The 72,089-nt window shown below is 38.4% G+C and overlaps 1 long non-coding RNA gene across 1 annotated transcript; it reads right to left on the bottom strand.

Moving 5' to 3' along the window:
* Positions 1-39,412: 39,412 nt before the first annotated feature.
* LOC120098262 (uncharacterized) lies at positions 39,413-55,518 on the bottom strand. The gene is made up of 3 exons (XR_005496405.2): positions 45,568-55,518; positions 45,109-45,223; positions 39,413-43,248 (listed from the first exon to the last, which is right to left on the bottom strand). It is a non-coding gene; the product is annotated as an uncharacterized LOC120098262 (long non-coding RNA).
* Between the last annotated feature and the right edge of the window lie 16,571 nt (positions 55,519-72,089).

Below are 72,089 nucleotides of genomic sequence, written 5' to 3'. Positions count from 1 at the left end.
TTCCTTTGCCAATTATAGTTTCCTATATCTCTAGAGAGTGGTCCTGTGAATTGTCAAAGCTTAATACATTACAAACAAAAGTGGAAAGAAAATTGATAAAATTCAATGATAAATGCACAAGAATTATTTAAGAGAAACTAGGAATACTTCAATGGAAAATGCCATTTTTATCACCTACAAGGTCATTGTGTTCTGTCTTCAGTCTTCAGGGCTTGTATTATATGGATTTCCTTGGACATCAGCTCATTATGGGCTATACAACAGCTTGTACCTTCCAGACTTATGAGTTGAATTGCTCGCCTTTTTTGTAGGCTATGGAGAGTAAGGGTCTTTGTGTATTACTTAAAGGGTCTGGAGAAAGGGATCAGTAGTAAAAAAAAAACCACTTATTGCTTTTTCAGAGGACAAAGGTTTGACTCTAAACTACAATAAAGCAGTTCACTGCTATCCATAACACTAATTCTAGGGGATCTAAATCACTCTTCTGACTTCTATGAGCATCATTACACATTCATATATACAAGCAAAGTATTCATATGCATTTAAAATAAATTAAAATAAATATTAAATTATTAGTTCATAGGGATATTTAATTTATGAAGAATGAGACCAGAAAACTGATCTTTCTCTGTTCTTTCTCTCTCTCTCTGTTTCTCACTCTCCTCTCTCCCTTTGTCTGCATCTATATTTATCTCTCTGTCTTTTTCCCTCTCTCTATAACACAAAGGAAGTTGGTGCTTTATAGACTTAAGATTTCCACAGCTAAAAAGTTGGACACCCTTTGACATTGTGATAAAAATTTCTCTTGCATTCTAAAAAACTAAATTTTGCTGGTCCTCACAGAAGAGGTAATGATGCACCTTGAGGTCACGTAAGACCTAAGAAGAATTCTTACTGTACAGTCAGTCTGTTTAACATGCCTTTAAGAGAACAATATAACACCTGACCCATTCACCTCGGATTTTGCATATAATCAACTTTTGAAGCTTAAGATAATGCATAGCTCTTCTGGTCTCCATCTTTGCCCCTGAATCAAACCTCTGGCACAGCTCCCAGTACCCAAATACTGCCTGGAGAGAGCTGGTCTCCCAGGAATGTTGTCACTCCTAAGTTTACAGGTGAGACCAATACTTTTGTTCCCATAACTGGCCAAAAAAGGACCCATTAGGAGCCACAGAGCACAGGAACTGCAGAGTAACTCGGGACAGGATACTTCAGGTCTCTATATGCACTCCTGAGTTAACCTTGTGGCACAGGTCTTCCTACTCAAATCCCACACAGAGAGAGCTGGTCTGGGAGTGCTGATACACTTAAGATCATAGGTGCACAGGATCACATGAGTGACAGATTCTAGTCAGAGATAGGACGACCAACTAAAACCAGAGATAACAAGATGATGAGACGGAAGCACAAAAACCTAAACAACAGAACTCCAAATGGACTGTACCATGAAAGGAATTCCTCCCATCACATAATAATCAAAACAGCAAATGCATAAAACAAAGAAAGGATATTAAAAGCACTAAGGGTAAAAGATCAAGTAACTTATAAAGACAGACTTTTCAGAATTACACCGGACTTCTCACCAGAGACTCTAAAAGACAGAAGATCTGGGAAAGATATCATACAGACACTAAGAGAACACAAATGCCAGGCTACTATAACCAGAAAAACTCTCAATAAACATTGATAGAAAAAACTCAAGATATTCCATGACAAAAACAAATTTAAACAATATCTTTACACAAATCCAGCACTACAAAGGATAATAGTTGGAAAACTACAACACAAGGAGGCAAACTACACCCTAGAAAAAGTAAAAAAAAAATCTTCTCACAACAAACCCACAGAAAGATAGTCACAAAACATAACTCTACCTCTAACAATGAAAATAACAGAAAGCCAAAATCACTTTCCTTAATATCTCTTAACATCAATATTCTCAATTCCCCAATAAAAAAAATATAGACTACCAGACTGGATCCTTAAAGAGGACCCAGCGTTTTGCTGCATACAGGGAACACTCCTCAATGACAAAGACAGATGCTACCTCAGAGTAAAAGGCTGGAAAACAATTTTCCAAGCAAATAATCCCAAGAAACAAGATGGAGTATCAAAAAAATAAATAAATAAGGAAAGACACTTCATACCCTTCAAAGGAAAAATGTACCAAGACAAACTCAATTCTGAACAACTATGTTCCAAATGCAATGGTGCCCACATTCATAAAAGAAACTTTATTAAAGTTCAAAGTATACATTGCACCTCACACAAGAATAGGGGGAGACTTCAATACCCGACTCTCAGCAATGGAAAGATAATGGAAACAGAAACTAAACAGAGACAGTGAAACAAAAAGAACTTATGAACCAAATGGATTTAACAGATATCTATAGAACATATCTTCCTAAAACAAAAGAATATACAATCTACTCAGCACCTCACAATACCTTCTCCAAAACTGGCCATATAATTGGCCACAAAACAGGTCTCAACAGATGCAAGAAGATTGAAGTGATTCAATGCATCCTATCAGATAAACAAGGACTAAGCCTGTGTTCGATAAAAACAACAGAAAGCCCACAAAACATGGAAGATGAACAAAACTCTATTCAGTGATAATGTGGACAAGGAAGAAAAAAGGAAGCAATTATAGAATTTTTAGAATCTAATGAAAATGAAGGCACAACATACCCCAACTTATGGGACACACTGAAAGCAGTGCTAAGAAGAAAACTCATAGCTCTGAGTGCCTCCACAAAGAAACTGGAGAGAGCATACAGTAGCAAATGACAGCATACCTGGAAGCTCTAGAACAAAAAGAAGTAAATACACGCAAGAGTAGTAGATGGCAAGAAATAATCGAACTCATGTCTGATATCAATGAAGCAGAAACAAACAAAAAAAAACTATACAAAGAATTAACAAAACCAGGTGCTATTAATTTGAGAAAATCAACAAGATAGATAAATCCGTAGCCAGACTAAGAAGAGGGCACAGAGATAGTATGCAAATTAACAAAATCAGAAATGAAAAAGGAGCTATAAAAATGAAACTGAGGAAATTCAGTAAATCATCATATCCTACTACAAAAAAGAATCTGGAGGAAATGGACAGTTTCCTAGACAGATACCAGGTACCAAAGTTAACTGAGAATCAAATAAACTATCTAAACAGTACCATAATCCCAAATAAATAGAAGCAGTAATTAAAAGTCTCCCAACCAAAAAAAGCCCAGGACCAGATAAGTTTAGGTTAGAATTCAACTAGACCTTCAAAGAAGACTTAATACCAACACTCTCCAAAATGCTCAACAAAACAGAAACAGAAGGAACACTACCCAATTTGTTCTATGAAGCCACAATTATGCTCATACATAAACCACGTGAAAACTCAACAAAGAAAGAGAACTTCAGAACTATACTTTTGAATAGCAATCAAAAATACTCAGAATTTTACTAATTCTCACAAACTGAATTCAAGGAAATATCAAAACTATTATCAATCATGATCAAGTAGGCTTTGTCACAGGGATGCCTGGATGGTTCAATATATGGATATCCATCAACTTAATCTACTACATAAATAAACTCAAAGAAAAAATGACATGAACATCTCATTAAATGCCAAGAAAACCTTTGCCAAAATTCAACACCTCTTCATGATAAAAGTCTTGGAAATGTCAGGAATTCACGGCCAATAACTATATGTTGTAAAAGCATTATACGGCATACCAGTAGGCAACATGAAACTAAATGGAGAGAAACTTGAAACAATTCCACTAAAAACAGGGACTAGACCAGGCTGCCGCCCACTCTCTCCCTACTTATTCAATATGGTATTTGAAGTTCTACCAAGAGCAGTTAGACAACATAAGGAGGTCAAGGGGATAAATATTGGAAAGAAAAAAGTCAAAATATCATTATTTGTGGATGGTATCATAGTGTACTTAAGTGACCCCAAAAATTCCACCAGAGAACTTCAAACTCTAATAAACAACTTCAGGCAAGTGACTGGATACTAAATTAATTCAAACAAATCAGTAGCCTCCATCTACTGAAAGGATAAACAGGCTGATGAAGAAATTAGGAAGAGAACCTCCTTCACAATAGTCACAGATAATATAAAATACCTTGGTGTGACTCTAATTAATCAAATGAAAGATCTGTATGACAAGAAGTTCAAGTCTTTAAAGAAAGACTTCAAAGAAGATCTCAAAACATGGAAAGATCTCCCATGCTCATGGATTAGCAGGATGAATATAGTAAAATGGTCATATGGCTGAAAGCAATCTACAGATTCAACGCAATCCCCAACAAAATTCAAACTCAATTCTTCATAGAATTAGAGAAATTTGCAATGTCATTTGGAATAATAAAAGCCCAGAAGAGTGAAAACTATTCTCAACCATAAAACAACTTCTGGAGGAATCACCATCCCTGACCTCAAGTTGTATTACAGAGCAACCGTGATAAAACCTGCATGATAATGGTACCAAGAGAGGCAGGTAGATTAGTGGACTAAAACTGAAGTCCCAGAAATGAACCCACACAACTATGGTCACTTAATTTTTGACAAAGCATTAATGTAAAAACGACAGCATTTTCAACAAATAGTGCTGGTTCAACTGGGGGTCAGCATATAGAATAATACAAATATATACATTCTTATCACCTTGTACAAACTGAAGTAAAAGTAGATCAAGGACCTCCACATAAAACCAGATACACTGAAACTAATAGAAAAGAAAGCGAGGAAAAGCCTACACCACATGGGCACAGAAGAAAAATTTCTGAACAGAACACCAATGGTTTATGCTATAAAATCAACAATCAAAAAATGGGACCTCATAAAATTGCAAAGTTTCTATAAGGCAAAGGACACTGTCAATAGGACAAAATGGCAACTAACAGATTCAGAAAAGATTTTTACCAATTCTACATCTGAGAGAGGGTTAACATCCAATATATACAAAAATCCCAAGAAGTTAAACTCCAGAGAAGCAAATAAACCTATTAAAAATGGGGGACAGAGCTAAACAAACAATTCTCACCTGGGTAATATCAAATGGCTGAGAAGCACCTAAAGAAATGTTCAGCATCCTTAGTCATCAGGGAAATGCAAATCAAAACTACCTTGAGATTCTACCTCATACTATTCAGAATGGCTAACATTTAAAACTCGTGTGACAACAGATGCTGGCGAAAATGTTGAGAAAAAGGAATTCTCCTCCATTGTTGGTGGGATTGCAAGAGGGTACAACCACTCTGGAAATCAATATGGCAGTTCCTCAGAAAATTGAACATAGTACTACCTGAGTACCAAGTTACACCATTCCTAGGCATATACCCAGAAGATGCTCCAACATACAACCAGGATGCATGCTCCACTATGTTCACAACATCCTTATTTATAATAGCCAAAAACTGGAAAGAACCCAGATGTCCTTCAACAGAGGAATGGATACAGAAAATATGGTACATCTACACAATGGAGTACTACTCAGCTATTAAAAATAATGACTTCATGAAATTCTTAGGCAAATGGATGGTACTAGAAAATATCATCCTGCATGATGTAACCCAGTTACAAAAGAACACTCATGTTATGCACTCACTGATAAGTGAATATTAACCCAAATCTCATAATACCCAAGATAAAATTCACAGACCATATGAAGCTCGAGAGAAGGAAGACTGAACTGTGGATGCTTCAGTTCTTCTTAGAAGAGGGAACAAAATACTCACGAGAGGTAATACAGTGATAAAGAGTGGAGCAGAAACTGAAGGAAAGGTCATCCAGTACTGCCCCATCTGGGGATCCATCCCATATGCTGCCACCAAACCCAGTCACTATTGCTGATGCCATGAATACTTGATGACAGGAGAGTGATATGCATGTCTCCTGTCATGTTCTACCAGAATCTGAGAAATACAGATGAGGATGCCTGCAGGCAACCATCAGACTGAGCATGTGTACCTCAATGGAGGAGTTAGAGAAAGGACTGTAGGAGCTGAGGGGCTTTGCCCATAGGAAGAATAACAATATCAATCCACCAGATGCCCCAGAGCTCCCAGGGCTCCACTAACTAAAGAGTACACATGGAGGGACCCATGTCTCCAGCTTTATATGTAGCAGAGGATGGCTTTGTCAGATAACAGTGGGAGAAGAGGCCCTTGGTCCTGTGGAGGCTTGATGCCCGAGTTTAAGGGAATGCCAGTGCAGGGAGGCAGAAGTGGGTGGGTGGATGGGGAACTCTCTCATAGAATCAGAGGAAGGAAGGTGGGATAGGTGGTTTCTGGAGGGGAAACTGGGAAAGAGGAAAACATTTGAAATGTAAATATAATATCTAATAAAAAAGATAATACATAGCTGCAATCTTAAATTATGATTTGTTCCATAACCCTGAACCAGAATGATGCTTGTGTGTTTATACATTTGTTATGATAATCATTTGCTGGAAGGAAGAAATATGCTGAAGGTTCTTATAAAATGAATGTCTACCATGAATTCTAAACATTCAGATATTTGTTGACGGCAGTTGTTCATTTCTTACTTACGAAATGGGTTAATTTGTAATCTTGACCCGCCAATCATATTATGTGATCCCATAAGGTAATGTTGAGTATGTGAGTGGTCAGCTTCCCTATAATACCCATTTCCAATATACCTTTCAGTTTTATTTTCATGTGTTTCTCTCAAAGTCAAAAGCAAGTTTCATATGAAGGATGAAAAAAACATTGATTTTCCAAAATCAAACAAAAAATGACTAAACAACATAGTAGATCAATTAAAGTCTACTTAACAAGTTAAATCTCCTAGACAAGGACACAGTTTCTAGAGGAAGGAATGCTGAAGTCTCCCGCTATATAAAATTTCCTATAAAATGGGCCTCTGTGATACTTTTGTGGTCACAAAAGATGAACGCAGCATACTCTGTGTCAGCAGACATGGGTGCTTCTGACTAGAAGCTACTATCCTCACATCAGTTCCAACGAAATCCAAATATGACTTTACTAATATATTTAATCTTCCTATATTTCATAACATAGACCATCTTCTTGGTTCACTTTCCCTGGATACTATTCCAACCCTTATAAACTTAATTTCTAGCTCTGGGACATCCATGCAACCCCTATTATCCTGTATGCCACCATAAGGAGTGCAAGTTTCAGCCCTAACAATGCTACAAACATTAGGTTCACTTGGACAACTACCTGAGTATTTTCACAAAGAACCACCTGAGTGTCTGAGAGAAGACATTATTCAAGTGCACAAAGTGAAACACTTACATGAGAACTTAATGACCGTACTAAGAATATCTCGGGCAACAGAGAAAGAGGAGTTTTGCCTGATCCAGGCGCTTTACATATCATCTGTGATAAAAATAAAACATGCAAGTATTCAAGACAATGCACACTATATTCAGCTTTGAGATACTGCATTATGCTGTGTAAACCTCACTAAATATAGTGCTCTGATTAAATTAAGATGCTGCATTCAAATACACAAATTAATTAACACACAAGAATGTTAACTTTCAATAGCTAACCACACTAGTTACTTTGACAGCTGTATAGAGACATGTCTTCCTAGGGATCAGTTCTCCAATGGTGTCAAGTTGAATACAAGCCAGGTAAGTTGTAGGTTAGTTTTATGGCAGAGTACTTGCATGAAAACTCAGAACTTTATACCAAATGTCCCTCTGGCATTCTGCCTTCTTCTATCACCAATAACCTATGAGGACATCAAAGATCATCCCAGCTAAACCTCCCTTTCTCTTCTGCCTTTCAACTAGCTGCATTCTTTGTCATTTCTGCAATAAGGGGGGTGGGGAGTTAATAATGCAGGAAAGTCTCCTATAGAATACAACCTTACAAAAAGTTTTCTAAGACAATTTTCTCAACTATGTATTTCATGGTAACCCTGCAGGCAGTTATGGACAGTTGATTTGCTTGAGTTAAGGTTTCATTCCTAAGAGAGTGGCAAGATGTCCTACTTACCAGTCGATAACTCCCTTTGTGCCGTGTTGCAATCAAACCTGACAATATTAAGTTAGGTAAGAAAGGATTTGTGTGAGTTCTCAGTCCATAGAGTCCTGCACAGAAATGTTTCCATGGTGATAATAAACCACAAGGAATCTACAATCAATATTAACTATCATAAGGACCAGAGGGAAGATTCATTGGCTAAGAATACTTGCGGGACTGGAGGTGGAATGTCTCTCTCAGCTTGGTTAGTTCAAAACACCCTGAAACTCCTTTTTCAGGGGATCTGTTGCCCTCTTCTAACATTCTCAGTCATTCTCTACATACGTGAACTCAAATAGGTCCAGCGACAACTATACAGAGTCACTCAGAGACTCAGGAAGACCCATGCACATAATAAAATAATTGTTACAATAATTTTATAGCTATAGGTGACATCATTTTAGTGTCATATTTAATTTTTTAATTTTTCTTTTCTTTTCGATATTATAATTATATTATATCACTTTTGATCCCCTTTCCTTTCTCAAGTGTCTCCCATATACTTCCCTTGCTCTTTCAAATTCAATATATGTGTATATGTATATATTCCTTAATAAAGCCTGCTCAATCGGAGTAATGTTTCTCATACATGTTTTAAGAAAGAGAATAGGAGTCAGAAAGCTTGTAAGAGCCAGAGGACAGGAGAGTTTGCCATGATGCTGTGTCTCCTAGTAATATCAGAAGCTAAACCCATAAAGGCTCATGATATCTGCCCAAACATGACCTGAACAAGGACAACATTAGACATAACAAACTAGACAGAGGAAAAGCCCAAAAGCCCTCCGTCCTACACGGAAGACTGATCACAGTTAAGAAATGAGTTAGAGAAACCATCTTCTCTTGGGGAAACATCGATTGATTATTCAGTAAAATATATTTTGAAAAATTAACTAAGGGGTTAAAATAAGGCTCAGTCGTTGAGAGCCTTGTGTTGTACTTGCAGAAGACTGCAGAGAGTCCTCTGTTGGTAGAAGTGATCTATCAAGCTTTATCTGGTTGAGTCATCCACACTGGGGGACAGGTGGCCTCCTTTCAGTGTGAATTTTTCATCGGGCTCCCTTCATCTTTACTTTCTATGACCTTTTGACAAATACCCTTCCTAGGATTCAAACACTGAGCCCCATTTTGCTTTAACTACACTTTCTCCTTGGAAGATTTGTCCAGATTTTCTGGTTTGTTTGTGAAACTGGGTCATAGTTTGTTGCCCCATCTTCAGATTTGTGATCCTCCTGTTTCTGCGTCTTAGGGATGAAAGGCTCAATTCCACACCCTGACCAAAAAAATAATCCAGGTTTGTACACCTTTTCAAACTAATTATTATTTCTAAACAACTAATTTTTAATTTTCCATGGGTGCAATACATAATATCCTATATCATATAGGTTAAAGGTATAGAAATTTATTATTTCAGTACCTTGGAAGTAAAACATTCAAAATCAAGGTGCTTGCCCCATTTTCTGTGACTTGCACAGCATTGATTACACATCTGTGTTGAGGACCATGCAGCAGTCTACCTATAACAAGGTAAATACAGATGAATTATGAAATAATGGATGGAATGCTCCATTCCAGGATTATATAAACATTTCTGCAGTGACATCTTTTCTACTAATACCACATTCTGAGTTCAAAGGGTCAGTATGGATAAGGGATGGCCTTTAACATTGTGCACTGTGTAGAATATGCTTCCAAAGCAACCAATCCTGTGAAATTCAATCGTATGTTTTTTCCTCACACCTCTACCTGAGGTTTTGATGGGTATCTTAAATTTAACATGAGGAAATCTTTTCATACATCCTACTCTCTTTGCCAAGAACTTTCTTCTCTTCACAAAAGCAACTTCCTTACAATTGTAGGTTAAAAGCCTGCTCAGTTATGTATCTTGACTTTATTCATAATGTACTTCATGCCGATCTTTTTACCTCCTTCCTGACTTTGGAGTGCTTTCACATAACTGTGTTGCCTCCAATTGAAAGACCCTGCATGGTCTTTGTATATGATTTGTTTGTTTCCAAATAGTTCCATAATGCATGGTAGTAACATTAGGATGAAGTAAGATGATCGCATTCTCTGCCTTGTAAGTTGCTACCGCACCTGCTCTCACTCAGAGGAAACGTGTTAGTTCTTTGTAACACTTCAGGACAGGTACAGTCCATGCATCCCCTAGATGCATGCAGGCTTTTGCTCTTCATTATATCTCATGTCTACTTCTTCTTTGGGCCTTCTTCATTTGCCTTCCAGTCTCCTCACCCACTCTTTCTTCACTGTCCCTACCACTTGCTCCAAATCAGCCTATTGTCTTTATTTACATTGCTTCTTCTTGGCAAGGGTTTCTGTGAGTATCTTGCTGCACAGAGCACTAGTATAACTCTATTCCCCCTTCCAATTACATTTCCCTGCACTGTAAACATGAGACTATACCAGCCACCACACTTCTTATTGTGTTTTCTAGATTGCCCTCTTTAGAACAGGAGTATGGAGAATATGAACCTACTTGGCGAAAACTCGCCAGCTTTGAGCAGAATTCTACAGTAACAATCACTACCATCTGCACAGAAACTCCACCATGATGCATAGGATGGTCAGAGGATTCTTTTCCGTTATATGTGACTTACTGGGGAATCATTGAACCAAATTATGAAAGGGCTACATTGCACATTTTGCTGAATAAGAATATCCTGTCTCCTTGTCACACCATAAATAAGCCAGCCTCTATTTGTTGTAGTTTGGTGAATCTCCTTGTTATTATGAGTGACTGGAGAACTTCAGGTAGTGCTTGAACTATGGACATTGCTTATCTCCATTGGTTTTTAAAGGCATACATCATAAATAGGTCTACATTAAGTCCATACCGGAACACTGAAAGAAGAGCATAAACACTGAAGGAAAACCGCTCCCAGACTCCTTTTATTATCCTGAAAACAATATAAACGTTGCACATCCCTTGTGGAGTTCCTTTACCACCTTCCCTCCATCCCTCATGCAGAGATAACATTTAAAACTATTGTGTTTCTTCTGTCTGTAATTGTTTCAAATATTAGAATTTATCTCTCTGATATGAAAAGTATTTTTCTATAGACACTGCAATGTTTTGGAAAGGGGAAAATATTTCTACAGTGTTATACTAATGGATGTTTATGTGCCTCATCTCTGGCAGTCAAAGGGCTCCTGAGATATCTACTGAGAGAGTTCAATTCAACAAGACAGACATTTGGTTTTACACTAAACTAGGTTATTTCACACATGATGTGGATCTTGCTTTTAAATGTTAAGCTAATTTCTCCGTCCTGAGTACTGATCACCATGAATTCATTTTTATTTCCCATTCAAATCAAAATAGCATTGGATAAAACACCCCTACAGAGCCACACTAAAAGTGTTTTTGATCTTCTCATAGTTGCTTATATTATGAAAATCTCATTAATTATGGTAGATTACGTAACTCAATTAAAATGCTGGAGAAAGAACTTTCTTCTAAAAATGTGCTCAACTTTTCCAACCCAAGTCACATGCATGGTAAAGGTGCTTTGGGAGAAGGAGACACAATATATTCCATGGAAGATAAATGTGAAAGTCTTCTAATATCATATATAAAAACAGGTTTTCTGATGAAATCTGGTTTGAAATATTAATCACAGCTAGGGGGATTTTTTTGAAGCTCTTTTTCCAACAATATGTAAAGTGACTTTTGACACCATAATAAAGAAAGAACAAAAATTACTTCTCTGTGATCTATTATTTTTCTGTCTCCAGGAGATGCATTAGAATTCTCTCTGAACTCTTTGAAGACTGGGTAAATTCTGCCCCATTAGGTGAATCTTGAAGCAATCCAGATTTTGATTACTCAATATAACAGATACTAAACTTGAAGCAAAGTTGTTTGTCTTTGAATGAAAAAATAATGGTCTTTTATACAAATTACTCTTTTTTGGTAGTTGCTTTCTTATATATTTTCATAGCACCAAGAATCTGAGGCTACCTAGTAGGTGATAGAACACCCTAGGCAAAAGACTAGAAAACACTCCAAGATTGACAGATAAAGGTATAGTAAGTCACAGATACAGTAAAAAGTGTGGGGTACTAATACGGCCATTCATTTAAGAAAAATATAATGTTGGATTGGATATACATAGACCTGAGTATTGTAGACGGGTGTCTGAGTTCTGGTTTGTAATCTTAGAATAACCGATGATAGGACCCATAAGGCAAATGCATGTAGTCAGGTCATTGGCAATAAAAATATAAATGGCTTTCAAAAGTGACAATGGCTGTTTCCTGAAAAGCATATCACTCAAGCCATCAACTGGATAGGCACACAATTAAGAAACATTACTGCATGTGTTGATGATCAAAGCTTCAGATGGCTGGAGATGCTTTAAAATTGAGAACAAAAGACATGAGAAGACCATAGCTGAAGAGCTGATAATTTTCAAGCTGTAGAAGCTCAGTTCACTATTGGAAAACTGATCAGAGAGTTTCTATCTTACCATTGTCTTAATGTTCTTCAAGTCAGTCAACCGGCCTTCATCCTCTTACATCTGATTGCAAATCACATCTGCCACCTGCAACATTCAGACCATCACATTACTATGAAATCAACACAACAATATTTCTTCCTTAAACCAGGTACTTCTGAGCACATGGTAACATCAACAGAGTTCTGTATGTTGTCCTCTTTTCTGACAGCCTGCAATCATCCAGGAGGGTTCTACTAACGAGTGATCATAAAATAATGCATTTCCTATTAGGAATACTGGAGTTTTGATCATACAAATCCAAGGCTAACAGTTAGAAAAGATAAATGTCTATTTTTTCATTAATAAAATTAAATTTAAACTGTTTTGGTAGCTTGAATGTTTCAACCGACTCTATACGTCAAGAAAAGAGCATTGTTGAGGTCATCTGTCCTAGGGAGTCTGAGTTAGGTGGATGAAAAATCACTGGGGCAACAACCGAGAATTCAGGAATGTTTCTTGCCAAATAGGATTGATCTTTGACACTGTCTTTTGAACAGTTTAAGTCTGTGGAAAAATATTTCATATAGCTTTTCATTTGTCCTAGTGCTATGTCTATACTCTTATCCACAGGGCTTGTAGGACAATAGTGACTCAGGATGAATCACAGTTAAGCCTCACAGGAGAAATAATGAACATTCTAATGTAATTTTATTTACAAGATAGATACTAGACACATTTTACATATATTTTTGTGTATTTTCATGTATGTGTACGTATGTTTGCCTATGTGTGGGCACTTGTGTTTGTGGGTTAAGTGTGCATATTGTGTACACATATATATGAATGCTCTTGGCTATTGTCAGAAATCAATGTTAGATCTTTCTTCCTCCTTACTGATTAAAGCAGCTATTGTTAACCTGGAGGATAACATTCAAATCCAGACCTGGTAGATCTGGCTAGTCAGAATCACAGGCTTCATTCATAGACTCCCTCTCCTTCCTCTCCTTCTGGCTAGAAGGGAAAGCAGGGCATCACAACCATGTGTCATTTGGGTCTCTGAATTGGAACTCCAGTCCTTTCTCTTGTGTAGTAAGCACTTTGATTGCTAAGCCATCTCTATAGCCCACACACACTTAACATATATCACACAGTAGAGTGCTTTAAGCATGAAGTACTAATCTAGCTGTGACTCACCCTTGAGAAACTTGCAGAGTCTGAATAAGATGTTAGATCTGTGAGACTCCAGTATTTTTGGACGGTGGCCCAAACTTCAGAGATTTAGCATATATACTCATATCTAACTGAGAGGTCCATTTTACATTGCAAATAGCTAAACTTTCAAAGGGGTTTACACTTCGCTCCTGCTTCATTCACCAAGGCTCAGATGTTTTCCTCTCCCCTAGCTCTGATGCTGTCCACCCAGTTTACTGACCAGATACTCCTATCAGCATCACAGTGCCCAATGCAGCTCACTGAGCTATGAGTCTCCTGTGTGGGACATGGGTATGGTTTTAAATTGAAATCTGAGAAACACACTGGATTAAATTAAATTAACCCTGATTTGAAAATGATGGAAATAGTATATATTCAAAGCAAACAGATAAACCAGTTAAATTCATAATTGTGTTTGGGGAAAGATTAATGCTTTTTTTGGCATTGCTCTATAAAATCATTCTTTATTCCATTGAACTCCTTTCAAGAAATGAACGTTTACTATTTAGATTCAACATTAAAATGGCAGTGCATTTCTGTGTCCCATTGTCTTTCCTTGAAATGCTATACAGTCTTAGTCAAGTGAGTACTGTAAAAATTCTAAAAATATCTTCCTACATTCGGGGACCATGGTTTGGGTATCATTGAAACATCAATGAATCTGCTGAGAAACACAAATGGACAAGTATATTGTGACTTGTTAGGCTTAACGAAGGCATGTCTTTGTGGACCTTTAAGGTGCCGAAGGAAGAATACAGTGTGAATTTCATTTCTGTATGTGAGGGACACCAGCAAAGTCCTGAGTAATCCTATACCGAAACTATTCACAGGCCTCCTTATACAGTTAAATTATATACAAGCTTTACTTCTTGCTTGACATGCCCTTGGACCACAACATTGTGAACATGCAATGATTATACAGAAATTCAGAGCCTATGTTTCCACTACTGAATGCTGACCAGTCTTTCTGAGTAATTGTCTTCATGTGTCGTTTTCTCCATGTAATTATTTAACTTGTGACGCTGCAGGGTGCTGGTTCCGGTACTTCTTCCACAAATAGACGAAGGTGATATTAGAATTAATGTAATGTATTTAAAGTGCATAGCAATCCATTGCACCCATGAAGCATATGATAAAGTCAAGAATTGTATATAGACGGCCCACTCTTTGAGAAATTATGTCTTTGATGTGGTCTGAGCCCTTTTCCTACCTCAGGTCAAGTCTGGCATGCTTTGACTTTGATAACACTCTTGAATGTATTTAATTGTCTATTTGAGAAACATAAAACCTACCCTATTCAAGAGTATAATCAGCAAGTGTTAACATATATTTACCAATTGATACAACTGTCACTATTCTCATTTGAACACAATTAACATGTCACACAGCATCCAGTGCCTCTACAAGCTTCAGACCCATGTGACAAGTGGAATCCTTTTAGCTTCTGTTTATCACACAAAGAAATGTAATCTTGTGGAAATGAGTGTAAATACGATGTCATCGCAGACTACATTTGAGCACAAGCAGGTCCCATGTAGCCACTGGCAGCACTCCAAACAGGGAACCTCTAAGTTACAGAAAACTACAATCCCAAGCTCTCACAAGCCTATGAAGTAAAGATAGAAATAAAGTCTAAACCATGCTATCCATCATGTCACTTTATCAACTGAAGCAAAATGGACAGTGAAGTCAGTCACTGTGTCCCAGACACTGCTTCACCCTGTGAGCTCCAAATGTTGATGATGACATTGTGACTCAGGAATAGAGGAATCTATTTTAACCCAACCTTTTGAGCAGAGCACACCTGTTTGTGCTGCTAATTAAGGCTGAAGAAACAGAAATCTGCACCAACCCTTGCCATGGAGGAGAGACTTGCTAGGACTACCCTTCAAAGTCCTAAAAATTGCCAAGCAGATATTGAAGAGAAAGGAGTCTGAAGGTCTCAAGTAAGCCTAACTGCTGAGAGAACAGTCAGTGGTTCTGTGGCCTGTGGATGAGGCAAGGCATCTTCCTGAACCCTGGGACAGCAAAGCAATGTTGCTATGTATTGTCAGGTTTTACAGTATAGAGTCAACTGATGTAGACATCTGTTGACTGTGCCCTTTACATCTCTGCATTCACTATGCATCAAATGAAAGGACAAGATGGGATACTTGGTACTTACGATGTACAACTCTATCTTCTTTCCTGGTTTGGTCACTATGTAATATTAATTTTAATTTAGTTAACTGGAACCAATCAAGATAGGTTCACATATTCCATATTTTCACCTTCATCATGCAAGTGAACTGAAGATACTTAACTCATAGTCATGTTTTACTGACAGTGATACACCCAGATTTAGATTTAGTCAAGATAACTACATGTAATTTAACAACATGGATGTTTCTCTCTGTTACTACAGCTGTTACTGTCCAGTACCATCTAACATTCAGATTTCCAATAAACAGTATCCTCAGGACTTTTTTCAAACATAGGTCCAGCCTGTTTTGCTATGTAATTCCTGTTTTCAAACTTTTATACATTTAAAGAAAATATGGTTCTTGACTTCTTCAAGAGAGACAATTTTTATTATAGCATATCGTTTCAATTCTGCACTTTTAGAATCAGTTGTTTCTGTGTCTATCCTGCTGAGACCCAAGTAAATTAATCTTTCTTGCTAGAACCATGTGTGGGGAAAGGACAGTGTGTGTAAGTTTGCTATCTTCCGTGGATTAGGCCATTCCAGTTGGGTCTTTCAAGGTTCTCTAGAAGATAAATGACTAACATTGAGTTTACATTGGCTACAGGCTTTGAATCAATGGAGATTTATGCTGAAAGCATTTTTATGGCAAATCCTGTAGTATGTAAATAGCCAAATCTGACTATTTGGATATATAAAACATTCCCGACCTCCAAAATGAAATTTACCTTTTTATGCTATTTGCTTGACTATCAAGAGGATAAGGATTCACTCAAAATGAAAGGCAAGGAAAGTTCTCATAATAAAAGATAAAAACAAAATGAAGACAATTGAACCTCCATGACTCTTTTGAGGGAAATTCAAGGGTTTAATAAGCAAGTTCACAGGTATTACAAATGATTGATTGGCTTAGAAACATGATTGATGTGGTTTAAAATCAAAGCACAATTACTCTTCCACATTGTCAACTGGAAACAGCATTCTCTTAACAAGTATGGTGGGCAGTAGTTTCCTCTAAGCCTGAAACAACCTAACCTACAGACAGGCACCTTAAAACAGGAGGTAAACATCTAGAAAGGTTTCAGGAAGTCCATGAAACCAGCCATATTCAGTTATCCCCTTATTCCTCAATCAGTTTATTAGGATTATATAAGTAGTCCTGTATATATGACTGCTGGGACCAGTTCAGACCAGTCAAACTGCAAAGAAGACTCTGGCACTATGCTATCTATTTGGAAGAAGCAGAAATTAGCTGAGCTGCATGGAGAAGTTTAGACCAACTTGAGTTGCTTGGAAAAGGTACTCTCTCAAATATTGTGCTGAATGTAGACTGTGAATTCTGTTTCAGGTACCCAAATCTGTAAGCTGTCATCCACACTTGGGGGGGGTTGGCAGTGTAAATGTCTTTTGAGTCATTTTTGTCTCTGTAAGTAACCCTTCATCCATATTCCTTCAAGTAATTGTAATAAACAACCCCATTATTTCACCAAGTTGTCCTTTGGTGGTATCCATATTTTGGAAGTTCCTTGGCTCCCTATATAGGGGGAGTAGGAGTGAGTGTTGTATTTCCCCAGAAAAAGTGTTTTTCACAACAGTCACACACGGCAGATAATGCCTGCCTGTTCCTTAAGAGTAGTGACTGTTTCCATCGTTTTGATTCAGTGTCAGTGAATGAATCAGAAGCAGATCTCCGACTTTGATGTTTGTTTCCACTCCAACTTCCATGGGCTTCTGATAACACATAAGATATGATTCCTATGTTAGTATTTGTACCGCATTCCAGTCTTGGATTCCAACCCAAAATCTCTTCATTTTCAGCATCGACAAAAACCTCAGCCATTTATTTCAAAGTATATAATTCTTTTTCAACTATCTCTTGATCTAGATAGTTAAGACTTTCTGGCACTCCCTGAAAATACCATTTGGGCCTTAAGTTGCTTCTTTGCACCGCGTTCGTGACACTTTTCCTCACCTGTCCTCTGCTTTCCTGCAGTGGCTTCTTATGAGCTGCTTCACCTCTAGTCACTTCCCTACTTCCCCATAACTGCCAAGCTAATCATCTAATATGCTCTACTTGTTCACTATTTTATTTTATAGATTGATTGATTCTGATAGCTCATTTTCAAGCATCAGTCATGTGTCAAATTTTGATAGATTTCGTTTCACTGGGGCAATGATCTTAGAGCCATTTCTTGGGTATTTAAATGAATATCACTAACCTATAACAAATATTTTCAAACATTATACAAGTGTATGCTTTAAAGAAGTCCCCTAGGGACAGGTTTAAATGAATTCTAGCAATGTAAACCTCTCTCCTTCATTATTTTCAAAATATTGTACACTACAGTCTTGCCCATTTCTCCAACATCCCACCTTGTCATTACCCTGTGTGTTCTCTTCCTCTTTAGGCAATCAAGACCAGTTTATTTCCTTTTATTACAATTTTCTCCTAGTTTTCTTTTGGGTAGTTCTTCTCTCTAAAAGCTTGAGATATAGTCATAACTAATGAGGTATATTTTATTTTAATTGTACTTTCTTGGAGGAACCAAAGAATGTATGTACAATGTTGCTTTTCTCCTTTCATCACAAAAATGGCCTGATGCTTTGCATATCATTTAATTTCAGAGTTATTTGAATCATCTATTTCTAATCTAAATTTCTGTTTTCAGTTCTAATTATTTTTCATCACAGTGGTCCACTCTACTGCCCCAGCTTGAGTTGATCTTGGCAAATGTCTAAGACTCTGTTTAACGAAAAGTAAAGATGATTGACAGCAGTTAACAAAAGTTATCCTATAATTACTGGATAGTCACATAATTCCTGAATTCCCTTTAGCTAAGGTATTTGAGTCTTCTGCTCTCTCTCTCTCTCTCTCTCTCTCTCTCTCTCTCTCTCTCTCTCTCTCTGTGTGTGTGTGTGTGTAAGTGTGTGTGTGTACATATGTGACTGTCTGCATCTCTTTCTCTTTTTCACTTTGTATACATGTGTGAGTACATGTTCGCATATATATGTGTGTCTGTTTATCTCTTTCTCTGTATACCTGGTATGTGTCTGTATCTCTCTCTCTCTCTCTCTCTCTCTCTCTCTCTCTCTCTCTCTCTCTCTCTCTGTGTGTGTGTGTGTGTGTGTGTGTATGTGTGTGTGTGTGTGTGTGTGTGTGTGTGAAGAAAATATTCTTTCAGTATTATTTACTTGTTAAAATTACCATAAATTGGCTGTTTGATGACAATAGATACAGGTTGGGGTTAAATAATCAATTATATAAAGAAGCAGATTAGGAATTGAGAGCACTGGTAGGTTTAAGGCTTCTGGCCATGCTGACATTCACTTGTCCCCATGGCTTTTCAAGTTCAATTCAAAGATCCCCCTTCCTTTCTCTGCCGCCTGCCTTACCTAACTTACCCTTTAGATTCTTGACCCTTGGCTCACACTGTCTATTTGTCCTATGTGCTTTCTTTGTTTATCTGCATCTTTCCTCACCATTCTGGTTGTTTGAGAAAAACAACACTACTCTGTGAATCCACATTGGAGATATAAAAGAGAAAATTACTTGAGGAATGAGGACAAGTGAATAGAATTAAAACGGAAGAGGAACAGAGCTAATTTCATTCTTCTATCCTGGATCCCCAAAAGAAACTGCTTTACCTAGAGAATTGTGTTCTGATATCAGGCATTTACCTCCAGCCATTCACATCTCTATTACAATGCTCTCTGACTGGTTAATTGTTACTTGTCATTGAGCCAAAGCAAGGAGAAGGCAAAGTAACGTGGGAAGCTGCAGAATAACACTGCCAATAGAGATTTTAAACAAAACAAAGAGAAAAATCCAAATGCACAGGCATTAAGTCTAAAAAAGTATCTGTTGGGAAATGCTAGCAGTGTGCCTGATTCTATCCATTTATCAGTTAATATTCCTAGTTATGTATTTCTCTCCTTCCTCTGTTTGCTGCATTCACATTTTATTCCAAAATGATGTTTTGAATCTACATTCTCGCACCCTCAGAACTAAAATGATAATTGAACTAACATAACAAATGTAGCGTCTTTTCCATTTCTCCATCTCAAATTTTTTTCCTTGCATTTCAGACGTTACAGAATAAAATTACATTTTTGCATATGATATCAAAATGAGTGCAGCCACAATAACCATTTATTTCCCAGCGGTTTCGTTTCTTTTTAATGAACTTTCCCTGAGGACATTCTTACAATTGAGTATTTATTTATGATAAGCAACAAAAGAAGTCTTGATTGCTCCAGCTGTGACAGAAAGGCTCAGTTTGATAAGCACACAGTAGATGAAACAAGTAATAATAATAATGATAAGCGTTTGGATTCTCAGGAATTTGAAGAAACAAAGAGAAATGCAGGGACTGTGGGTGAGGCTTTTCTATTTTCCATCATCAAGTGGAATATTTTACATCTATTATAAAGATAATATGAAATTCCCATGCCAAGCTATCACAACTCACCATAAATCACTTTAAAAAATGTTTTGTTGATAAAAATAACATAACAATGGTCCTGGAAAACCTGGCAAACCATGACATTTATAGCAGGTAGATCTTTTATAATTAACAATTCATATACTATCCGTCTCTCTCACATGTAGTTATATACTAGTAATTTTTCTTTAGCACAAAATAAGTATTTGGTTTTGAGGGTCTATGTTCTCTAAAAACGAGTCTGCAGCTCCCTTCTAGGGCATAATGAGACACAAGGGTCAATGGGAAGCCTTTATTAAAGCATTTATACTAGTTACTTAAGTGATCAGCAACATTGGCATCGGTGAGTAAGATCATCACTGAATAGGTGTCAGAAAATAATGATGAATATTCCATACATAAAGTATAAAATCATTAGCCAAATACATCACTCATTTGATATAGTAATCTGTACAAGCATTGGGAGTTCAGATATTCTAAGGGAAGGAGTGATGCATGCTTGTGATTTAGAAAACTGCTGTCAGTCTGGGGCAGAACACAGAACCTAGTAAGTGACAATTTAGCATACCCGAGCTCTCAAACGTGGTGTGTTCCAGTTAGGAAAGCTGTCAGAGTTTAGTGGAAAGAAATAGTAGTTGAACAAAGGCATATATACAAGGAGAATGGGGGAGCTAAATGTGAACAGCAAAATCATAATATTTTTAGCACATGTTGTAGAGTCTGTGTGAGCACAGAGGACAAAAATATTTTCTACAATGACCCAAATAGGGAACATTTAAAAAGATACATTAATAAGGATAACTTTTATTTAAAAGCAGCATTAACTCCATAAAAGGAGGACAAACAAGTTTCTAACTTGGAGAAGTGGTTTGTAACACATTAAACTGTCTACATGTGTAATTACATACATATATGAAAAATATATGTATATATGAAATGCTTAGAAAACAGCCCAGCAAAAACTGTGCATGAGCTTGAACATTTTTTCCATAGAAGAAGAGAAAAATAAGTTCTATGTATGTATAATATCAAGCAAGTACAGATTTAACCCACTAGAATACCTGCAAGGAAAACAGTTGACCTTATGAACTACGACCTACTATCTGAAGGGATAGATACATCCGAGACACTCACCTACTTGCTAGTTATTGTCTGGCACAAAGTGTACCAGGGGAAAGATGGGCTATGATTTGGGGAGCAGAACAAAAGATGGAATTAACTCATACACATCTCTATTTTAGAAACGAAGGTGTCATAGCAGTCATCTAAAGTAAATCAAAAAATCACAGAATTGAAAAGGGGGATATTTTGAATTTCTTTTTTTATTTAATATTTTATTGATTCTTTGTAAATTTCATATCATGCACCCGAATTCCATTCATCTACTTAACTCTTAATATCTTCCCTTTGTCCCCACCTCACTCAAAATAAAGTTGTTGTGGAAGCTGTCACAGATTGTCACCCCACATACCCTTTTGTCCACATATCTTTACTTGTTAATGTCAGTGTAGTAAGTTATTGATCCTGTTTGAGGCCTCTGGTTCTGCTACACTATCAATACTGGATTGTCCCTGTGACTCCTCTTGGCTATTCTACTGTTGCCCTTTGTCATGGAGACTCTATGGCTTAGGATCTGCAGAACTTAGCCCTTCACGTGCTCCAGCAGTTTACAGATGGGATAGATGTTGGGGAGGACCAACTGAAAGCCCTGGATCTGGGCCTATGTGGTAAGTGATTTGGTCAGCATGCCAGCTCTCTCACAGCCACACCGAAGGGTAAGCTCTCCAGCACTTCCCCCAGTTAGCTTACCCAATGCTGCCCTATACACGGAGTACACATAACTCCCCATTCTTACTCTCAAGCTTTGACTAGCTCATCTGCACCTCCCCGACCAGGGCCGGCCCTACTTTGTTGCTGAGGCCAGATACAGAGTCTGCTCTGCTGAGTGCTACATCTATCCAGGACCAGGGCCAGCTCTCTAGCTCTCCAGGCACCCGCAACTGATGAGTGTTAGTGTCAGCTCTCCTCAGCACTCAGACATCAACAAGGCGCAAGCCAGCAGCCCTCACTAGAAGCATTCACATGACCTTTAGTGGTAACTGACCTCTACTGCTGCAGAGCCATACACTCATTGTGGACACACCCTTCTGCCTCTCTTTTTCTTTCATTTCTCAGACAGTTACGTTTTTCTTTTAGTGACTCTTGGAGCCTCAGGGTCTCTGGGATTGTCTCTGGAATATAATGTCCCTGCCTGAGCTATGTTGTACCTGGCAGGGGTCTTCTCAAATGTAGTCTGCCTCTCCAGACCCTGTGGGACTAGGAGGGAATTATCTCTAGCTTGTTCTGCTAGCCAAAGCTGGGTGATGCTGGTGGAGTATGTCTTCAACTTGCACTACATGCCTGGAATTCAAGGTTTCATGTTATGTGGTAGAACACTGACCAAAAGTTAACTTGTGAAGGAAAGGCCTCACTTCAATTTACAGTCCAACCATGGAAGAATGCTTGCTGACTCCTTCTCATGGTCTGATCAGACTTCTGTCTTATAGCACCAGAACTGCCTGTTGAGGACTATTACCGTTTACAGTAAGACAGGCCCTCTCACATCAGTACTTAACCAACAAAACACAACAAAGACATTTACACAGGCTAATCTGGTAGGAGCAACTGTCCGTTGATGTTATGTCTTGCCAGTAATTGTAGTTTTTATCAAGTTGACCAAAAAGAAACAGCACAGAAAATATGAGTGATATAGTAATGGATACCATGATCCAAAAGAGTTCAAATGAAATAACAAATCCTTTGACAGAAAACAATAAACAAGTCCCACATCAAAATCTGTATATCTGAGCAGCAAGTTATCAACTGCAGAAGTTTTAGCTTGTGAGTAGAAGCAGCATCTAATGGCCTAGCAATATTTTCCTTAATGAAGCAAGTTACTCATGCACATATTTTTTTTCCAAAATGGTGCACTGATGTTACATACCAATCGCACATGACTGATGGAAGAAAACTCAAAGCAGAAACAAAAATGAGTACTATCTCTCAGTGAAGTAACTCACTATCTGTAAAGGTTTTGGACAGAGCTTACAACATTCCAAATAATATATCAAGTAGCATCAAAGTCTACTGGTTTCTGACTGGTCTAGTAAGTTTATTTTTACTCATTCATGAGAGAAAAGGCAGGGACAGGAAGAAGAAACTGTATCACACTAGTCTACCTCGGTAAACTGAGTTAAGTGGAATTATGGCTACCATTGGTTGTCAGCCCAACAGGCATCTAGTTTCCCATAGGAAAAAAGCCATAGTGTGTATGTGGGCTATTAAATTAAATAAGCTACTGGATAGTTCCAGTTTTGGATTATATAGATGTAGTTAACTGAGGTGGGAACTTCCAATCTGAATTTGGGTGAACTCATTCTATGTCTTGGGGTTGTGTAGTGCATTAAGTGGAGAAAGCAGGCCAAGAACTAGGATCTACTTTCATCGTCTTCCTGGCCGTGGGTACAATGTGACCACCTGCCTTCCCGTGCTCCTGCTGCCATGTTGTCCCCAAATCATAAACTGCCTTCTGGAACTCTGGACCAAATTAAACCCTTCCTTCTTTGTTTCATCTTGTCAGAATTTCATCCCCAAAACAGACACTAGGGTTTATTCACAGGAACATGAGGAAGTGATGGGCCATCAGTACACTAGGAATCCCTTGCATGTTTCTGGTTTACTTATATTTCTCGAGGGAGATAAGAACTCTTGTGAGACCCATGAGCGTTGAACTCTATGAGCCCCACTTCCCACCAAGGGATGTTTGCATTTCTTGGTTTATACGGATAGATTGCAATTTCTCAGAGTTATGTCATACACCATAGGAAAGAATTCCACTTCACAAATCTGAAACATTTTATCAACTGTTAAAAAAATGTATTTTTTCCAGCAAATACAGAGGCGAATGCCAGCAGCAAACCACTGAACTGAGAATAGGACCCCCATTGAAGGAATCAGAGAAAGAACTGGAAGAGCTTGAAGGGGCTCGAGACCCCATATGTACAACAATGCCAAGCAACCAGAGCTTCCAGGGACTAAGCCACTACCTAAAGACTATACATAGACTGACCCTGGACTCTGACCTCATAGGTAGCAATGAATATCCTAGTAAGAGCACCAGTGGAAGGGGAAGCCCTGGAAACCGGGAAAGGGAATAACACTCGAAATGTATATAAGAAATACTCAAGTTAATAAAAAATGTATTTTTTCTGGGTCTTCAAACAAGGCATCATAGATATTGTGGCTTAACCAAAGTAAATTTATTTTCTTAGTAGAAACCCAATAATCTAGATATGATAGGTTTTTGTCCTCGCAAGGCATCTAAGTGACCTTTGCCAGGGGCTCTCCTTTGTCCTCCTTTTTGCACCTTTTCACCTATGTTTGTTGGCTGCATTCTACTGTCCACACTTTCCTTGTTGATAAAGGCCACAATCATATTCAACTGGGACTTCCTGAAACTCTCTTCTTACGTGCGATATCTCTAACAGGTTTTTGACACAGAATCACACTCAAGATCTGTGACTAGAACATCTAAATATAAATATGCAGCACAACAATTGAAGCCATAACAAATATAGATAACTGCAGACCTGGAAGACACCATCATTACATTCTTACCTTAATAAAGAAAATTGAGAAGGCTGAATCCTATATTGGTGTGTCTACTCTTAGTTTTGTCCTCTGTATATTTTTATACATCTGATTATAATAAACTTTTGCAAGTGACCATAGAAGGTTAGCACTTTATTGCTTTCAAGACTCATTGGCCATCTACGATTTCTTAAACAGATAGACAAGATATTAGGAAAAAGAAGCAGGTGACACCTCAGATTGCATATTCTGATATAACCACATAATCACACTTGACAAACCTGGTTGCTTATTTTTGCTCTTGTTAAAAGCATAAGCTTGAATATGCTTTAAATAGGTTTCAAAACCCTTAACATTTATTATCACTCTTAAATGGAGTTTCTTTTCCATGAAATTTCAAATTGACAGATGCTGACGCCTTTTTGTGAGACTATGTCCTTTTTGTCCGTTTCTGTTTGTCTATACATTGAGAGAGGAGAAAAAGGAGAAAGGGAGGAAGGGGAAGGGAGAGAATGAGAGAGAGAGAGAGAGAGAGAGAGAGAGAGAGAGAGAGAGACAGAGACAGAGACAGAGACACAGAGAGACAGAGACACAGAGAGGGAGAGAGAGAGATTTCAATAGCCTTTTTCTTACAGATATCATAGCTTCCAACATGATACAGTACTCTGTTATTTATCTATATGACTTGTGAGTCAGGGCCAATAGATACTCATTTCATGACTTTAATGTCTGGAAGGAAATACTTAGTGGTGTAGTACTTTGTGTACACAAAATTGTGTTTCTTTGTACTTTGCCAAAAGGAAACCAGGGATGTTGAAGTAGGACACAAACACTTTAAAGCCTACCACAAGTGAATGTCCAGTTAATGGGGGCCAATATGTAAATTTTGGAGGGGGCGGCTAAATGAGGTGGTGAAGACCATTCCAATCGGTGATTTCTTAGCACTTACCAACCTGCTGCAATCATCAGGCACTGAAATCAGGAAAGGGAAGGACAGTCTATTATTAGCTACAGGCTTCTGATTAATATTTGAAGCTAAGGGAGTTTGTGTTCTGGTTAAGATATAAAAGCTGTCTCTTGAGGTGGCATCATTAGCATGCCAGGAATGAGACAAGGTTGTCGTTAAGGAGGCATTAGGTCCTGATGACCACAGTGGAGTAAGAATGGCTGGCCAGCAGGCAAAATCTAACACAAGGTCACTCTCAGCAATGCCAAGCCATATGTTCAAATTGAGGAGAGCTACATGCTTTCTCTGCTGTTGCTCTGTAAGGGATTCTAAGCAGGGATGAGAGAAAACAAAGTTGTGCGAGCACAGCACACATTTTTGAGTCCCTTCAGTACATTCTGTGCATTCAGAGTTGTAATGTGTTAGTGTACATACATGTGGTTTGCTTTTGTGGGTGAGTGTGTGGGTGTGTACTCATAGGTATTCTTGACAACACCTATATGAACAAGAGCTCAACTTTAGATTTTAAACAAGATATTAGCAGGAGAAAGCATGGATTGAATAAAATATCATTTGCTTCTTATAAAAGATAACAAAGCTTAACTTGCAAGCCTGTGTCTGGATTTAGTACTATGGATATCTAACAAAAGTCTCTCAACTGTCATTGGACATTTTATCATTTAAGAGTAATCAGAGCCCTATCCAAAGACATTTAATGAGTTTTAAAGAACAATGGGTCTAGTAAATGTAATTTACTTGTTTTCTCTTCTCTTCTTCTTGGTCAATATAGAATGCTTCAGCCATTTCTGTGAGAAAGGTGAGGTCTGTTGAAAGTAGTGGGGAGAGATTTTGAACAGTCCTGAGTGTTTCTGAATTCTCTAGCTTACTGCCAGGGGTCTTTACTTCAGATTCTATGCGCTCTTGTACATAAAATAACCTTCTTATCTAAACCACTGTGAAACAGAAGAAAGCAGTGTGTATGAAAGTGTTGAAAGCTCCAATGGGGCATACTGGTCTTAGCTGTAACAAGAGAGTAGAAACCATTTTCACTGATCAATGACCTACACCTAAGAAAAATAATGTGTACACAATATTTACATAATAAATATTGAATCAGTTCACAAATCAAAGTTTCTCAATGTAGTTAATGACATAAACTCTCACCTGTATGTATGGAGACCCTGTCATAATTTTAATTACAGAATATGATTTTTCAAATTGAAAGTCCACCTCCTTCAATTTTTATTTATCTTATACTTACTATGAATAATTAATTCCAGTTCTGCTCTCCAATCATCTATCCCGCCCTAAACATAACACCTATATAACAATAACATGTCAGATTTTATGAATCAATTGTTAAACCATTCCCTATAATAACCAATTATATCATATCTGACAAAAACATGAAATAAATTTGTTTATGATACAAGAGTACAAAATGCCAGTTACTTGTTTGAAAATAGCCTCTAAAACCTAGATCATTTAGAGTCTAAATTGTTCCCCTGCTCCTGATCATTTAAAGAAGTCTCCTTCCTCTACACAGAAGCCTATAACCCAGTTCACTTCATTTTATATGACACCCTGTTAGGTTTTGGCCCTAAAGAGTTTAAAATGTCCTTTGCTCCTTCTCATTGTCTTCTGCCCCACAGTGAAAATAACTTCTTCAGACTCAGATTAAACCTTGGGATCAGTAAGGACAATTAGTACAAGGTGGGAGACATACAGAAATGGATAATGGGTTGACTGCCTGTGAGACTGGCCTTCTGTTCCTTTTCTCATGGACCAATTGCAGAAGTAAGGAGAATAGCTCTCAGCCACTCAAGGTCTGGATTAAGTCACCCCTCAGTGTTTGCCTGTTGCTTGAAATATCAGCACATCTGCAATGACTTCACCAGAGAAAAAGAAGAAGAAAAAAGATGAAAGAAAATGCAAAGGACAGAAATTAAAACCTACTTTGACACTACAAGGTTGTTTTATTCAGAAAACAAACTTTAAACAGGGTGAAACAGAACATTTATCACCCTGCTCTTTTTATTTCTAATATTTCCTCTCTTTACTCAACCCTCAGTACAAATATATATTAAAAATTTACAAGTGTGTGTACTAAAATTTATTAGTATCATACATTAATAAATATTAAGAATCAAGATAAATTACAAACATTTTTATGTATTCTGATTCATGTACCCTGAAATATAAACATATATATGCATATATCTAAACCTTATCGCTTGCATGAATCAAAACGGCCCAGTACTTGCCAGTTTATCTTATTATTTAATATTCATTAACACATACTTCACTCCTATAAATGCTGGGCGCTAACTGATTGTTGTATTTTTGGAGGACACTGGAGTCGGTACCATAAGCAGAAAGCAAAGAGTGTGACATTTATTCATTGGACTTTGAAATGGATCTGTAGTGTAAGGGAATGAAATAAGGCCATGGGACTCAGAGGTGTAAACAACAAAACTACATCAGATATCACAGCTTAGGGTGGCGGTGCTGTCTCTGTTTATTTCATTTGCTCTGCCACCAAGGTTGTGCTAACCTTCCAAGTAAGCTTTTTACTCCCAAACAAATGTCCACCCCGATCCTAGGCACCTGGTCCTCCCTCTTTCACCTGACGCTTCTTATAAAAGAGAAAGGACACAGTAAATATGTTCATATTTATTTAATGTGATATTTGTTTCAGTATAATTTGCATTCTAATGAAGACACTGGGTAGAGGGCAGCACTTAACGCATATAAATAAAGCATTAATGGTGGGGTTGCAGGCATAGAGGAAAAGATCTTTTGGGGATTGGAGGCTGTGACAGTAACACTCAACCCATATTAATTAGAAAAGCGCTATAGTGCCTAGGCAGACACTCAAATGGAGTCAAACTGCAGTGCGCTGCTCTGCCAATACAACGTGGGTACACAGAGACACCACGTTCTGTCATTATGCTACAAAACCCTGTCTCGAAAGATGTACTTACATGTAGATTGTAGAGATTTCCCAGTCTGTAAACATTCAGCATTTCTGATTGCTAAACCATTATCTTTCTTCTGTGCTGGAAATGTGGTCACGTTCAGTGACAGGTCTCCAGCTGGATGAACTAGAGTTTACCCTCCAGTAGATCTTTTTGACTCCCTGGCAGGCTATATGAATATTAGCATCTATGGTTTTATTATCCTAAGCTTTATTTTTACATTTCTTACCTTAATCAATAGTATGGATTCACCATTATTTTTTATTATTCATAAGCATCGACAGATATTATAGAGAAAGTCTTCAACTTATACCTCATGTCTGAGCCCTAATACAATGAGATGGTCATTCTACTCAGTGATCACCTCCATATGGTGGTACTAGGATCTTATGATCATGGACAATAAGCAAGCAAGGTAAATAGGTGACAGTAAATAGGTGGATATTCTATATGTTTCATTATTTTTATCTGTTTTATAGTCTATTTAAATCATAACTTTCATATCTTTATTGACAGATAAATGCTTATTAATATGCTTCCATTTTTAATCCTTTCTAGATCTCTAGCCATGTCCATGTGATGTATCTGTGAAAGTCATGATATCAGTTATGGGGATGGTCTTGCTCCTGGCTCTCCAGTTTCAAAAACAGTAAACTGTTAACTCTTTCACATAGGAAAAGGCATAGTTTTCCAATGAATCCAGATGATTTACATTGCCCAGTTTACCTGTCTCCAGAAAATTCCATCTTCTGTAGTAGCTCTGTAGGCGAGAAGCCATGTGGAAGTTTGTGAGGTTTCCTGCATTCCTACATCTTGGAAGTACCATACACAATGTGAAATGCGATTTGTGTATCTATAGTGCTGTGAATTCTCTCATGTCATAGAGAATATGCTCTGTGGTCATTATTGTTCATTGTTTAAAGATCAATTTTTACCTGACAACATCAGCAATGTGTGATTTGGGTGTTTTGGTTTAGTTATACTATGGAGAGGAACTAAATGAGGTTCTTCAGAGGCATAGCTCGACAGCATTGACCCATCACGTGACCACCAGCTAGATGTCTCTGCTTCTTCACCTCTCTTATTCCTTAGTCAACTCCCATTTGAGAGCACCAGAGTGTTTTGTTTTTCTTTACTACCAAATTACAGGAACGATCTGGACCATCTGGGATGCAAGTATACATGACCATCATGTTTCGATGAGTAGCTTGCTTGAAAATAGCAACACCTTATATACACACTGCACACAACTTTAAAACATTCACCGAGTAAAAATATTATTAAAGTAAATATGCACACCCATAATATTTTGTGTGACAGAAGCATTAAGAACATATGGTGTTTGCCAAAGACTTTTGAGACCTTTCTCTACTCTGAATACTCAAATAAGACTGGAAAGGAAATGTTCTACTGCTCTCAGCGTATAGCCACAGACTTCCACGGTATCCTGTTACTTACTTAAAAAATCAAAGCATGATGCATCAAGATTTATCACTTTTCAAGGTTCTGTTTTCCACTATAACATTATTTTTAAAGGAAATGCAATTTGAAGAAGCATGTCATTTTAAGTACTATTAAATAATAACAGAAATACAGAGTTGTGAGCAATACATATGGTATACTTTCAGTATTTTAGACTCAAAGCCTTTAAGTAGTACATAAAAACAGAAGGCTAGGTAGATGGTCCAGGTAAGCTACTTTCTACACAATGCTGATGGACTATGATTTGAAATCTATTAATTATGTAATAGCCAGATATTATACAGTCCAATCACTCCTAAAGGAAGAGGGGAGATAGAGTCAAGAGTACTTCTTGGAAGCTCATGGACCATGTATCCTGGAGCTCATCATGTAAAAATAGGAATCAAGCAGGTCTTGTTTTAAGGAAAGGTGAATGGCGAGAATTGATTTTCCTCCAAACTGTACAGATGTACATTCACATTCATCTTTGTGAATTGTGTATTCATAGATAAAAATCTTACAACACACACACACACACATACACACACAATTTTTAAAAGTAAAAAAAAAATGTGTATATCTGCTGAGTCACATAAAAGACAATGCAAGTACAAGTGGCTTAACTTCTGACTCCAACTTAGCTTGATAGTGAGTCCACATTGATATTTATATACGTAACTTATTACATATATAAATGGATATGGTAAGGAAGTTGGCAACACAAAGAAGTTATTGCTATAGACAGAAGCAGAAAGCACTAAAACTTTCAACATTCACCAAGCAAGGAAAGCACATTACACTTCTTTAAATTGCTTGATGGAGTTCATTGCAAAGGACAGATGCTAAAGGCAGGGCTCATCCTGCCATTTGAAGTATCTGTCATTAACAATTCCTCACTTGGATTTTTCAATAACAATTCTGGCTTTTTCTACAAGAGAACTCCTTTGTAGGTATCACATAAGTTCCCCTCAACTGACTAGGGTAGCAGATGATTGAGTCTTATGTCCAACTAAATGTTTCGGGGGAAGGATCAGTTAAAGGAACACGAAAAAAGTCAAAGCTAATATATCAATATATATTCACTCTTTAAACTATATTAGCATGGGAGACATGGTATTTAAAACATATTTTCTTTTGTGACATTTTGTCTCTGTGGTTTGCTGTGGCTGATGCTTCACTCTGTCCTTTCTCAGTCTAATGTCTCAAGACTCAGCTGAGCCTTCCCTTGCCCAGCTCAGCCTTCCCTGATACAATTCACTAAGCTAGGGAAACTTGGCACAGGCTGTTTTATTTGGTGTTCTTGAAGGTCATGAGCATTCTGTGCTCTCCGTAACCGATTAGACAGATCATATGCGCAATTAATCCCCTTAATCCCTCCCCTCAGTTAGACCATGGGAGAAAATACACATGCAGAAAGGATAATGCTTTCAAACATGTGAGACTCCTTTCATCTGAGGATCTCCAAGTCCTTGTTACACATGTCAAAAGCTTCCTATCCCTTTTTCGAAATGGGTATTACAAGATTAATTTGTAGAAGGCAAAGGCAAGCATGGAGACAGTCACAGATTTTCTTAAGAGCCTCCACTCAGGAGAGCGAGCCTATCACTGGCAAGTTTGTGGTTCTTGTGACCCAGGGGCTGGAGGACATTTCAATATATAGGAGGCTTATCTTTTAGGAAATGAGGTCTTACTAACAGCAAATGGATTTCTTTACGTTATCACAGTCATAGAATTGAATAAGACTTCAGCCTTGATGTCTTGCTTTTTCATTCTGTAGAGTCTCTTAGGGTCTTAGGCATCAGGGAGGGAAGGAAGGGAGGCACAGCTGCTCTCACTATCCAGAAGAGGAGCTCTTGGGAAGGATGCTGGTGGGAGCAGATGCCCATGAATTCATTCTTATTCAGAAGATTAAAGGGCTTGTGGAGGTCTACGAAATATGTGTGCAGCAGCAAAGAGATTTCTTTAAATTCACATTGGGTTTCCTTTCTAGTTTTGTTCCCCTGTTTGATACAGTTTTATTTTATAAGAAGGGGTTTTGTTAGTACTTCAGACAATCCTAGAATTCACAATCTACTCACCCAGGTAAATCAAAGATTTTGGATTTCCCTAATTAGCTCCAGAGTCCCAGGTGTATACCACCATACCCACCTTGATTTAGTTGTTTAATGTTCTAGGCATAACTTAAAGCCAAAGGTAACATATGTAATGGTTGCAGTGTGTGACATTAATACAGGGGATTCTGTCTCAACATCTTTTTGTAGTTATATATTTAAAACTGAAACTTACTACTCCCATAGATGCAACTTTATCGATGAATTAGGTTCCTAACCCACTCTCATACACATTCCACTTCAGTAATAATTATCTCATCCTGCTTCTTACTGTTAACCCAGGTTAGATCTTTTGGTGACATCAGTTCTTAGGGAGAAGAATCCTGTGTGAAACATCCAGAACCTCATCTAACTCAAAAGGACCATGGTCAAGGGAGCCTTGAAAAATAGGTATAAACCCTTCACCCCCCCCCCTGAGAATGCCAGAAAAGTATAGTGAATTTTAAGCCTGGAAATCCAGGCTCAGGAGAGCCCAGCGGAACCTAGTAACACATTTGCCATCTCACTCCATTACTCTGACATAAGTGTCCTCCTCTGTGTCTCTATTTAGGGAAAGCTAATAAGGCTGCCCATGCTAGGCAGGCTCTCACATAGAGACTCAAAGGCTCCTTGGAAATGGCAGAATTTGGCAATTTCCTCACTCAATACCTCTATTCGTGCATGCAGAGTAGAGAGGAAATATAAACAGAAACCATTTGCTTTTCAACCAAATATTTAGTTTTCTTCCTGGTTTCTGAAACTTGGCTCTGAGTTAATACTGTAATAGTCCAACTACTATGGTAAGCCTTTCAGTTCCTTCTCTGATTTCTCTGCACATGTCAGCTTCTGGGTGTCCTTTACCTGCCTTTAATTAGAATATACACGGTTTGATGGTTATTTTACTTGGGCACATCTTTGTAACGTTTATCTCTTGGGCACTTTAGCACTATTTCTAACAATGTCTATTTGGAATAATATTGTTTGTCTTTAACCTTATTGCAAGCATTGGCTTTTTTTGGATACCAACTGGAACACTTTATAACGCCCTTTGCTTACTGGCAGGTGCCACAGTATGCCCCAATGTTGTGGAGAACTCAAGGGTTATATGCACCTGTGGTCTACAGGGTCTTGTCATGTCTTTCACAGCTTAGTCTACGACCATTTCAAATAGTTAGCAGGGGTAAGTTGGCTAGAGTTTGTACCCACAGACTAATGAAAGAAGACTAAATTCACATAAATGATATACATATCAAGTAAATATGCAAAATTTCCAGTAATAGAAAAACTTATAAGGAGGAAAAACTCAGTATATAATGCGATTACAGCCTCCAAATATCTGACTTGACTTTGGTTAAAGTAATAACACAAATTATCCAATGAATCAACCAGGAGTTATTTTTCTACTTTGCTCAGTGTAGTCTTCTATGGCTGTTCAATGTTAAATCCTGAAATGCCCCACCCCTCAGCTCCCACCTCTCCAGGAAAATGCCACATTGAACTTGCTTGGAAGGAAACTTTTCGAACTAGACCAGAAGTCTTGCAGTACAAGACTCAGACCACTTCTCGTATCAGAATTTCATTAATCAGTCTCCTTGGCAGTTTGTTTTTAAGGAAGTATTACTTTGTTTTCAGATTATCATAACCTTATGCAAAATATGTCACAATCATTACCTGAGTTCCAGCAGTATGTGCTTCACCCATTATCTCATCCATCTGCTGTCTTACGGTCTTATCACCATAAATTACATTTGAAAATCTAAAGTAGATGTTATCCATCCTATTATTATTGAACAACGGGGATGCACATGTTATTTAAATCAAAATACTCACTCTGCATTCACTAACGCCTTTCAATATCTTATGGGATATTCAATTGGCAAATTAGTAATGAAGTTTTGCCAAGAGAAATGATGCCCTTAAAAAAATAATTTCAACAGAAACCATTTCACAGAGAGTAAGTGTCTTGATAATGGTCTTGCTGATCCCTGCACAGCTGGGGGGAGAAGCGCTGCTTTTCAATCTATTCATTTTGACTCCTGTGTGTGTTCAAAATAAGGCATTATCATCCAGTCCACTGAATTTATCAAAATGACCTTTAAAGATCTTTAAGGTCACATGTCTCTTTTCACCAACGTTACTCCATTCCCATTTGTGCTCGTAGCATCTCTGTAACTGTAATAAAACTCTGACTAAAGCAACTTAGGGTAAGAAAGGGTTTATTTCAGCTTCTAGTTTATAGTTCGTTATGGAGGGAAGTTGGTGCATTAACTTGAACAGAAACTTGAAGCAGAAACCATGCAGGAACTTTAATTGCTACCTTGTTCCTGGAATCATGCTTCCCTAGTTTTCATGTAGAGCCATGGCCACCTACACATAGAATGATTTCACTCCCCGGTGGCCTAAGTTTTGGTAAACTTAGGTAATAGTCTAGAAAATTCTCCAAAGATGTGTTCACAGGACAATCTCATCTGATAATTCCCTTAAATTAAAACACCCTTCTCACCTGACTTTAAGCTGTAACAAGTTGAAAATTAAAGCTAACTAGGAGAGCATCCTTACATATCCTTTCATAATAGTGACATAACTGATACAGCATGCCTGTGTATTGGTTGGTATTGTTTTTTCAACTTGATACAAGATAGAGTCACTTGGGAAGAAGGAGTTTCAGTCGAGTAAATGTCTCCATAAGATTGGCCTATAAACAAGTCTGTCCGGCATTTTCTTGATTAGCGATTTATGTGGGTGTTTGCAAGTCACGTGGATGTTGTCAGTCTTGAGCTGGGTGACCCTGGGTATGTAAGAAAGTAATCTGAGCAAGCCACAAGGAGCGAGTAAGTAAGAAGCATTCCTCAATGTTTTCTTAGGTTTCTGCTTCTAGATTCCTGCCCTGACTTTCCTAAGTCATGCTTTGAGTCCTGAGGGTCACTAACTAAAATTCATTTTCTTCCCAAGTTGCTTTTGGCAATTGTTTTCACACTACAATGGAAACACACCACTGATATCGAAACAATACTTATAAACAATACTGTAGGAGATGCTTCCTCAATATACAACAGTCAATGCACGTTCCATAGGACTTTTGAGTTAGCATGTCCAACATGTAACATTCAGATTCACTAGAGGCTAGGAATTCTCTTTTTACAGTTAGTAGATATTTAGATATGATCTGCACGTGTTCATCCTGGAGACATTTTCTTAAGCCTATGGCGCTTTCCCAGAAATTCACCTGACCTAGCATGATTGTTATTGAATTGAGTAACTCTATATCCACACATTCAAGTGCTGAATCCATTATCCCTCAAATTTATCTTTCCCTGATTCTCATCAGTGACATTAATGCCTAGTTGATTGAACATATAACTGACAGTAGAATGTCCCATAGTCTTCAAGATACCATGTACAGCAATATGCTATACGCAAAGGTCAAGGCCAAATAAGACAACCTCATACCAGTAGAAAATAGATGTAATGGTAGCCAAGTGTAAAGAACATATAATCTCATGATAGCCATTGATATAGTTTTTTTTTAATTTTAAATATTTAGTATTTCTTTGGAAAGAAAGGCCTAGTTAATTTTGGGTAGGGCTGCTAAAATGCATCAGCATGGAAACTTAATGATCTAAGTTCAATTCCTGTAATCTACACTGCGAAAAGAAAACCAACTCCTGAAAGTCCTGCCTCCTGTGACAAACAACAATAATAAAGTAAATGTTTACAAAGAAAAAAACAAAGGATTTTATCCTAGTTTCTCAAGTTTATTTCCATTTCAATAATCGAGAACTTGAAATGTTTTAAACATTTTTTTTAACGATTTACTGAAGAAAACTCCAAAGAGGAGGATTTATGATTCGAGCAGAAATCCCTAACACAGATTGTGTTTGTTGCCACTTTAAATTGATTTTAAGGTCAATTTTATAGATATTGTCTTTTATTTAACAAGAATAAAGATGAATTTGTAAAAGTAATCTATGGTCATTACTAAAAGGCTAGTAGCTTAGCACAGGTGATAAAATATTTCCATTAGAAATTACAGAAGATTTCACTGTCATCTTTTCAGTTTTGGATTCCTTAGGGGTTTTTGTTTTGTTTTGGTTTTGGTTTGTAGAAAAATGTGATAAACTTTGAAAAACAGAACAGTTTCTGATATTTATGCCGGCTCAGTCACCAATTCTGCAACCCACTGGGTGCTGTGACTAAAACATAGGGCTCACTACACTGATTTGTAATAGCGATCGTTGTAGCTTTGAATTGATGGCATGCTGTAACTCTACACAGGCGATGTGTCTTATCTTCATATAAAAATATGAAGGAGTTTGAACTATTAACTAATATTATGTATGAGAACTGCTATGGCCCTTTTGTTAATGTATTCAGGGTCACAGATATGTGAGGTAGTAAGGGGGCCTGAAACTCAGCCTTCAGCGATTTTACCACACTAGTACATTTCAATCACTTAGTGATGCTTCGATACCAACAGCTTTAAATACAATAATTCTGGTCTTGATTAAAATGCATCATAAATAAGTTCTTCAGTCTTGTGCTGAAGACAGTTGTTTTAAATTACAGTTTGGTCAGCCTTAGAAGACATCTGTGACTCTTACTATTCCAACCTCTCTAGTAACTAAGTTGAGATGGCATTCACACGTAAGTCATATTTAGATGGACATAGAGTTTGAAAGACTTAAGAACTTTCCCTCTGTAATACAGAATTTCATGATTTTGACTCTGATCCATGTGAATTTTGGAGGTTTACAAAATTTCTTTTAGAGTATCTGAATACGAAATAATTAACTGAAATGTCTATATTATTCTACAATTGTATACCTTTGTGTGTTGGCCACTGTAAATAAGATACCAGAAGGCGATTTTGTACTGAGTCACAGAGTCATTATTTATGGTATTCTGTTCATTGATGGTCCCTTTAAAGTTTGTTTCCATCACTTCTCAGAATTCTGAATTCCACTGGAGAATGCTGAGGTATGGAGACCTTGAGGTCTTCTCATCTGATCTCTATCCGACTTCTCTGTCTGCTCATTGTGTTTACCTCAAGAGATAATTTCTGGGAACACACCTCACAGAAGCCCTATTCTTCACTTTTCTATTGTTTTCCTGTAGGATTTGAGTATGCTCAAGCCCAGCTTGCATGTAACTTACTTAATCTTATACCATCTCAATTCTTATTGTGACAGTGTTATAGTTAGTTTCAGTTGTCAGTGACACACTACTGATAAGAGGAAAGCACTACTGAGGATTTGCATCTATCAGATTAGCCAGGGGCCATGACTGTGGGATATATACTTCATAGATAATTGTTGAAGCACACAGTCCACGTTGTTGAGTGCCATCCTTATGCAAATGGACCAGGGTGAGGCATAAGAAAAGTCACCAAATATGGGCAAAGCAATAGCATTCCTTTATAGTTTCTACTTAAGTTCCAAGTTTCTGCCTTGAGTTGCTGACCTGCCTTCCCTCTTTGTTGCATTGTAAACTATGAGGCACATAAGTCCTTTCCTCCACCATGTACTTTTGTCCAGGTTTTACAATAGCATCAGAGTATAAATTACTATGTACAGCTACTGGGTCTTTCCAGAGTTTGGCTGTGGTTCTGTGTTTTCCACGGGTCTTTTGTAATACCTGTCCTTTGCCCAGAATTTCCTCCTATTGCAAAGCTTTTCAGTATTGGCTCTTGAAACAACCTAACACTTTTCTTTGTTTTTTATACCATCACATGATAATTGAATATTCAGAGCCAATGTTGAGTCTTTGCCCACTCTGCCATACCTGTAAAGATAGGGATACATTTGTGAGTGAAGAATCTGGAGGATTACTCTTAATCTTGATTTCACAGAACCACAGAATTAAGACTAAAGAAGCAGTGAAGTCCACCAAGTAGGTTTTTTTTGTTGTTGTTGTTGTTCTAAAAATTATTGGAAATGGGTTCTATCTTTTAATTCTCATATAAGATGGAGAAAGTTCCTTAAATACCATCTATTATAACAAAATGACAGAGCCATTACATTACCAGTATCAGAGTCATTCCAGGAGGACTTGTGTTCTTAAATTGGATGTGTGACCTTGGTTGTTGTTGTAAAGGCTAAGAGATGATAATCAGAAATGAACTCTTTTAGATTTCAGTGCTGCCCAGACATAGGCAGGGTACTGAGAGGGTAAGGGTGGCTGAAATAGGAGCCCAGATGCTTTTCTAGAATGGATAACTTCCCTCTTCATCCCCATCGCCATTACTGTCCATGAGGGTGGAATTTCAAGTGCATGCTTTAGAACGTGATCATGTGCACTCATCCCATCTCAGAAACACCTACTAGACTTTGCTGTTAATGCAATTCTCAATTTTATAATGTATTACAGTATGGCTGGTGGGACATTGTTTATGTTTTGGCTCAACATGCAACATTAGCAGCTCTGAACACATAGAGCTGAAAATTATTCTCTACATTAGACTTCCTTGGCCTCCCAAAAAGCTGGCACAAATGAAGCTTGAGAATTCCGGGAGTTGGAAAATTTTGGCATTGTCTAAGCATTCAAGAAACAGGGATGCTCTGAATTGAGACTTCGTAGTCACAAAAACTACCCCAGACAGCAGTGATAGAGCCAATGACGTGCATTTAACTCATAGCTAGATGTAACTGCTCAGGTGCTATGTACCAACCTAGCCTCGGCGTGATGAGTATCACTTAGAGGCTGCAGAGACAAAGGCAGAATGGGGAAGATATTTTCTGCCTTCCAAAGTTTACAACACACTTTCAGAAACATAATTATTTGAGTGAACAAAAAAAATACAGTTCCAGCATTAATAATAAATATTTTAATACAAAATTTTATAATTAATTATACATCACCACGTTGTACACTGAAAAAGACTCTCAATATATATCATGCGAAGATTATCATTACTATTATCGCACACTTCAAAGAAGAGAATTGTGTAAAGTGATGCATTCAGGAAGACATCATAAGGAAATAAAGATTTGAACGAGATCCCTGATAATCAGGTACGATAATATCAAAGGCAGACTGATGTATTAGAAGAAATAGAATATAGGATCAAAAGACTGAGTACAAGCCCTTTCACTCAGGAGCAGTTGTGTGATTATTGATCCACTTAGCTGTCTTCTGTGACGCATTTTCTTTATCTGGAGAGGAGTAATATGGAATCTGCTAAAACAACTGACTCATATTTTATTGATCCTCATCATCAACACCTGGTAAAATAAGTATGTGTTTTGGGAGCACAGTCATGCATACATGTATACATGTGTGTGCACATGAGCACATGTTTATGGATGTGAACTCTAACTACCAAAACAGCCCACAAGTGCAACATTATTTTATGCTTTATAAAGCCAATTAAGCTGACAAGCCTGTGTTGAACAGGGATTACCTGTGACTCCGCCAAGCTCTCCCAGCATTTCTCAGTACCTATAGCTCCTGCCATTTCTCCCAGCATCACTTAGTACCTGTAGATCCTCCCAGCACTTTCCATCAGACCAAGTACCCTAAATTCACCAGCCTAGAGACTGGCCTGGGTCTTGTCCACCATGTTCTCTTGCCTATATATCACAGCCATTTTGAAAACTTTGTGTCTCTTGGTCTCCTGCCTCACTCGCGTCCTCTTGGCTCCTGCTTCCCCTCTTCTCTTTTTCTGTTTTTTGCCTTCGTGGCACAGTTCAGTCTGACCCTGCCGGATGCCTCTGGGTGTGCTCTACTTCAAATCTGCAATAAACATTCTCCCCAACGTTCATAGAAGCAATCGTGTCATTTTGTAATTTTTAATTTAATTTTATTTAATTTACTTGTGGGATTTTTCTGTCTTGACTGAGGTTTTCTCTTTCCAGTCAGTGTTATTTTGCTTGTTTGTTTTGTTTTATGTCTTTGCTTACTCTGGTTATGGGATTATAGGCTCTGATGAGACTATGACCTTATAGATTACAGGCATCCATGTCAGTACTCTTTGTGGGCTCCTGCCTCAACTTTGGTTTGTGAAGCTTAGGTATTCCTGTGTCACCCATGCTGATTTGCATTCCAAAGTCCTGGATTTCAGATGTGAAATATATACCTGGCTAGTACTCTTCAATGCAGTTTTTGGCATGTAGGTTTTCTTCATTCTTCTTGGTTCTACAGTAGTTAAGATTTTCATTTTGTGTTGCTTATTCATGAACAGTGACACACAGGATCCAGGCTGATTTGAATTCTCTCATGAAAAGCTAGCATGAGTGAGGTGACAGTATCCAGGACAGGATCCAATGGTGATAAAAGATCCTTCCACTGCTGGAGGCCAAGGGATCCAAAGGCTTGGGATATAAGAAGACTCTTGTGCTCAACATTCCATACTATGGCTATGTGTCACAACCCTGTACATGATAGGTGACCTAAAAGAGCAGAGAATTGCTAAGGGTATTTGCATATTGTCTGAAGAGATATTACAAATGCTTACATTAAGTAGCAACCTGTGGTGCTGACAATGTCATCCTACAAATCCTCACTATAAACAGAACTCTGTCCCTTGTCCTAACTGCAAATCACAGTTTCATGAGGGATGCAAAGAATCCGAGGTCTCAGTGTGACATATTGATAAAGCAGGTTCATATGCCCTAACTTTCTGGAATTATACCCTTGTTCTTCCCAGGATTCTTTGCTTCCGGTCTGCTATAAAACACTTCTATTAACCAGAAATGTCAAGACTCTTTGGCATGTGTGTTTTGTCATAGGAGGTCATAGCCACACTGCTTTGGGGTAGATAGACCATAAATCCAGTAATGTCTCCAAAGAAGATCATATTACTAGGCAACAGCTACATTTAACATCCAAGTATCTTCTCTTCTCCATCTAAGGAGCCAATGTGAGTGCATATTTTCACAGAATTGACTTACCATAGGATCAGCTTAATAATGTCTGGACTCCTCTCAATTTATGAAGCTGCAAAGATTGCATGTTTATTTTTGTTTAAAAGAACCTTATAGATTTTAATGGGAGAGGACAGGCAGCTTGATTCTAAAGGAATGTGAAAAGACTTAGTCACTGGGCTGGTCATGCAGCCTCTCCTATGGCTTCCTCTCCGAATAGGCTGTTGGTAAGCAAGCATCCCTCAAAATAGAAAGCAGGAGCCACTTACTCTGATGCCCTTCTTTCAAAGCAGGGTTCATGAAGCTATCTGAGGAAAAGGGGGGTTGTGGAACATTTTAAATATGAATAAGAATAATGAAAAGTAATTTACATGTAATACTCTATTTGTAAATTATCAACCTTGGTATTTGGAGTGGCAAAGCTCTGTCTGTGTGTGTTTTCCTTTTCTGTCTTTTGTTCTTCCTCCTCCCCATCTTTCTTCCTTGGAGCTATACATTTCTCAGCCTGAACATTTTGGTTAGCTTTGGTTTTGGTTACATGTCACCAATAGCCACACTCTTAGTTCTGCAAGCTGGAATACTTCCTAAGAGCTGTGAGTACATGGACTAACAGTTATCTTTTAAGCTACATTGAATGTTGAAGTATGATGTAACAAATTGATCTTCCATGTATCCAGTCAAGTGTGGCCTCATCTCTGACATGAGAAAGAATTGCGGTAGAGGGGTTGTGTACTTGCAAAATAAATGGGGGGAGGGACATCTACAACAAAACAAAGAGGAAAAGTGTCAATGTTTTTGTTTGTTTGTTTGATTTTGGTTTTTGCATTTGAAATATTTGCTACCGAGAACACACTGGAGGCTGAACAGAAACAAGCCTAACAACCTGTGCAAACCAGCCAGCCTTAAGTCAGCTTCCTCTGAGAGATGCTTGTTCACAGTTCTGCTTGGTAACCTGACTCTTTTTATTAGAGAATAAAATTTGTAATATATTCAAATATGTGAACACAAAAAAATTAGCAAAATGTTTATTCAATGCAATGCCTAAGACCTATCTGTACTTTGCTATTTATTGAATCTCAACTTAATAATTACTCTGGAACAAAGGAGGAAAATTACTTCTCTTTAAGAACATCAAAACCCCTGCAGTATTTTACAGCTGCTCAGTGCCTTTTGGGGAAAGGAGTGAGATTCTTGGTGTATTTGAGAAGAACAGATAGCCTCCAAAAACAACTTACTTGTCAGGAGTGACACTTTTTTCTTTTTAATTGCTTAAATCAAGAACAAAATCCAATTATAATTTTGAAAAGTGTATACTAGAAGAATAGAAAGAAAGAAAAACAAGAAACAGAAAGAACTGGGAGAAAATTGTCATACCGAACATAACATTTCCAACCAAGATATTAATTGAACTCAATATAATTTACCAATATCAAAAGACTGTATTACAGACAAAGATGCCAAAAATATTATTTTAAATATGCTCCCCCGATATGTAAACAGGACTCTATTTCACGGTTATTATTCTAAGATGTTTTCTGGTCCCTGCAACTCTGTGTCAAATCCAACATTAGCAAGTGATGCTCCCAATTTATTCCTCTGTATTTCATACCAGAATCTTCATATATTGAGTGGATAGTCTCTTTTTAAATATCCCAAACATGGCTTCCTATTTTCTTTCCTTCCAGCAAAATCAAGATTAGGCCTTTCTCCAAAGTTCCAAGCAGCCATGCTCCCCAAATTGCCTGCTATCCCAGGATCAGCTGCTGTGTGGCGATAGTCCCCTTCAAATGAACCAGCTCTTGTTCTGACTCCCCAGGCTTCTGCCTTGTTGCTTGAAAGGCTTCTCTGGCTGTCACTGTTACAAACAGTTCTAATTGCTGCTTGACTGTGAGGGTGGAATTTGTAGCAGGCTGCAGTTGAAAGCTTTCATTCTGGATACTGGAGGCAAACAGCCCCTTCCCTGAAGAAACAAGGAAGACAATCTTGAAGAAACATAGTAATAAATAATAAATCAATTTCTATGAAGCAGAATGCCAACTCACTTCCTGAAAGGTGGTAGCCTGTACTGATGTTAATGTGTTTTTCTTCAGGAAGGAACAGAAGTGTTGGCAGGTTTTCTTGGGTTTTGGGTGGTGATGGTCGTGGATGGAATCTGCTTTTGTCCGTGAAACAGTACAGGGGAGTCAGTGATGTGACACTGTAAACTCCAATTTATTTTCATGGCAATCTGTAAGGTGTGTCCCTGGGGGTAGGTACAACAATTGCAGCTGAATAGGTCTCCCTCTTTCCTTCCTTACATTAGGAAGATTGCAGACTCCAAACTCTATGAACGTTCCTGAGTAACCTGTGGATGCTGAGGTAGTCTGTGTGCTAGCTACTAAAGAAACCTCTAGTATAGCAGATGGGAAAATGAGGACCTATATTAGCAAATTTTACTACCATGACAGAATTTAGGTTACAAAATGCGATGCCTAATTTGGGAATTTAATCAGATACCAAGCTTCAAGGACAGCAGCTGGTGCTCTACTCTGCTTGGATAAAATTCTAAGGCCTAGCTGTTCTTGTGCTTCAGGGCACGATGTGATCACCAGCTGAGGTCAGGAGGAAATGTCCCCACTGACAGTCTTACACAGTTATATCCATTATAAGAGATTGAACACACTCCCCTAAAACATCCGACTCGAGTCATTACCAAGTAAACACAAACGTACAACAAGGCCTTATATTGACAGACAGGAGTATGCACTCAGTGTGTTACAGTACAGACAGATGAATCTTGGTCTGAAGGAAGCTCTTAAAAGGAGTTCCTCATACACCAATAGGAGATGGCTCTCAGCTAGTGAATTTGATCATAGATTCCTTTTGATTTAGTTGTGTAATGTGCGATTGAATGATTGAATCATCCTTACCTTTGCGGGAGAGTGACACTTGACTATGTGAACAGAGTACTGGAGAATGATGCTATCACTGTTTATCTTTACTGTGTAGTGCACACTATAAACAAGAGCTTCAATAACACAATCCAGTCCTAATTTCTGAACCATCTTGAGATAGGTTAGTTGAAGCCCTTGCTTGGAGTCTTCTAGGAGGCTAATCCAGTAATCAGCTGGGAATATGATTCTTATCTGAGACAATGAATCCACTTCCAGCCTTCCTGGTTACAGGCAGTACGGAGATTGAAGGCCCCACTGTTCTCTCAGCTGCCCACTACCCAGAGATCTCATTCCGTTCCTGCAAGTCACCCACAAACCATGCCATGTGACCCAATAGACATTTCATGAGAAGTACTTGAGATTTCCGCAAGCATTCTGTAACATGTTCCTCTACAAGGGAGAAGTGCCATGCATGAGATCCCCCTCCCCCACATCCTGTTATATGTTCCTCTACATGTGAGAGTACAAAGTAGAAATTACATATGCTCAATTTCTTCACATGTCCAATGGCCAAGTAGTTTGTGCACCTTCGGGGTAGGAATACTGATGACATCACTACTGAAACTCCGATTTGCTGACAGCAGCAAATGTGGGTATGAGATGGGAATAGCACCTCACCTATTTCCTTATATCTGTTAATAACTATTTGTAAAATGGGACAGATGTCTGGGGAAAGCACTGTAGAAAAGACATGGGAGGCATTTAGGCCCACTCTACAGAGGTTCCTCTCACTCCCGTAGTCACAGGCGACTGCTTCTGACTCATGATAGGCTTCTCCCACAGAGACCAGAGGCAGATGAAATTGTAGTCTTATACTCTAACCTTCTAACGGCAGAGGTTGTTGTTGTAAAAATATAAAAAATAAAAAATGCATGGTTGTCTTTTACCTTGCTAGGTTGGGCACCACAGTGCCCCAAAATATCTGCTAGATATCTTGGCGGAAACACATCTCAACTCCGTGGCGGCCCAGACCAGCTGCCCCACACTCAATTACACTTAAATCTGCACATGAAAGAACACACAACACAATAACCTTAGATCCAATTGATAAGATATAATTACCCACCCAAACATATAAAGCTCAGCACCATCCATCCCTTCAGAACATTAATAACAACCTGTAAATACAGAGAGCAGAATCTTAGGAATCTTAACATCACCTGCCATGGCTTCTTGACCTCTCCCTCCTGTCTCTTCTCCTTTCCATTCCAGTCTCCTCCTCTTCCTTCAAACTTCTCTCCCACCCATCCTTCCTTCTCCTCCAATGACAGGCCTCCTTCTATCCTATACCTGCCCCTCACCTGTATTTTATAAATTCAATGGGGAGAAAGTTCTGGTGAAGTCACCTGATTCCTGAGTATGAGACTAGGCAGCAGTCCTTGGGGCAGTGGAATTAGCATCAAAATGCAGATAACTCCAGGGCAAACCACAATAGGTGACATCATGAAAATAACACTGAATTGAGAAGAGAAACTAGTGGATCTTCATGCTGCAGAGAGAGAAAAAATAAATAATAAATAAATAAATCAAAAGAAGGGTGTGCATCATGTGAAGGCCATTACAGTGTGTGTGTGTGTGTGTGTGTGTGTGTGTGTGTGTGTATGTGTGTGTGTGTGTGTGTGTGTGTGTGTATGTGTCTGTGTGTCTGATTTTTCTTATTCATTTAGGTGAATGGTATGTGTGGTGTAGGTGGAGTGAAATGTATGTATGCATGGGAGAAATGTGATGTAAATGTGTATGTTGGGATGTGTGTTTTATGTAGTGTTGTGTAGAGTATGTATTGAAATATATAGCCTCGATGTTGTATTGTGGATTGTGTGTATTTTATATGTGTGCCAAGTGAATGTGGTTTTCTATGTATAGCATGTCATATGTGAATCTAGGTGTGTGTTGTGTGCTTGCACATGTATGTTTGTATAATATGGTATATATGTATCTAAGTATCTACTCTGTGTGTGTAGTGAACTGGTGAGTTTCTAGGTGTGCAGTGATTGTATGTAGTACCATGGGTATCTAAGTATGTGCTCTTTGTATATGGTATGTGCTGTATGTGTAGTGTAATATGTATATCTACGTGTATGTGTGATGTAGTGTGTATATTTAGATGCATGGTGTGTCTCTAAGGAATGACTTACATATGTTGTGTATAATATGCATGTGTGTAATTATGTGGTATGTGTGTGTAGTATCTCTCTTGTTAGATACTGTGAGTTTACACTACATGTCTACACTTGTGTTGTGTGCATAGAGTGTTCCTAGGTGTGTGATGTATGTTTAATATATGTATAGTTTTATGCTGTGTGTCTAGACATTTGCTGTGTTTTTTGTGTCTATGAGTATGCTGTATCTGTGAGTTTATGTTTATGCTGTGTGGGGAGTGTGTCTCTAAGTGGATGTGGTGTACATGTAATATAGGTGTGTGTTTTTGTAACCATATATGCCAAGATTTGTGCATGTGTAGTTATATATCTAAGTATGTGGACTGTGTTTAGTGTATCATTCTGTACACTGTGTATGATTTGTGTGTGTGTGTGTGTGTGTGTGTGTGTGTGTGTGTGGTGTAATTGTGTGCTATATGTGTCTAGGAATATGCTATGTGACTACATCCTTGTGTCCTGGTGTTTGTAGTAGTCAGGATGATTGACAGGTCCATTCACCAAAAAAGCATGTCAGAACTGCACCTATGGTCAGCTGCTCCATGCCCTTTCAACTCTATAATACTGGCTTTGCTTCTTCCAGATCTACGTCATCAGAGTTCCCTTAACTAACTACACATTGGTGAGTAGACATTTTCTGTTTTATGGCTAAGTTCAATGGTCTGCCACGCTGGGTATTTGCCTGGTCAGTTAGGGAAACTTGGACACTGCTAAAATCACTCTTGTTCTAATACAATTGTCAAGAAAAGGGTGGCTCTGCCAGTTTCAGAATCAAGGCAGAATCTCACAAAATGCTGTGCTTCGTGTCTCACGTGAGTACGAGTCCTGATTAAGGAAACACCTGCCAGCTCCTGAGAAGGAAACCCACTGACCACACTGGGAGGCCATCTCTGGGAAAGGCAACAGTGGAAGAGGTGTCTCATCCACATACAGTGTCCCCAGAGGGATAATGAGTGTGTCCGTTGTTTTGTCTTAGAGCCAGGACTCTGGATTTAACAACTGTACCATAAAGGGCCAGGAGGGGAAGAAACACTGTGCCTGAAATCCTTCATTATGAGACAGGATTCTGTGGTTTGTATGCTTTCCATCATACTCCTGTATTTTGGAGCCTATTTTTTCCCCGTTTTAAATATTTCATTGAATCAAACCCTGTCAGGAGCTCAGTGCAAATCCGTTATCCTCACCTTAGACTGGGAGTGGCTGTCACTTACATATGAACCAGGAAAGATTTGCATACTTCTAAGGAATTTCAATATTTTCAACAAAATATCATCTTCAGCTAGGGCTTCAGAGTTTCTCCATCAAATATACACACTGCCCTACACTGAATAATCACATTAGTTATTCCTGTGAACCATACAAAAAAGTAGCATGTTGAGAAACATTGTTCCTGGCGACAGTGCAATCAGCTGATTCTCTTCCGGACTTGCAGCAGATAATGCAAACAGGACCCTCAGAACCTCCTGACAATCAAGTTCACGAGTCACCTTTCTAACACAAGAATTGTTCATCTTTTCACTACTTTATTCCTAATTAATTTTTCACATGCTCTTTCAAGACATACATTAACATCTGAATTTCACTTCATGGATTTAAACTCCTCCTACAAACTGCACACAAACTCCTCCTGCAGCACAATGTTGATGCTGAAAAGAACAAGACGTCCTGAAACAGTAAAAGGGAAATGGACTAGAAACAAGCTCCGATGAACAGCCACCAACCTTCGCAGAACTGCAGTTTGTATGCTCCTGTTCGTCTGCTCTTCCTGCCGGGCTCTGCAGCTTGTTTGTGTAATCTTAGGGTTATCATATGTAACTGGATTTGCTTAACTTCAACTGAATTTGTTAAGAGTTAATCACTTACTATGCCATCTTGATATAGCCAGCCATTCGCTATTCAACATAAACAAACAAATAAAAATATGGAGAGGTCTAGGTAGCATCTAGATCTATAAGTAATTATGTAACCCTTTTCTCTAGTCCAATAACTCAGGGCTGAGGTTCCAAGAACATTCCTTCAAATTATGAAATAATCCAGGGTGAAGCCAGTTAAAGAATTTACTCAATAAAAAGACGCCACTGCTTTGTCTTTCTGAAATGAATAACTGTTGGGTAATATTTTCCTATTTAAAGATTTTGTATATTCCCTCTCAGCTAGACACGCCTGCAATAAGAACCTGCCAGGTGTAGTTCCATTTGTACTGCCTTCCAGTATGCCAGTAACCAATGTCTGGGCCAGATCTCCAGTCACATATACCTTAAGTTTTAATGGTTACCATGGCAATGAGAAAAAGGCATTACAAAATGCACAAGCTGTTAACATGTTGCAGAAGCCAAGGGAAGAGCTAAGAATAAACTTCTACAAATTCTCGATCATACCCCATTTGAGGAAAATCGCTGCTAAACCTACATGGTGTCCCAGGGAAGCAGCTCATTAATATTAGCTCTAAGCTTCCCATCTTTCCCTCCATGCTTGCTGTATTGAGGTTGGGCCACCTCCCTGTCAAGGATGGGTGAGCATGTCAGAGTGAGGTGGGGTGGACTGTTTGGAGGAGGTGGGAATGGAAGCTGGGGCAATAAAGAACCACACTTCAAATCTCAGCTCTTTCATCAACTAGGAAGCAAGCCTGCGTGTTTTCTAACACGGATGACAGAGGAGAGGATTTAACTGAATCTAATTTAGATAAATCTAAATTTCAGTGGGTTAAAACATCACTATAGTTCTAGATAGAGGAGATGAATGTCCTCTTTCCTTTCAGTTTTTCAGATAAAAGCCTAAAATTTGGGCTACACAGAAACAAAACACATCCACCCGTGTAATCCTCTTCCTGGGATGAGGTATTGTTTGCAGAGTGAAAGGTCTTCCAGAACAAAGAAAGCAGACAAGAAATGTCCTTGGTGTGAACGTAGAAAACCAGCGAAAGAAACAAGGCATAGTGTGGTAGCATTCATGTGGAAGTTTGCTGCTTTTAGGTAGGATAGCTGTACCACAGGTAAAGCTCTTTGCTTATTGATTTGCAGGGATGGGCACAAGCAGAAAGTGCGGGCATAAACAAGAGTGACAATGCATCAGCTAGATAATAAAAATGCAAGTCTGACTCATATTACTTCAATGAGAGCATAATCTGATTCATCAGTTCCCATACTCCGGGTGGGACAAACCTGCCATTCTGACCTTAAGACTCCTTTAGCCCATTACTTTGGAAGGAGAGGTCTCGTTGCTAAGTGGTGCTCTGTTCTAACTTTGTAACGTCACCTCTATGCCATAGAGTTCCCAGATGTCTATAAGACTAATCCCTGCTTCTGTCACCATTTTCTTAAACAGATTCTCATTTTGGGAAGAGCTCCATCCATACTGTGATCTGATTCTGCCTTTCTCTGCCCCTTCAATGTGCCGCGCACGTGTGAAGGTCCAAGATTGGCTGGAAACTTCTCCCACACTCCTGCAGGTCTTAAGTGCCCCAAGTAAATTCATGACATCACTGTCCCACCATTCTCAATGTCCCAACATCACATAGGTTGCAGGGTGTTTTATAACCATCAATCATGGGCAATGTCCTAGAACTTTTTCCTTTTATCCCATCAGGTTCTTTTTGTTTTTGTCTTTATTACTTCTCCAATTAGATTTTAGAGCACTTATGATTAGACTTCATTTTATTTTTGCAATGTTCACTATGTTTAAGACAATATAGTGCTCATACTAAGTACCAATAAAGGCCAATGGGTTGACTTCAGTTTGAATCCCTAAAGGCCATGTACTCTAGTGTCACAGTATGTCTTGAAATAGTATTTTAAGACCTGCTGTAAACTCTAAGACTCAAGTTATAAAGATATAGTAAATCAAGAAAATGTCCACTGAGCCGTAAGATATTTTTTTTACCAGCAATTCATAGACCTGCACAGATTTGGAGCAGGCCAGAATCTGTGATTCTGCTTTCTCATAATACTGAGGTCCTCAGGGCCACATGGGCAGTGCAATCAAGACAAGAAAATAGGCGGCATGAGTTTCAATTCTGGAACCTGTTTTGGTATCATCCAGTGAACTACCATGGTATGCTTTTATTATTCTATATTTTCCTGTAAGAAATTTTGTGTCTAATCAGAATACATGATATGGCCTGTTGATTTACTGGGTACACACTTAGGCATTTTAAAAACTGACCTTGTTTAGAAACATGCAATATTTTTGGTTGCAATATCATTTCAATCATAAGATGCCTTAGACCAACACTTTCTTAGATGATAACCATTTATTTGTGAGTCAAAATTTGTTTATATCCAGGCAATGCCTTGAATGTGTGGATTACAAAATGAACTGATACTTTATCTGCTAACAAGAAGATTTCTTATTTTCAGATGATAGGGACTGGGGCATACACAGATACACACAGACACACACTGACACACACACAGACACATAAACGCACACATAAACACACAAACATGTGTGTGTGTGTGTGTGTGTGTGTGTGTGTGTGTGTGTGTGTGTGTGGTCTCATACAAAGACCATAGGAAGGGTATGGAAACACAAGAGAGTCTCCAGGAGTACAGCAAAGAATTTCTCAGAGTTACAAACAATATCATCTTCAAGGAAAGCAAACAGGATATATCCTAATGATAAAATTCATAAGAAAAGGTAGTTCTTTGTAAGTGACTCTAGGCAGGACTGAGTGTTCATGAAAGACTAAGATAACCATAGTTACACTCAGAAAGACTTTAGTATACTGAGTCACAAGAGTAGATCTGCTGTCCTCATAGCACTGGATACATAAAGAACACTTCTGAACATCTACAGGTAGCCATTTACTCTTTACAGACCTTGGGGTAGACCTTTCTAGCTTGCACATACGTGTATGATTTGTAAATCACTTGAACAATCTTAGCAGAGTTTGGATGTATCACTCAATTTCAGAGTGTTAACAGAATTCTAGGCTCTAATTCCTTCTGGATTAATGACTCATTTAATGCAACTACATTGTATCACAGAGCAAAGGAGAAATATAGATTCTAATAGAATATTTTCTGACTTGCACATCATCCAGTTTTACTCTTTGTCCACCAATCTATTTGACAGAATGATATATCAAGAAAAGGGTTTTGATATTCAGTATATTAGAAATGAGGACTGCTGAGAAAAGTGTCACTCCATTATTAATGGCAGATGACCACACAGAAGGATCGCAAATACAAACAAGTGAGCTCTATTTCCTTTTGCACCATGAACTAATGCAGTAATCCAGGACAAGCTGTTGTGATTCTCAGTCTTTATTTCCTCTCAGTAAATGAGAAGATGATCGCTTTATTCAAAGGATTGTTGAGCTAAGATTCTGCAAGGTCGTTTGTAGATACTTCTTTTATCACTGTCCACTGCAAAGGACAATACATAATTTATCAGATTATTTTCATATATCCATGCATATTTTATTTTTCCATACAAACACATTTGAGAAAAACCTAGGGTAGGCATATTATTGATAAACAAATCAACTGAGTTTCAGGATGATGAAATGAGTGTCTCACATACCCCAAGGCAGCAGTTTAGAAAGAATTACACCATTATGTTTCTGCTATATGAGTAAAACAATTACTCCCTCAGCATTTGCTAAACTATAATATCACTCCAAACCCAAGACCTTTAAGAGACACCCTCAGGGTTAGTGGCAATTTAGAATGTACCCTGTGGAGAAGGCAAGTTCCTGCAGCATCCATGACAGGATGCAGAAGTCTTTGTCCTCCCTCCTCTACCTTATGAACTCAGAGGGCTCTGTGACATAGAACAATTCAATTTAAATGCAGAGATTTGGAGGCTTAAGCTTAAAAACCGGGGGTATAATATGTCAGCTGCTGACCCATCTGACTACAAGTAAGCATTTGCTGGAGAGACTCTTCAATAAACTCGGAGTCAGCTGCACCATGACTGATCACAAGCCTCAAAACCTAGAAATTTCCCATGTTGTCCCAATTCACCAGTTTTTTAACAAACTGTACTTTCATTGCAGGCTTTATCTTTAATCCTGTATGACACTTTCAGCATCAAACCCAGTCCATCACTTCCTATGATGTCTTCATCTACCCACATATAAGGGTTGCCCGCAGAAGCCAGAGCATGCCAGCTCTTCTTCCGATGGAGTCAGTACACATTTTTCAAATTGTTTTCATCCTCCTTATAATTGGAATGTTTTATATAAAAGCATATGCTTTCTGGACAACTTTGTTTAATCCACATTTAAAGGGGAATATGAAACTCCACCAAGCTTCAAAAAAAGATTAGTGGACTGTTTCCATATCCGGTTTGAAGCAGATTGCATGTACCTCTTGCCCTGCTCTCCTTCATTCTACACATGCAAATATTTGTGTTATAAATGCTGCTGTGGAGATAAATCGTTTAATTAAGAATCTGAGCCACCCAACTAGAGAACAGAGAGAAATATCAAATGGCACAGGATGCACGAGTCATCTGCACTGCAGAAATGGCATCTGACTGTTCTCACAAAGAGGAAAGAAGTCACATTTCCTATTGTACATTGAGGAAATAGCCTCTACTGAGACAACATTGCTTTGAAACGTTGCTAATGATTCTGGGAAATGCAGCCTCGGAGATAGATACTGCCAGGAATGTGGCCAGAAGCTTGGATGGAGGTGTGTGTTACTGAGAACATTTGCAGCTTTCAAAAATTCCTTACAGACGAACTCAAGGGATCAAGATTTTATTTTGTTTCAGATGACTCGGTGTTCTACAACAGTGTCCATATTTGTGTAGTGTAGCAGCGCCTTATAGGCAAAGTGACTTAGGAGCAGGGAATTCAGTGGGAGGCCAAAATGAGAGCAGAATGCCAAAAGTGAAAGTCACCATGACACAGAGCATCATCCTAACAGACCCAGTTGGAAAGAGCATCAGGGGAAAAAGCACAAAGGGAGAAAGGGTAATGGAGAAAGGCACAGAGGAACAGGGCTGCTTTGGGAAGGGTACCTCAGGGCATAGCAATATACACTCTGGTAGACAGAGGTCAAGCATCAACAACAGAAAGGTCTAAGGTAAGAACCAGCCTCTAGGAGTCTATTTTAATAAAGTTGCACCTCCATTAAATCATACTTTCATCATTTCATCTACATCATTGTGTAGAACTGAGCCTTCCTGTACCCAGACTTGACTATTTTCTCAGGCTTCCTCTTCATCAAGTTCATAGTTAAAATTGATCACTACAGACAGATTTTAAGACATATAAATGTGGGCTTTAATTCATTTAAAAATTAGTGTGGGTATCCCTTGTAAGAAGGTCATTTGAAAGGTCCTAAAAGTAATTAATGGGAATATGGAGATGTGATTCTCTTATCTCCTGAGGCAAACTTGTACTGAATCTGTGGAGATCACAATACATTTAAGAAAGACCTTGCTACAGAAAAAAGTAGAACCAATAACATAGAAGTTTGATCATCTCTACTTTAGATATTGAATTAAAGTCTAAACTCAGAGTGAGTTTTCATAGCATATAGGAAAACACTATAGGTTATCAAAGGATGTTCTAACTAGACTAAGGTATGATAACATTACCATTACACTTTCTCAATAACCAATAACTTAGCCATATTGAAGAGCTGACATATCCCATCAAAATTTCCTTCAATGGATGAAGTTTATGGATTCAAATATACAATGCCTCCCACCTCCATCCCACATCTTCTTACAGCATAAACTTTAGGAAGTCATCAACATTTGTCTCTGTTTTATAGTGGGGATGATTTTAACATGTTTAGTTACTCCTTAGTCACTAAATAACACATTATAAATGACACATATTATTAAATATTCTTACTTTCCAGTTAATGTAATTTGTTGTGTCCAAATATGTGCATATTTCTTTTAAAAAATGTTTTAAATTCAATAACATGACATATAGTCACAATGTTCAAAAAAAAAGCACTCATTCTGAAAGTTTTTCTCTTTTCCCAAAACACTAAATAATGAAGGCTCCCATTCCATGCCTTCTCCTTGCTCACAGATACTGTATTTTTATGGTAGAATCACTTATTTGATCGTAAGTGGAAGCACATCATCTATTTTCTTTTCTGTCTAACTCACTTTAGTTGGGATGCTGCCAATGATGTTACACTGTGTGCAATTCTAACTCCTTCACTGTGCTGAGTGACACTTGCCCACACAAGCACTATGTTTAGCTGTACCATGTCTTTGCTGAAAGATGCTTTGGTTATAGCCTATTTTTTTGTAGAAAAGGCTGCTGTAAATGGGATATTAATATCAGCTCATATGTCCTTTTTAATCACTGTGGAATCTTAACTTCAGTGTTGGTGTATTGTGAGGAGATGCTGTTAGCTTTTGAAGAACCACTATACTCTGCCCAACAGTATATATTAATATCAAATTCTGGATTCCTACCAACAGTGCTCAAAACATATCATTCATTCTCATTCCACCAATATGCGTGTGTGTGTGTGTGTGTGTGTGTGTGTGTGTGTGTGTGTGTTCGTGCATGTGTGAGTTATTGATCCTGTTGATTCCAAAATGCTATCCTCCTGTGTGGTAACTAAAATGAACGATGACATTTTCTTTTGGATACTGATTTGCAGCTTTGGAAGACATCTGTTCAAGTTTTGTGTTCTGTTATTTGAGGCCTTTCACACACTTTCTTCAGATATTTATGTCTTCTTTTGATGTCCTAGTCAAGTAATAGTCATCAAATCCTATATATGCAAGATGATTCCCCAACTTCTAAGTGTTGCGTTATCTTATACCTAAATTCTGATTTGCTTAAACTAAATTTAATATGTTAACAGGTCCAAGTCTTTTCTTTAACCAATGATTATCTATTTTCCCTGGAATTACAAGTTGAGTTACTTTACTTTGCTGGACTAATAGTAATGATTTCCTTGTGAAAAGTCATTTGACCATGTATGAAGCATTTAGTGACTGGCTGTATGATCTACACTTGTGATCCACAAACATGGCCTCATGGCATTATCACATTGTTTTGATCACTGTGACTCCATAGTATGTCTTAAATTCTGTTCTTTTCTCAAGATTGCCTTGGTATACAATGTTGTTTAATACTGTGTTCAAAGCTTATAATAGATATTTTCTATCTGAAATAAGATTTTTGACATCTCTGGTGTGAAAAATATGATATTCTCTCTCTTCTTTCTCTCTTTCCTTCCTTCCTTCCTTCCTTCCTTCCTTCCTTCCTCCTTCCTTCCTTCCTTCCTCCTCCTCCTCTCCTCCTCCTCCTCCTCCTACTCCTCCTCCTCCTCCTCCTCCTCCTCCTCCTCCTCTTCTTCTTCTTCTTCTTCTTCTTCTTCTTCTTCTTCTTCTTCTTCTTCTTCTTCTTCTTCTCCCTCTTCTTCTTCTTCTTCCTCCTCCTCCTCCTCCTCCTCCTCCTCCTCCTCCTCCTCCTCTTCTTCTTCCTCCTCCTCCTCCTCCTCCTCCTCCTCCTCCTCCTCCTCCTCCTCCTCCTCCTCCTCCTCCTCCTCCTCCTCCTCTTCTTCTTCTTCTTCTTCTTCTTCTTCTTCTTCTTCTTCTTCTTCTTCTTCTTCTTCTTCTTCTTCTTCTTCTTCTACCACCTCATCGTACTCATTTACCTCCTCTTCACTTCCTTCTCCTACCCCTCCTCTTCTTCTTACTTTCTTTTTGGGGGAAGGATTTTTGCAAACCTAAGTCATGCAATCCTTTAGCACATGTGTTCTCCTGCTCACATATGTCTTTAAGACCTCTCAGAAATACTTTTACTTTATTTTTCTTTATTCACTTATTCTTTATTCTTTTTTACAGTCTACCCTCTGACTGTTCTACAACCCACACCTCCTACCCACAGCCCTGTCTCCAAGAAGATGTGCCCACCCCTGTCAGCCTACCAGACTTCCCACTTGCTGAGGCCTCCAGTCTCTTGGGTTAGCTGTATCTTCTCTGACTCAGACCCGGTAGCCCTCTGCTGTAGATGTATTAGAGGACTCACATCTGCTGCTGTATGCTGCGTGGTTGGTTGCTCAGTGGCTGACAGGTTCAGGGGTCCAGGTTAGTTGAGACTGCTAGTCCTCCTACAGGGTCATTTTCCTCCTAGGATTCTTCCAGCATTTTCCTAATTCAACCACAGAGGTGACCAGCTTCTTCCATTGGTTGAGTTTAAATATCTGCATCTGACTCTTTCAGGGGGGCAATCATGGTAGGCCCCTATTTGTGAGCACACCATAGCATCAGTAACAGTGTCAGACCTTGGGATCTTGCATTGACCAGGATTCCAATTTGGCCTGTCACTGTTCCTCCTTTTCCTCAGGCTCTTCTCCATTTTTATCCATATAGTTCTTTCAGAGAGGAACAATTCTGGGTCAAAAATTTTGACTGTGGGATGGCAACCCCATCCCTTGACTTGATATCCTGTCTTTCTACTGGAGGTAGGCTCTACAACTTTCCTATCTTGACTGTAGGGCATTCATCTAAGGTGCTTGAGTCCTAAGTCTCTCTCCTCCCAGAGCTGGTACATTCTAGACAGTTCCCCCACTTCTTACCTCAGATGGTTTTTTGTTTCTATTCTTTCTACTGGCCCTCAGGGCTTCAGTCCTGTTCCTTTCCCAGCCAATACCTGATCATATTCTGCATTTCCCCTCCCTATCTCTTTTACCACCCAGGTACTTCCCTTCCTCCCCACTCCTGTGATTGCTTTCTTCTCCCTCCCAGGTAGGATTGAGGCTTCCTCACTTGGGCCCTTCAGCTTGCATTTTTACTTTTTCTAATTTTTTTCATTTATTGGATATTTCTTTATTTGTATATCCCATCTGGAAACCCCCTATCCCATCAGCCTTTCCCCTCCTTCCTTGAGGGTGCTCCAGCACCCACCCAACAGCTCCCTCCCTCCCACATTCCCACCTTGAGATTCACTTAACTGGGGCATCAAGCCTTCACAGGAGCAAAGGCCTCTCCTCCCATGGATGCCCAACAAGGCCATCCTCTGCTACATATGCAGTTTGGAGCCATGGATCTTTGTGATTTAGTCCCTGGGAGATCTGAGGTGTTTCATTGGTTGATATTGTTGTTCTTCCTATTGGGTTGAAAACCCTTCAGCTACTTCAGTCCTTTCTCTATCTCCTTAATTGGGGATCCTGTTCTCAGTTCAACAATTAGCTGCAAGCATCTGCCTCTGTATTTGTCAAGCTCTGGCAGAGTTTCTCAGGTAACAGCTATATCAGGTTCCTATCAGCATGCACTTATTGGCATCTGCATAGTCTCTGGGTTTGGTGACTGTATATAGGATGAATCCCTAGGTGGGGCAGTCTCTGCTCCACATTTTGTATCTGTATTTCCACTTGTGAGTATTTTGTTCCTCCTTCTAAGTCGACTGAAACATCCACACATTGGTATTCTTTCTGAGCTCCATGTGGTCTGTAACTTGTATCTTGGGTATTCTGAGCTTGTGGGCTAATATCCACTTATCAGTTTCATGAAATCATTCTTTTAAATAGCTGAATAATACTCCATTGTATAAATGTATCTTTTTTTACCCATTTCTCTCTTGAAGGACATCTGGGTTTTTTCCAGTGTCTGGCTATTATAAATAAGGCTTCTATGAACATAGTGGAGCATATATCCTTCTTATATGTTGGAGCATCTTTGGGTATATGCCCAGGAGTGGTATTGCTGGATCTAAAAATAGTACTATGTCCAATTTTTTGTGGAACTGCCAGACTGATTTTCCCAGTGGTTGGATGTGCTTGCAATCCCACCAGTACTAGAGGAGTGTTCCTCTTTCTCCACATCTTAGCCAACATCTGTTGTCACCTGAGTTTTTGATCTTAGCCATTCTGACTGGTCTGAAGTTGAATCTCAGGGTTGTTTTGATTTGTATTTCCCTGATGACTAGGAATTTTGAACATTTTTAGGTGCTTCTCAGCCATTTGATACTCCTCACTTGAAATTTCTGGGTTTAGCTCTTTACCCAAATTTTAATACAGTTATTTGATTCTCTGGAGTGTAACTTCTTGAGTTCTTTACATATTTTGGATATTAGCCCTCTATCAGATGTAGGACTGGTAAAGCTCTTTGCCTAATCTGTTGGTTGCCATTTTGTTCTATTGAGTTTGTCCTTTGCCTTACTGAAGATTTGCAATTTTATGAGGTCTCATTTGTTCATTTTTGATCTTAATGCATAAGTCACTGGTGTTCTGTTTAGGAAATTTTCCTCTGTGCCTATGTGTTGGAAACTCTCACCCACTTGCTCTTCTATTACTTTCAAGCTATCTGGTTTTATGTGGTGGGCTTTGATCCACATGGACTTGAGCTTTCTATCACGAGATAAGAATGCATCAATCTACATTCTTCTACATTCTGACCTCAAGTTGAATGAGCAGAATTTGTTGAAAATGCTGTCTTTTTTCCCCTGGATGATTTTAACTCCTTTGTCAAAGATCAACTGATCATAGGTGTGTGGGTTCATTTCTGGGTCTTCAATTCCACCCTATTGATCTACCTGCCTGTCTCCATAACAATACCATGCAGTTTATTTTTAATCAGGATTGCTCTGTAATACAGAGATAGGAGACAGTGATTCCTCCAGAAGTTATTTTATTGTAGAGAATATTTTTCCCTATCCTAGGTTTTTTGTTATTTCAAATGAATTTAAAAATTGCTCTTTCTAATGCTATGAAGACTTGAGTTGGAATTTTGATGGAGATTGCATTGAATCTGTAGATTGCCTTTGGGAAGATGACCATTTTTACTCTACTAATCCTGCCAATCCATGAGCATAGAAGATATTTTCATCTTCTGAGATCTTAGTATCTTCGTTCTGCAACTTAAAGTTCTTGTCATACAGATCTTTCATTTGCTTGGTTATAGTGACACCAAGGTATTTTATATTGTTAGTGAATATTGTAAAGGGAAAAATAAATAAATTTCACAAATTTATTTCATGTCCTGTTCGTCCTTTGAGTTGAGAGCGGTTACTGGTTTGGTTGAGTTAATTTTATATCCACAAACGTTATTGAAGTGGTTTATCAGGTTTGGGAGTTCTCTGGTGGAATTTTTAGGGTTAGTTAAGTATACTATCATATCCTCTACAAATAGTGATTTTCCTTTCCAAGTTGTAGCCCTTTGACCACCTTTTGTTTTCTGATTGCTCTGGCTAGGCCTTTGAGTACTATATTAACTAGGTAAGGAGAGAGTGAGGCAGTCTTGTCCAGTCCCAGATTTTAGTGGAATTGCTTCAAGTTTCTCTCCATTTAGTTTGATTTTGGCTACTGGTTTGCTGTATGTTGCTTTTATTATGTTTAGGTATGAGCCTTGAATTTTTGATCTTTCCAAGATTTTTACCATGAAGGGGTATTGGATTTTGTCAAATGTTTTCTCAACCTCTAATGAGATGATCATGTAGTTTACTTCCTTTGTGTTTGTTTACATAGTGGATTACATTGATGGATTTCCATATAATGAGCCATCCCTGCATCCCTAGGATGAAACCTACTTGATCATGATGGATGATCATTTTGATGTGTTCTTAGATTCTTAGATTTCTATTTCTATTAGGAGTTATGGGACTGTTTAGATGTGTTCTCTGATCCTGATTTAACATTGGTACCTGGTATCTGTCTAAAAGTTTATCCATTTCATCCAGATTTTCCAGTTTTGTTGAGTATAGGTTTTGTAGTAGGATCTTATGATTTTTTTTAATTTCCTTAGTTTCTGTTATGTCTCCCTTTTCTTTTCTAATTTTGTTAATTTGGAAAATATTTCTGTGCCCTTTAGTTAGTCTGACTAATTATTTATCTTGCTGTTTTTCTCAAAGAACCTATTCCTGGATTTGTTACTTCTTTGTATAGAGTTGTTTGTTTGTTTGTTTCTAGTTGGTTGATTTCAGCCCTGATCTTGATTATTTCCTGCTGTGTGCTCCCCTTGGGTATATTTGCTTCCATTTCGCTGAGAGCTTTGAGGTGTGCTGTCAAGTTTTTAGTGTATGCTCTCTCCAGTTTCTTTTTGGAGTCACTCAGAGCTACGAGTTTTCCTCTTAGCACTATTTTCATTGTGTTTGATAAGTGTTGGTATGCTGTGCCTTCATTATCAATAAATTACAAAAGTCTTTAAATTCTTTCCTTTGACCAAGAAATCATTGAGTAGTGCTTTGTTCAGCTTCTATGTGTAAGTTTTATGTGGGCTTTCTGTTGTTATTGAAGACAAGCCTTAGTCTATGGTGATCTCAAAGGATGTGTAAGATTATTTCAATCTTCTTGTATCTGTTTAAGCCTATTTTATGACAAATTATATGGTGCATTTTGGAGAAGGTACCATGAGGCGCTGAGAAGAAGGTATATTTTTTTATTTTCAGATGAAATGTTCTATAGATATGTTAAATCCATTTGGTTCATAACTTCTGTTAGTTTCACTGTGTCTCTATGTAGATTGTGTTTCCATTTTCTGTCCATTGCAGAAGAGTGGGGTATTGAAGTCTCCCACTATTATTGTATGAGGTGATATGTGTGCTTTGGGCTTTAGTAAAGTTTCTTTTATGAATGTGGGTTCCTTGGCCTTTTGAGCACAAATGTTCAGAATTGATAATTCATCATGGTACATTTTGAGGAGGATGAACTTTCCTTGTCTTTTTGATACTTTTTGGCTGAATATTTAATTTGATATTAGAACGACTACTCCAGCTTGTTTCTTGGGACCATTTTCTTGAAAAATTTCATTCCAGCCTTCGACTCTGAGATAGTGTCTGTCTTTGTTACTGTATGCAGCAAAATGCTAGGTCTTACTTACAAATCCAATCTATGTCTTTTTTTGGAGAATTGAGTGCATTAGTGTTAAGAAATATTAAAGAAAAGTGATTGTTGCTTCCTGTTATTTTTGTTGTTAGAGGTGGAATAATGTTTGTGTAGCTATTTTCTTTTGAAGATGATTATTTCCTTGCTTTTTCTAGGGTATAGTTTCCCTCCTTGGGGGTTTCCCATCTCTTATCCTTTTTTAAGGGCTGGATTTGTGAAAAGATATTATGTAAATTTGGTTTTGTCATGGAATATCTTGGTCTCTACATCTATGTTAACTGAGAGTTTTGCTGGGTATAATAGACTGGCCTGGTATTTGTGGTCTCTTAGGGTCTCTTGATATCTTTCCAGGATCTTCTGGCTTTCACAGTCTCTTGGTGAGATGTCCAGTGTAATTCTGATAGGTCTGCCTTTATATATTTCTTCACCATTTTTCCTTTCTGCTTTTAATATTCTTTCTGTGTTTTCTGCATTTGGTGTTTTGATTTTTATGTGACATGAGGAATTTCTTTTCTGGTCCAATCTACTTGTGGTTCTGTAGGCTTTTTGAATGTTTATGGGCATCTCTTACTTTAGGTTAGGGAGGTTTTCTTCTATAATTTTGTTGAAAATATTTGCTGGCCCTTTAAGTCAAGAATCTTCACTTTCTTCTCTACCTACTATCCTTAGCTTTGTTCTTCTGAATGTGTCCTGGATTTCCTGTACTTTTAGGGTTAGTTGCATTTTACATTTTCTTTGACTGTTTTGTCAACGTTTTCTATGGCCTCTTCTGCCCCTGAGATCCCTTCTTCTATCTCTTGTATTCTGATGGTGATGCTTGCATCTATGGCGACTGATCTCTTTCCTAGGTTTTCTATCTCCCTTTCTTATTTCTTTATTGTTTCTATTTGCATTTTTAGATCATGGGTGATTTTGTTCAATTCCTTCACCTGTTTGGTTGTATTTTCCTGTAACTCTTTAATGGATGATTGTATTTCCTCTTAAAGGACTTCTACCTGTTTACTTGTGTTGTTCTGTATTTCTTTAAGGGGGTTATTTATTTCCTTCCTAAAGTCCTCTATCATCATCATGGAATATGATTTTAAATCTGAATTTTGATTTTCCCATGTGACAGAGTGTCCATAAATTGCTGTAGTGGGAGAACTGGGGTCTGAACCCTTTTACTTTTCACATCCACATCTTTTCCACTTTCTTTAAATTTGTTCCTATCATTTAATCCTTTTCGATAATGGTATAAATAATATCACTGCCTTCATGTCTCTTAAATCTGATCATGACTCAAGAAGCAAGACAGACAGGACATCTGTTATTATCTTCACATCATGATCAGAGAGGCTTATGAGTAATATTTCAGTCTAATTTGTAAAATTATGACTCTTTTACAGGTGATTGCTTTAATCCCAAGGTGAGTGCATTTCAGTCTAGGTTATTAACTTATACTGTTACTGTGGTATACCTGAAATCAAGGTGTTGACATCTTTTCCTCTAGCACACAAAAATGTTATGAGAGCAAAGTTAGCAGTTCTTTTGAGATTCACAAAAAAGATTCATTCAGAATGTACTCAGACAGGTGTCTAAACAGTTATTCTTCCTGAAACTGTTCCTCATACAGCTGCCTTGGGTGATGGTGACTGAAGGTTACAGGATCAGCTGACCCTTACAAGCCCAATCAGTGAATTAATTGTGGCTTGGTGTACCAAACTGAACAGAACTTCAGTGACAGTCTTGATTTCTCAGATATGAAGCATTCACTATTTTAATCTTAGGGAATATCCATATGATTAATGATCACTTGTGTAAATGCTGGATACTAATACATTAAGCAACATCAAACTACTCTCTGTGGATGAACTAACAACTGCATGTTCTGTAGGTCTCAATGTGCTCACTACAGTGTCTTTTACTGTTCCTCATTGTTCATGTCATATATTATTTTATTGCATTTATTTATTTGTCTGTTTAGTTTCAAGAAGAGGGGCCTGTTTCAAATCTTTGCCTTAGAAAAGCAAGCAAGCAAGCAAACAAACAAACAAACAAAAAAAACAAACAGAAAAACCAGCATACATTTCCAGAATTGATTCTTTCCTCTCACTACATGGGCTAAGGAATCAAACTCCTGTCTTCAGGGTTGGCAGCAAATGCCTGAAGTGTCTGTGCCATCTCCCTACCTTGGGAAAAAGTATTTAAGCTTTTACCTTTATTTCGGTAAATGAAAAGAAAACTCTTATTTCAAGTGATATTTAGTTATATTAGCAATTGCTTTTTGAAAAAATCATATTCTTGTATGTAAGAGAGTTATTAACCTCTTAAAGATACTTAATTTCCATATACACATAAACAACAAAAACAGTCTCAGCAGGCTGTGTTTATATATTTGTTCATATATATAAATGCATATAGCAAAATAATGAAAGAAAAAGAGGCTATCAACATGAGACTGTGTATGTACGGGAGAAATTGGATGAAGGGCAGTGGGAAGGGACTGGAGGGAGGAAAAAGAGGTGGGAAAGCGAGGCCATTACTTTTCAATTATAAACATACTTTTAAAAGGTATAAATAAAATACTTGATTACAACATCATCATTTAATATTTTAAATACATTTGAAATGACCCACATTGTAGTTCCTTGATGTTCTAATAAATTGCTACACATTTGGAGTCTTTAAAAGATCACATAATTGTGTTCTTTTGTAGACTTCGAGGCCATGTGTCTAAATGGCTCTCAGTGTCTGAGGCTAATTTTTCATAACCTTCTGGAAATGTTATTTTGGTTTTTTTTTCAATTTTAAAAGCTTCTGACAGACCACCACAGGATCTGATCCCACACAGCCCACATCCCAATTGCAGTTTGACTACCCAGGTATTCTGACATACCTAATTTCAGATCCCACACAGGGCACACCCAATTACACCTCTACTCCCCATACATTCTGACACATCTAGGTTCAGAGGACCATGGAATCACAGGATGACAGGTTTGCAGGAAAGGACAGGCTCCAGTCAGAGACAGGGAAGCCAGGTAATACAAGAGATCACCAGATGGCAAGAGGCAAGCTCAAGAATATAAACTACAGAAACCAAGGCTAATTGTCAACATCAGATCCCAGTTTTCCTAACACCTGAAAAACAAGATTCAAATGTAAACTGTAATTTCTTGAAAATGATAGAGGACTTTAAGAAGGATGTAAATAACTCCCTTAAAGAAATACAGGAGAACACAAGTAAACAAGTAGAAGCCCTTAAAAAGGAAAGGCATAAAGTCCTTAAAGAAATGCAGGGGAATGCAATAAAACAGTTGAAGAAATTGAAGAAACTCTAAAGGAGACACCCATAGAGATGGAAAACCTAGAGAAGAGAAGAGGAGTCACAGATGCAAGCATCACTAACAGAACACAAGAGAGAGAAGAAAGAATCTCAGGGGCAGAAGACAGAATAGGGGACAATGACACAACAGTCAAGGAAAAGACAAAAAGCAAAAAGCTCATATTTCAAAATATTTAGGAATTCCAGGGCACAGTGAAAAGACTGAACCTGAGAATAATAGGTATAGAAGAGAGTGAAGATTCCTAACTCAAAGGGCCAGCAAACATCTTTAACAAAGTTATAGGAGAAAATTTTGCTAACCTAAAGAAAGAAATGTCCATAAACATACAAGAAGCCTACAGAACACCAAACAGATGGGACTGGAAAAGAAATTCCTCTTATTACATAATAATTAAAATGCCAAATGCACAGAACAAAGAAAGAATATTAAAAGCAGCAAATATGGATACTGTTTATATGTCAAATAACATATAAAGGCAGAACTATCAGAATTACACCAGACTTCTCAACAAAGACTATAGAAGCCAAAAGATCTTGGGCAGATGTCATACAGACCCAAAGAGAACAAAAATGCCAGCCCAGGCTACTATATGCAGCAAAACTCGAAATTAACATAGATGGAGAAACCAAGGTATTGCAAGGCAAAACTAAATTTAAACAATATCTTTCTATAAACCCAGCCCTACAGAGGATAGTCGAAGGAAAAGCTAAACACAAGGAGGGACACTAAACCCAAGAAATTAATCTTTTCAGGACAAACCCAAAAAGAAAAGAAACAGACAAATATAATTGCAACTCTAACAGTGAAAATAACAGGAAAAAATAATTATTGGTCCCTAATATCCCTCAAGATGAATGTACTCAATTCCCCAATAAAAAGTCATATGCTAACAGACTAGATCCATTAACAGGATCCAGAATTTCGCTGCATACAGGGAATACACCTCAGACACAAAGACAGATATCACCTCAAAGTAAAAGGAATGGAAAAACAAAACTCCAAGAAATGGTTCCAAGGAACAAGCTGGAGTAGCCATTCTGATACAGAATAAAATTGACATTCAACAAAATGTTAGCAAAAAAGATAAGAAAGGACACTTTATACCAATCAAAGGAAAATAATCTACCAAGATGAACTCTCAATTCTGAACAATTATGCCCCAAATGCAAGGGCACCCACATTTGTAAAAGAAATGTTACTAAAGCTCAAAGCATGCATTGAACCTCACACAATAATAGGAGATTTCAACACCCCACTCTCACCAATGGATAGTTCAGGGAAGCAAAAACTAAACAGAGGTTGAGCGAAACTAAAAGATGTTTTGAGTCAAATAGATTTAACTGATATCTATAGAATATTTCATCCTAAAAAAGAATCACATATATATATATATATATATATATATATATATATATATCTTCTTAGTACTTCATGGTACTTTCTCAAAAATTGACCATATACTTGGACACAAAACAAACTTCAACAGATACAAGAACATTGAATTGATCCTATGTAGTCTGAGGGACCACCATGGACTATGGCTGGTCTTCAATAGCAACAAAACCAATAGAAAGCCCACATATATGTGGAAAGTGAATAATGCTCTACTCAATAATACTTTGGTCAGGGAAGGAATAAAGAAAGAAATTAAAGACATTTTAGAATTTGATGAAAATTAAGACACAACATATCCAAACTTATGGGACACAATGAAAGCTGTGCTAAGAGAAAAACTCATAACTCTGAGTGCCTCTATAAAGTGATTGAAAAATTGTAGAATAGTGGCTTAACAACTCATCTGAAAGCTCTTGAGGGAAAAAAAGATGCAAATACACCCAAGAAGAGTAAATGTCAGGAGATAATCAAACTCAGGGTTGAAATCAGCCAAGTAGAAACAAAAAACTATAAAAAGAATCAACAAAACTACGAAGTGGTTCTTTGATGAAAAACAACAAGATAGATAAACCCTTAGACACAGAAACAGTATCCAAATTAACAAAATCAGGAATGGAAAAGGATACATAACAACAGAAACTGAGGAAATAAAAAAAATGAGATCCTACTGCAAAAGTCTATACTCTATTGGAAAACCTGGATGAAAGAGATAATTTCATAGACAGATTCCAGATACTAAAGTAAAATCAGGATCAAATAAACCGTCTAAACATTCCCATATGCACCAAGGAAATAGAAGAAGTCATGAAAATTCTCCTGACCAAAAATGTCCAGGATCAGATTGTTTTAGTGCAGAATTCTACTAGACCTTCAGGGAAGTTCTAATACCAATCCTCAAACTATTCCATAAAATAGAAACAGAAGGAACACTACCCAATTATTTCTATGAAGCCACAGTTAAAATGATGCTTAAACCACAAATAGATTCATCAAAGAAAGAGTACTACAGATGAATGCCCCTTATTAATATTGCTGAAAAATTACTCAATAAAATTCTTGCAAACTGAATCCAAGAATACATCAAAGCAGTCATGCACCATGATCAAGTAAGGTTCATCCCAGGAATGCAGGGAAGTTTCAATACATGGAAATCCATCAATGTAATCCATGAAACAAGCTAACTCACATAAAAGAAAACACGTAATCATCTCATTAGATGCTGAAAGCCTTTGACATAATACAATACCCATTCATGTTAAAAGTAGTGAAGAAATCTGGAATTCAATGTTCATGCCTAAATATAATAAAAGCAACATACAGCAAACCAATAGCCAACATAAAACTAGAGCAACTCAAAGCAATCACATTAAAATCATGCAAAAGACAAGGCTACCCACTCTTTCCCTACCTACTCAATATAGTACTCGAAGTTCTATCCAGAGCATTAGACAAAAAGAACATCAAAAGGATACAAATTGGGAGTGAGGAATTCAAAATATCATTATTTGTAGGTTATACGATAGTATATGTAAGTGATGCCAAAATTCAACCAGAGAACCCCGATAGCTGATAAACAAGTTCAGCACAGTGGCTGGATACAAAATTAACTCAAACAAATCAGTAGCCTTCCTCTACTCAAAGGCTAAAAGGGATGAAAAAGAAATTAGGGAAACAATGCCCTTCACAATGGTCATAAATAATATAAAATATCTTAGTGTGACTCTAACCAAGCAAGTGATAGATCTATATGTCAAGAACTTCAAGTGTCTGAAGAAAGAAATCAAAGAAGACTTCAGTATATGGAAAGATCTCCCATGCTCATGGATTGGCAGAATTAGTATTGTTAAAACTGGCTACCTTACCAAAAGCAATCTATAGATTTGATGCAATCCCGATCAAAATTCTAACTCAATTCTTCATAGAGTTAGAAAGAAAAAAAATCTCAAATTCATTTGGATTAACACAAAACCTAGGATAGCCTAAACTCTTCTCAACAATAAAAGAACTTCTGGGGGAATCATCATCCCTGACCTCAAGCTATCCTATAGAAAAATATTGATTTTTTTTAATAAAAAGCATGATATTTGTGTAGAGACAGGCGGGTAGTTCAATGGAATAGAATTGAAGACCCACAAATGAACCCACACACCTATGGTCACTTGATCAATCACAAAGAACCTAAAAACATCCAATGGAAAAAAAGACAGCATTTTCAACAAATGGTGCTGTTTCAACTAGCATTCAGCATGTAGAAGATTGCAAATTGACCCATTCTTATCTCCTTGAACAGAGTTCAAGTCCAAGTGGCTCAAGTACTGTGGGACCATGAAAAGCACCCTGGTTCCCAGTTGAGGAGGTTTGAAACTGCGGTTACCCTGAAAGAGAAGGTAGGGGCTTTGTCTGACTCCTAGGAAACAAGGTCCATCACTAGCCAATAACCCTCCATAGATTTGTTGGGAGTAGTCATGTAAGGGCAATGCACCAAGTCCCTCCACAAGTAGAAGATGGGACCACAGGTCATGTAGGCTGAAGACAGATCTCCATTATAATGAGGTATCCAAAGGTCTGGAGGCTTAGCCAATGAACTTTAGTTCTCAAACACTCCTCCCTGCAAAAGGCAAGCTCAGGCCCACCCTGAGAAGAGGGGTATGGCTTTACTCATCTACTTTCTGCCATAACAATAAATGTCTTAAAACCATGGACTGTCTCTTGTCATCGTGATCAGCTGCAGGGAGTCATTGGAAAAGTCTTTGCCTACAAAGCCACCATTTAATCTCCTGTAGAAGGCCTCCCCATGATCCCAGAAGCAACTGTTACCAAGTCAAACCTAGCCAGCCACCATCAAGCCTAGGACTATCCCCAGGGGACCAGCCTGAGTCTCCCTCTTTCCCGTTTGGCCTTGGGCCAGATCTAGCCTGTGGGCCCTCACTCCATTCTCAGCTCTTCCATGGCTTCCAGTAGTGCATGGATGCTAAAGGAGCCTGAGAGCCAGATGATCCTGGCTTCCTTACAGGGCCAGGGACCCCTAGCCAGTTCTGGCTGTGCCCTGAACTCAGACTCTGCTTCCCAGCACCGACAAGCTGTGTCTCATGGCCCAACACTTGCAAGGCAACAGAGTAGGATAAGCATGGTCAACCTCCCATGGCCTGCCTCTCTGGGAGGCCCTAGCCCTGTTGTAGAACAGATGTGGGGCCCCAACTAAACCTGCAAAGTACCTCCACATAAAACCAAACACACTAAATCTTATAGACGAGAAAGTGGAGATGAGCCTCAAATATTTGGGCTTAAGGGAAATCTTCCTGAACCAACACCAATGGCTTATGCTTTAAGAGCAACAAGCAACAAATAGGACCTCATAAACTTGAAAAGCTTCTGTAAAGCAAAGGACACGGTCAATAGGACCAAAAGGCAACTCACAGACCGGGAGAAAGTATTTATGAACTGTCTTAGTCAGGGTTTCTCTTCCTGCACAAAGGAAAGGGTTTATTCAGCTTAAACTTCCACATTGCTCTTCATCACCAAAGGAGGTCATGACTGAAACTCAAGCGGGTCAGGAAACAGGAGCTGATGCAGAGGACAGGAAGGGATGTTTCTTACTGGCTTGTTCAGCTTGCTCTCTTACGGAATCCACGGCTACCAGCCCAGGGACAGCACCACCCACAATGGGCTGTGTCCTCCCGCTTTGAACACTACAGCTAGGTCTGATGGAGACATTTTTCTCAGTTGAAGCTCCTTTCTCTGGGATAACTGCAGCTTGTGTCAAGTTGACCCACAAAACTAGCCAGTCCACCAGCCCTACATCCAGTAAAGAGCTAATATGCCGATTATACAAACATCTCGAGACTCCAGAGAACCAAATAACCCTATTAAAAAGTGGAGTAAAGAGCTAAATAGAGAATTCTCAACCAAAGAACCTCAAATGGCTGAGAAGCTCTTAAAGAAGTGTTCAACGTCCTTAGTCTTCAGGGAAATGCAAATCAAAACTACCCTGAGATTCCACCACACACTAGTCAGAATGGCTAAGATCCCAAACTCAGGTGACAACAGATGCTGGTGAGAATATGGAGAAAGAGAAATACTCCTCCATTCCTGGTGACACTGCAAGTTGGTGCAGTCACTGTGGAAATCAGTCTGGAGGTTGCTCAGAAAATAGGACACAGTATTACCTGAGCATATAGCTATACCACTTCTGGGCATATGCTCTGACATACAACAAGGACACATGCTCCATTATGTTCATATGTTCATAGCAACCTTATTTATAATAGCCAGAAGCTGGGAACAGCCCAGATATCCCTCAACAGAAGAATGGATGCAGAAAGTATACTACATATACACAATAATAAACACAACTAAGCAGTGATTAAAAACAATGACTTGCTGAAGTTCGTAGGCAATTTGGATAGAACTAGAAAGTATCATCCTGAGTGAGGTTACCCAGACACAAAAGAACACACATGGTATGTACTCACTAATAAATGCATATTAGCCCCAAAGCCCACAATGCCCATAATACAGCCCACAGAACATATAGACCATAGAAAAAATGATGACCAGGGTGTGGATGCTTCAGTCTGGCACTGGGGGTTGGGGGGAACAATGCAATTGTAGGAGGTGTAATGAAAGGGGGACCAGGGAGGGAGAAAGAAGGGAAACAAAATAACCGTGGCAGCATCAGAATTTGGAGGAAATGTGAGAGAGGTATAGAGGGTCAGGAAATAAAACAAAAATACATAGCAGGGGGGGATGAGGAGCTGGGGATTTCCACCGGAATGTTCCAGATACTATGGAAATGTGAGGCTCCCAGGACCAATCAGGGTTGACTTTAGCCTAAATGTTCAGAGAAGGGGAAATAGATCCAGTAGAGACCTCCTCCAGGAAATAGGCACAGCCCCTGGTCAAGGGATGCTGACACCCACCCAGTTCAAAATGTCTAACCCAGAAATGTTCCTGTTCAAAGGGAGAAAAGGGACAAAAATGGAATAGAGACTGAAGGAAGGGCCAACCAGGGACTGCCCCACCTTGGAATCCATCATTTCTGCAGACACCAAACTCAATACTGTTGCCATGGTCAAGAGGTATGCTGACTGGAACCTACTTTGTCAGGTCCTGAGGAAGTCCAGCCAGCAACTGACCAATGCAGATGTTGATGTTTGGAGTCAACCATCAGTTGGAGCTCAGGGACCTGGTGGGGGAGTTGGCAGAAGAACTAGAGGAGAGGAGGGGAATTGCCATACCATTAGAAGGACAACCTAGGCTGACCTGACCACCCACTTCTCCCAAAATCTAGACCACCCACTTCTCCCAGAATCTAGACCACCAACCAAGGAGTATACCTGAAGGGATCCATGGCTCCAGATACATATGTACCAGAAGATGGCCTTGCCTGACTGCAAAGGGAGGGGAGGCCCTTGACCCTAAGGAGGCTTGATAGCCCAGTGTAGGAGCATGCTAGAATGGTGGGACAGGAGACTATGAGTGGTTGTGGGAGCACTCTCATACAGGCAAAAGGTAGTGGGGAGGGTGCATGTGGGATGAGGAGCTGATGAATGGGTAACCTGGAAGTAATATATCATTTCTGATGTAAATGAATGGAGTGATTAATAAAAATAATAATAAATGAAAAATAAAATAAAATAAGAAATATCATTCTGAGTGAGGTAACCCAGACACAAAAGAACACACATGGTATATACTCCCTGATAATTGGATATTAGCCCAAAGCTCAAAATGCCCATGATACAACACAGACCATATAGAGTTTAGGAGGAAGACCAGGGTGTGGATACTTCAGTCCTGCATTGAGGAGGGAACAGGACTCCTGTAGGAGGTGGAGGAAGAGGGGAACTTGGGATGGAGAGAGGAGGGGGAGGAAATAAAGGGTAGTATCAGGTACTAGCGGGGATGGGAGAGAGGCACAGAGGGTCAGAAAGTTGAATAACATTTGTAACAGGGGATGAGGAATTGGAGATAGCCACTGGAGGGTCCAAGGCACCAGGAAAATGAGAGGCTGCTAGGACCCATGGGAATGACTTTACCTGAAATGTGCAGAGAAGGGGAAATTGAACCGGTAGAGCCCTCCTCCATTAGATAGGCATGGCCTCCAGTCAAGGGATGGGACCACTCTCCCATCTCAATATTTTTAACCAAGAAATGTTCCTATCCAAAGAAAGAACAAGGACAAAAAAAAATTGGAGCAGAGACCGAAAGAAGGGTCATCCGGGGACTGCCACAC

This window comes from Rattus norvegicus, chromosome 18, assembly GCF_036323735.1.
Source record: "Rattus norvegicus strain BN/NHsdMcwi chromosome 18, GRCr8, whole genome shotgun sequence".
In the NCBI taxonomy this organism is placed as follows: Eukaryota; Metazoa; Chordata; class Mammalia; order Rodentia; family Muridae; genus Rattus; species Rattus norvegicus.
Note: the sequence above shows the minus strand (reverse complement) of the source record. Positions and strands in the feature narration are given on the sequence as shown.